This window comes from Carya illinoinensis, chromosome 3 (assembly GCF_018687715.1).
Source record: "Carya illinoinensis cultivar Pawnee chromosome 3, C.illinoinensisPawnee_v1, whole genome shotgun sequence".
Classification (NCBI taxonomy): domain Eukaryota; kingdom Viridiplantae; phylum Streptophyta; class Magnoliopsida; order Fagales; family Juglandaceae; genus Carya; species Carya illinoinensis.
In genome coordinates, this window is record NC_056754.1 from 51351388 (window position 1) to 51423109 (window position 71722).

At 35.3% G+C, this 71722-nt stretch overlaps 5 protein-coding genes across 11 annotated transcripts; 2 read left to right on the forward strand and 3 right to left on the reverse strand.

The window, feature by feature from the left end:
* Positions 1-834: 834 nt before the first annotated feature.
* Positions 835-6071, forward strand: LOC122305189 (calmodulin-binding receptor-like cytoplasmic kinase 3). Of its 2 annotated transcripts, none has more exons than XM_043117542.1 (8): positions 835-1069; positions 1302-2081; positions 2220-2453; positions 2742-3010; positions 3665-3830; positions 3916-4005; positions 4768-5066; positions 5631-6071. In XM_043117542.1, the coding sequence occupies exons 2-8, from the start codon at positions 1826-1828 to the stop codon at positions 5841-5843; spliced, it is 1527 nt and encodes a 508-aa protein (XP_042973476.1). In that variant the 5' UTR covers positions 835-1069; positions 1302-1825; the 3' UTR covers positions 5844-6071. The 2 variants fall into 2 exon arrangements, with proteins under 2 accessions (XP_042973476.1, XP_042973477.1); XM_043117543.1 differs by having other exon boundaries at positions 1329-2081.
* A 448-nt stretch (positions 6072-6519) lies between these two features.
* Positions 6520-11743, reverse strand: LOC122305188 (putative chloride channel-like protein CLC-g). The gene is made up of 7 exons (XM_043117541.1): positions 11409-11743; positions 11096-11296; positions 10732-10909; positions 9805-10067; positions 8855-9124; positions 7616-8747; positions 6520-6958 (listed from the first exon to the last, which is right to left on the reverse strand). Exons 1-7 carry the CDS (start codon positions 11564-11566, stop codon positions 6824-6826), a joined length of 2337 nt encoding a protein of 778 aa, XP_042973475.1. The 5' UTR covers positions 11567-11743; the 3' UTR covers positions 6520-6823.
* Positions 11744-31145: 19402 nt separating this feature from the next.
* On the forward strand, positions 31146-38724 carry LOC122305191 (synaptotagmin-5-like). 3 transcript variants are annotated; one of them, XR_006241049.1, is made up of 13 exons: positions 31146-31608; positions 31708-31758; positions 31848-31968; positions 32319-32443; positions 32712-32813; positions 33016-33090; positions 34241-34320; positions 34758-34908; positions 34986-35216; positions 36452-36748; positions 36946-37059; positions 38052-38168; positions 38330-38467. XR_006241049.1 is itself a non-coding variant. In XM_043117544.1 (12 exons), the coding sequence occupies exons 1-12, from the start codon at positions 31399-31401 to the stop codon at positions 38474-38476; spliced, it is 1704 nt and encodes a 567-aa protein (XP_042973478.1). In that variant the 5' UTR covers positions 31147-31398; the 3' UTR covers positions 38477-38724. The 3 variants fall into 3 exon arrangements, 2 of the variants coding, with proteins under 2 accessions (XP_042973478.1, XP_042973479.1); XM_043117544.1 differs by lacking the exon at positions 38052-38168 and having other exon boundaries at positions 31147-31608; positions 38330-38724; XM_043117545.1 differs by lacking the exon at positions 38052-38168 and having other exon boundaries at positions 31147-31608; positions 32322-32443; positions 38330-38724.
* A 209-nt stretch (positions 38725-38933) lies between these two features.
* On the reverse strand, positions 38934-47046 carry LOC122305192 (bifunctional purple acid phosphatase 26-like). 2 transcript variants are annotated; one of them, XM_043117546.1, is made up of 10 exons: positions 46889-47046; positions 45299-45525; positions 44888-45088; positions 44157-44268; positions 43459-43685; positions 42512-42650; positions 41348-41568; positions 40335-40456; positions 40006-40167; positions 38934-39268 (listed from the first exon to the last, which is right to left on the reverse strand). In XM_043117546.1, the coding sequence occupies exons 2-10, from the start codon at positions 45488-45490 to the stop codon at positions 39196-39198; spliced, it is 1449 nt and encodes a 482-aa protein (XP_042973480.1). In that variant the 5' UTR covers positions 45491-45525; positions 46889-47046; the 3' UTR covers positions 38934-39195. The 2 variants fall into 2 exon arrangements, with proteins under 2 accessions (XP_042973480.1, XP_042973482.1); XM_043117548.1 differs by lacking the exon at positions 46889-47046 and adding an exon at positions 46016-46860.
* A 7463-nt stretch (positions 47047-54509) lies between these two features.
* LOC122305194 (translocase of chloroplast 90, chloroplastic-like) lies at positions 54510-58878 on the reverse strand. 3 transcript variants are annotated; one of them, XM_043117549.1, is made up of 3 exons: positions 58549-58878; positions 58102-58270; positions 54510-57155 (listed from the first exon to the last, which is right to left on the reverse strand). In XM_043117549.1, the coding sequence occupies exons 2-3, from the start codon at positions 58135-58137 to the stop codon at positions 54963-54965; spliced, it is 2229 nt and encodes a 742-aa protein (XP_042973483.1). In that variant the 5' UTR covers positions 58138-58270; positions 58549-58878; the 3' UTR covers positions 54510-54962. The 3 variants fall into 3 exon arrangements, with proteins under 3 accessions (XP_042973483.1, XP_042973484.1, XP_042973485.1); XM_043117550.1 differs by having other exon boundaries at positions 58467-58878; XM_043117551.1 differs by having other exon boundaries at positions 54510-57125; positions 58102-58878.
* Between the last annotated feature and the right edge of the window lie 12844 nt (positions 58879-71722).

Below are 71722 nucleotides of genomic sequence, written 5' to 3' on the forward strand. Positions count from 1 at the left end.
TATTGAGTAATGCTATATACAGTCACTTTTACGTATTTCTTGCGCACTTCACTGATATGATTGACTGGATTAATTTTTTTTTAATACACAACCAATCATATCACTGGAGTGTACAAAAAAATCTATAAAAATAACTGCACATAAAATTTTTAAATTGAAAAATCTCCGATTCATTTCCACATCTTATCATCGAGCAACTTTAATATGTTTCCCACCATAACCCTTCACGGTCCTATGTATTTTCAACCGTCCACGCGGTTCATGTCATGACGGGGGCCATTAGATAGATCCAATGGTTGAAAATATGGAACTGCTAAGAGACAGCCCATATAAAAACGACCAAAAAATATCTATAATTCTCATGTTAATCTATCAGACCACCTTTCTCCACATCTCCCTCCATTATATTAATTATAAAATAATCAGCCAATCAATCAACTGAATTTTGAGACATCATGTCCTCTTTACTAGAATTTCTTATCTAGTCTTATTTACTAAACATATATTGAATTATTACTACACTCGATATGAAATTTAATAAAAAAATATAGAAAGTAAAAAGAATTATTTTACTGTATTTTATAGAATAGTCATGTTGCAATGATTTAAAATTCTAATATCACGTGATTTTAAGGGAGAATTTACGTATTGTTGATGTTGGGATTTATATTGTAATTTAGATTGCGGCAGCTATCTATAAATTATCATACGATACTTTACGAAAAGGTCACATGTAAATGACTGATGAAATGACTGAAATGCCCATACGCGGGTATCCAAATACTTTGGCAACGGTCAACTTTGTCTTCACAAAGCGGCTGTTTTGTGTATACATATATATTGTGCGATACAGATTGTAGACAGACGGTCATTGGTTAACATCAGTCTCCTGTTTGCTTGCTCGACTTATTAGGCCGGTCTGGTCTTGCTTACCATCTATGGATCTTCCCTTTTCATATTCGAGAACAATTCAAAACTAGTTTTTGTCCCAGCTTTCTTCATACCCTGCCGCCTCTCTTCGGGTTTGCCTCTCGTATCTTTTGATCTGTGGCTTCGTCTTTGCTTTGAGGTTAGCCATGGTTGTTTTAATCTTGTATATGCTGGATTCTTTCGCTTTAGATGTTTTTCTCAATATGGGTTTGTTTCATTTCTGCCTTTGGGGAATTGGGTCTCAAGCAATTCAATGCAATTGTGAGAATTTTAGCCCTTTCGCTTCTTGGGGTTTGGGTTTGTAACTGTTGTGCCAGGTTGGGATTGATTACTTTTTTTTTTTTTTTTTCCTTTTCAATTTGGTGAATTAGGTGATGAAAGATTTCTTTAATCCTCAGGAGACAGCAAAAACCTGAGCTTACATGTGTAGAGGACCTGGGAACGAATTGAACTTACATGTATAGTACGCACTTTTGAAGACTTGAAACTCGTTTGTATTTTCGTTTTGCATCGGAGTTTTAATTCATCCTATTGGAATTATATTGGATATTGAAGTCTCGCATTGGTTGGGTGCGATTGAACTTGCCTTGTTGAAGCTATTTAAAGTTATTGGTTGCTGTTTCGACTCCCTTAATTTCTCTCCTCGGTCAACTTGGTGAACTGAGTATCATGAAGATAGTCCAGCGATTTGAGCACTTGAACCCTTGAACTCAAAATATTATAGTGCAGGCGGCATTTCCACCTTTCTTCCTATCTGCTTTAAGTTCCGGGGCACAAGGGTTTCTATTTATGCATCTCCCTTTCAGTCCTTGATGCTGGTGACTAACAGAGAGAAGACAGATTTGATTATCATTTGTCTCTTGAACTTGGAGATTGAGTGCATTATTCGTTCATAATGGCTATAATTGTTTTAAGTCTGTTGTTATTGGTGCAATTGCCAAGAATATATGCCTCAGAATTTTTCCATTCAAAGGTCTGTGGCGCTGATCACATAGCCTATTCATATTCAAATGGTTGTGAACTGTTTTACATAAATGGGAACGCAGTTGACAAAGTTTTGTTCTGCGAGGCCCTCCAATCTTATCATGCAGATGGTTGCATATTTGATGGATACCTTGGAAGTAATCAATGTGAATCGGATCCTGCACTAGGTATATATCATATGATTTGTTGGTTTCTGGTTTAGAAATGTAATTTCATAATGTTTGGTAAAATCTTGCCATTATAAAGCATTTGCAGAATTTATAGCAAAAATTTTAGAACCTAAATCAAGTGTTTCGTTTTTGCAGCTGATTTGGTATTTAAGATCGGAAGAAAACTTTCACAAAAGGAGGTAAAGGAAGGACAGGGCAACCGCCACCAAAAAAATCGTCCCAATGGTCACAAACGACGGCTAACCCCAAGAATAGCTGGCATGGCAGGAACTGGAGTTGTGGTTCTGTGTTGTGTTTTCCTCTGTGCTTGCTTTCAAAGGAAAAAGAAAGCGACATCCCACACTGTTCTTGCTAAGGAGCCACATTCAAGTGAGTAGAATTGTTCATCACGAATCTTGTCATCTATGATAGTTAATAATTTCCTAGCCATGAATTGATATGGCTAACCTTCCTAGTTATCTTATATCTTTAATCTTTATCTTTAGAAGCAAGAGTCAATAAAAGGCTCTCAAGCTTGTACATTTAGACCATTTATAGTGTTCTGCAATTATGGTATTGTTCTCCACATTGTTCAAGCTTGGCTAGCTTGATCTGATGAAGTGTCCTTCCTTACTTTTTAAGGCTATAGTCAACTAATGAATATTTTTGTTCTTACAGTGGATTCAGTTTCTTCTTCTGATGCGATTTGTACTTCTGAAAAGATTCCAGCCAGTCCACGTCGAGGACCAGTATCACCTAGCCCTTCCAAATTCTCACTGTCACCAAAACTTACTAGACTTGGATCATTACATCTCACTTTGAGCCAGGCTACCAAAGCAACAGGCAATTTCTCACCCTCATTACAAATTGGTGAAGGAGGATTTGGAACTGTCTACAGAGCCCAGCTAGAAGACGGCCAGGTGGTTGCCATAAAGCGGGCAAAGAAGGTAGCATCGGTTCCATTAAATTATGTTGAATATACCACTTATTCAATCCATCTTTGGTAAATAAGAAACTTCGAAGTTTGATATTAATGGCAGAACTTACATTATGGGAAATCAAGAAGAAATTGTTTTGAACCTTTAAACTATTTAATGTGGTAGAGCATTCAGATCAAGAAAAGTACAACCACCTTTTGACTAGAGCTGCATAGCTGTCGCCAGCCTATGGAAGAACTTGATATCAGCATGAATTAAGAAATCAGATTTTACCTGCCCAGAAATAAAGGTTAAAATGAAGGAAACATCATGCAATGGGATATTCTTTGTGTTTAGCATCTCCTTTCAACTTGATTGATGAATGTCATTCAATCTTATTAAACTAAGTTGCAAGTTGTGACTTGGAAGCTAGTCAGTCTGGCTATGAGAGCCAGATGTTTGATTAGTTTTGCAATGGGTTCTTTTGAGTAGTTTTGCAAGGTCTTGTTTCGATGCTATAAAAAGTTTGTGTTGATATTTGCTCAGTGCCAATGTCACTTAAAGTTCATTCCGACTTTGCTTAAAGGGATTCCAATTATTAAGTCTCACGTCATCGGCTCCATCTAATTATTCAATTTATCATTCTGAAGGAGTTTCTTGTGTTTACATGAAATAATTGTGTAGGAACTCTTTGAGAGTCTGCGTACAGAATTCAGTAGTGAAGTTGACCTTCTGGCCAAAATTGATCACCGGAGTCTAGTCAAATTGCTAGGTTATATCGACAAAGGAAATGAACGCCTAATCATCACAGAGTATGTGCCAAACGGTACTCTAAGAGAACATTTGGATGGTAAGATTACTTTAATCATAAGATTGGCAAATATCTCAGTCCAAAACCCCATTGATGTCAACTGTCTTGCTGCTATCACTGGCAGGTCAGCGTGGAAAAATTCTGGATTTCAATCAGCGAATTGAAATTGCCATCGATGTTGCTCATGGCCTAACTTATCTCCATCAATATGCAGGTACCTAACATTCAGTTTAATTGATTTGTTTCTTGGATAATTGGAATTCTGTAAACTAATCCAAGTTGATCTATTCTTTGTTTTTTTTTTTTTTTTGGGGGGGGGGGGGGGGGGGGAGGAATGAAATTGGAATCTTCAACCTAGTGATTTTAGAATTTATACTGCATTCCCCATTTTCCTTACTGTTCCTTCATCTTCTCAACAAAGAAGTAGAATCTACCAGAATACTTTTGCTATAGAATACTAGACTTCACAATGTCCTAGTCTCAGTTTGGAGTGAAATATTATTTTTGTACATGATTATTCTCGTTATACATGGCTTTATATGTTACTCTTTTTTCTCTCTGTATTACTCCAACTGCATCATCAATAGGAGGGTTGTAGTGGTCTGTATCTATCACCCTGTACAGCTATTACACTGAGGAGCAATGATTTCCACAGTCAGTGGTTTCCATTCATCATGTAGACAACAAATGATGATAATAGTCTGTGGTTTCCATTCATCGTGCTTGGAAACATGAATGCTTGAAACCCCATGCTACTTGAGAGCCATGTTCCTCCGATCCTCTTCCAGACCTGCCTTTTGGGTGCATGCCTCATAATAGTCTGTCAAAAACATTTCTTATTCCAATGAGTCCATAATGTTCAGTCTGTGATTTAGACACCTTCATGTGTTCATGTGACATAGATATCCTATAGCCTATGTCATTTCTTTATTTATGTAATACTAATCGGCCAAATCTTTTGCTCATGTTGCTATAGAGAAGCAAATTATCCATCGGGATGTCAAATCGTCCAACATTCTTCTGACAGAGAGCATGAGGGCTAAAGTTGCTGATTTTGGATTTGCAAGGCTTGGTCCAGTGGAATCTGATCAAACACACATTTCTACTAAAGTGAAAGGGACAGTTGGCTACCTGGATCCTGAGTACATGAGGACCTATCAACTCACTACCAAGAGTGATGTTTACTCATTTGGGATTTTACTTATAGAGATTCTGACAGGTCACCGTCCTGTGGATATGAAGAAAACCCCTGAAGAGCGGGTGACACTTAGATGGGTAAGCATGTATTCTATTACATTCAGAGTTTTTTTTCCTGAAAAATAAATTATTTTGAGGTAGTTGTGGATACTTATCAAGTACTGTGGAACCTCATGTTACTCTCAGAACATGGGATAACAATTAATACATGTGAAACACTATGCCGATATGATGGAGTGTATCTTGTGGAAACACCAAAATTACATGACTTTGCCTCTATCAAATGATTTTTGGTGCAGGTGTAACCTGATCTGCAATCTGGAATTGATGAGGCCAAAGTCCTATCTCCTTGCCATATTTATTATTTTCAGCCTTCCACCCAACCTTACCCAGTTAAATCTAGTAATGTTGGCCGGACTGAGATTACCAAGACTTTAGGAAATGTAAATATTATATTTCCATTGGGAGGCTTGATTTGGTCCTACGATTAAGTTATTTCAGATGTTGGCTTGATTCTCTCATAACGCCAATGCAGGATACCGATGTCACTTTTATTGTTACTTTGTTGCTCAGTTATGCTTTCCACAAATATTAAAGTTACATTCAATTATTTAAGTTCTCAATGGATTTCATAATGTGCAGGCCTTTAACAAATACAATGAAGGAAGTGTGGTGGACTTGGTGGATCCTTTGATGGAGGAAGTTGTCGATTCAGAGGTACTTATGAAAATGTTTTCTTTGGCATTCCACTGTGCAGCACCGATTCGAGCTGATCGCCCAGACATGAAATCAGTGGGAGAACAGTTGTGGGCAATAAGGGCAGACTATCTTAAGAGTGCAAGGAGAGGGCAGTGACTGTAATTCGGGAGTTGTCATTTGTAAATCAATTGTGTTTTCTTCAGTGCTCACACGGCAAAGCAGATTTTTCCTTTGAACAAATCTTTCTTTTTTGTTCTTTGCTTTATTCTTAATTCTCGAACACGTGCGAAGATGTTTATTGTTTTTCAACTTCTCATCTCAAGGTAGTGCCTCATTATGACAAGCATTAAAAGGAAATGGGAGAGGCATTTGCTTTTTGAACTTTGCCATGCTGTCATGTAGAATCGAGAATGTATTAAGAGTTTTGCTTCCCTTGAACTTTGCTATGATGTCATATAAGAATCGAGAATGGTGTCATGGAGACACTTTCCATGGAAAAGCAGGCGGTGGAGAACGAGAATATGGGTTCGAGGGGAGCAAAATTCTATCCCTTAACCTCCTTTGTTTCTATGTTAGTCATGACAGCCTCGAAAGTTTAACTTGAATGATGAAAAGGGGCTAAGATATATTTATTAATGTGCCACCAGTAACCTTGGCCATCAAGAATCAATATTGAAAATAAAAAAATTTGCACTTTATTCTATAAACCTGGTTACCCTACATTTCACCTGCGTGCCAATATTCTCACTGCTGGGATCATTTTGCAATATTGCTGCATAACTCATCATCCGGAATCCGGATGATGCTCTATAGCCTCTAGAAGATAACAAAGTTCGAGAAATACTTCCCAAAAGTGGGCATTCATAATTTATTTTCCTGTAACATTGAGAATTATCACAACTAATGGTTCATGAAGCATACACTTCGTTCATTGCATCATCTAACGTATAAAATTTGATGACATAACAAAACATTATTTGTCCTCGTCTGCCCCTCTTCACCTCTAAATTTTATAAAGATTTTGTAAAAGAAGAAATCAAAGCTGGTCCTCTAATAATTCTGTAATCTGAGCAGCTCCAGTAAGACTATTTACAAACTTAATCTCATGGTTAAGCTTCAATGCTTGCTGAGGTGCTCTAAAATAATTTACTCAGAGCTGGGAACCGGAATCGTAATCTTTTCCAACGGCTCCTTACCAGCATAGGGTGCAAACTTAATATGTGCTCCGGCATGAAATCGTGCCTTGTCAATATGCCCACCACAGGGGATCTCTGCAATTGAGAAACAAGGCATTTAGATGCAGATAGTAAGTGAAATGCTACAGTGGAAATAATGATAATTAAGAAGTGTTTCCTCAGGGCCAAATAAGCAATAACAGCTCTAATGGTGTGGTAGCTACAATGCATCGTATCAGCCAAAACTGGCAGTAGCATTAAATTTAAATGGAAACTACTAGATGAATAATTTATTAGCACCAGAAATGAATGAAACTAGATGGATAAATAAGCTACCGTGAAAAGAGGAAAAAACTTAATTTTCTTGAAAAATATATGCCAAAGAAATATAACTCGACCAAGGAAGAGTAACATACATAATGAAAGGTATAAATCAGGAAGACAAACTCTTTGATTTTTAGGGTAAGAGACAACAATTGGCATATTATTCAAACATGGCATAGATTAAGTTGCATATGCTTAATGGAAAGATATCCATGCGTCAGGACTAAAACAAAAGGAAATAATGTAGCAGTACATGACCAAGGTCGAGTATGCAGAAAAGCATCAAACTTGTGCTAGAGCCCTATGTACGTGCATTGATTACACTATAACTTTGACCAGTATCAAAAACTTGTAACCTGTGTGTCTCAGACCACCTAATCACCCATGAAAGGTGTGAAATTGGGCAAACAATATAACACAATTACTTACGCTAGAGATCTTGGGAATCACCAGCAGGTGCCTTAAACCGACTTCTCGGAAAAGTAAGAGAGCCTTTGCTAGGGACATCGTCTCCACAACAGTATAAGGTGAAGCATTAGTAAAAGGATGTAAATCTATAAACATTTCCATCTCTTCCTCAGACAAATCTATATCTTCTATCTTTTCATCATTGCCTGAACTCCTCTTTGCAAAATCCCCTGCTGAAAACTGCTTAGAGGCGTTGAAGCCTCCTGTCAAGTCTGGGGTGGACAAGAAAGCTTTCTTCTTTAACAATGTAACAAGGTGAGCACGTAGGATTATACCAGACAAAACTGGACACTCAGAATGCGGAGGCTCATCAATTATAGGGAAGCCATTGTGCCTTGTAGTCCTAAGAACATGAACTATGTTACCAACCTTCTCGATTCCATGAAAGAGCTGAAGTGGGCCTGTGACCACGTCACCTACTGACAGCTGTCTCATATATGGCTCAGCATGAGTTTCAAGGTAAGGAAATCCCTTTGCTTTCATGATAAGGTCATAGATATTGCCATTGAAAGCATCGGCTACAGTCTTGGAGACAAGAAGTACCAGCATTATTAATGGCAGCAATAGCAGATTATTGGTCAATTCTAGGATAATTACACAGAGAGAAACTGTCATTCTCATAGACCCACCAAGAAGGGAGGCAGCACCCAGCACAGCATACAGTCCATGGTTAAGATTTGAGTGTGGGCCAACTAACATTCCAACAAAACGTCCATAGGATGCACCGGTAACAATAACAGGTACAAAGAGACCAGCAGGAGCAACCACCCCATAGCTAAAGATGCTTAAAAAAAAGCAAGTAAAAAAGAATATGAGAATTGAGGAGTGTTGGAACTCATTGTCGGTGCCTTTACTAAAAAGATTTCTAATAGCATCATCATTTGTGTTAAAAATGAGGCTGGCAAGATCGTTATAGTAACCAGGCGGGCATTGGAACTTCTTGTAGTTACCAGAGCGGCCTATTGTAGGGCAGGCCTCAGATGCATCAGCTGGACAAGGTCGGCAAGTTGCAAGCCATGGTAATCCAAACAGAAGACAAGATGTGAAAATGGAGATCGAGCAAGCAAGAAAAATTTTGTAACCAATGCTTTTTCTGAAAAAAGTCAAAAATATAAAAGTGATTTCAGATAATACGTTGCCACAACATTTTATAACACTAAAAATATTGTGCACATCACAAATCTGAAAAAAGGGGCTTACTCATTTATGAGACTGTAAATTCGGAGAACCTTCTCTAGAAGAAAATTATATAAACTTCCCAATATGCCCCCTATAACTCCAAGGGCAAGCACAGGAGGCACATCCTCAAGATGATATGAAACAGATTCTGAGTAGACATCAAACATTATCAGCCCCCCTGTACCAAAGAGCCCACATTTTCCACTTAAACAAAGATCAATGAAAGCACGGAGTACAAGTGCCACAACAGCTGTTGTGAAGAAAGATCTCCATAGAAGGGCACTTCTCCACCTGTAGAACAGAACTCGGTGCTTAGTATTTTATGGAATAAAGATGCTTTCATTTGGCATTTTCACCCTTTAACCTGCACCAACACATACAAGTTGAATAGCAAATAGACATTTTGGCATGATTTAGGACAAGATGATGAGACCATGACCAGTGCGTACGACAAAACAATTAGCGTACACACATCTATGCATGTATACCAAAAAAAGCAGACAGATACACACCAGAAGGGGCAACCAGCTTGCTACTAAAGCCTTTAGGAGGTCTTACTAGAGACCTTAGGGATCAAATACCAGCTTCGTCAAAATGGGAGAGGGCTAACTCTGTTGCTTTGTCCATGACACGAAAAACCATCACCTTGCCATATATAATGCAGGAAAAACTACAAAGTACGGAACAGGTAACAAGCTCTTCTTTTTAGTGTGTTAGACTAAAATAAAATAAGTGTACCTCCCCCAAAGGGAGTATTAGAGCATAAATATTTGACATTCATGTCTGAAATGTTCTGAAATGTTTGCACATATATAGGCTTCATTCCATCCATAAACAAAAAAGAAAATTTTACTATATAATTGTTAAATTCCAGGTTTTGCACCAGATCCGATCACCACATGAAAAATTGAGATACATTAAATTACTATGATGTACAGAACAAACAAGATCAGATAAATATGTTAAAATACCAAGATGCCATCTCTTCAAGAGCAAATAGCACACCACCAACAGGGGCACGGAAAGCGGCAGCAATTCCAGCTGCTGATCCACATGTAACAAGATCTCTTCGGTCTCGGTCATTCTTGAAAAAGCGTAACCATCCCCATGTTAAACCATATTTCTTTGACCCACCCTGACCTAGCAATGATGCGATACATGCACCAGTATGGACCATGGGCCCCGCCTTTCCCACAAGAAGAGATGATGATACAGCAGAAATGCTGCCGACTATCTGTTCATTGAGCAGGAAAAAAAAAATAATAATAAGACACCCTCACCATTCTCCAAAACAAGGACTAAATGGATTTCTGCAAGAAACATATTGAGCTTGCCAAATGTCTAAGATTTTTTAAACTCTCGAGCATTCAACTGCCTGATGGTTGGCAACATTTGAACTCAATGTCTGTAGAAGAATGCTATATTGGTAAAAATAGTAATTCCACAACTTCAACTGGAAGTAGGCAACTTGAGTTTCAAAGCTAATCAAAGTATCAAACAGCAGGCCCAACACTTAGGTTGTAGAGATGCACATACCGAATGCCTTCTTTAGGAAAGTTTAAAGGTTTAACTTACTAATATTTGAGGGTTTTCATCGCAGTCAACACCTCTTAACACAAGTAGCTGATTCAAGATTAGCATTGGAGAAATGCTTCTTATCTATTTAGTAGATTCGTATTAGAAAATGTCATATACTATAAATATCACGGAGTAGCTGATTCAAGAAAGTAGGCAAAAATTAAAATACCTAGACTTGTGTTTATCAGATAATATATAAATAAATAAATAAAACTAATTCAGCAACCCCACGCCTCCGGTCTCGTTGTAAAAGGAAAGGAAAGCAAGCCATAGAATCAAAATACTTGATAAAAATATCAGAAACATAAAATATTCCCTACCTTAACAACCAAAGTCCGTAACGTAAATATTCCAGGCGCATCCACGCCGTTCAGGTATGCTTTAACTTCCGGAATACCCGAACCGGAAGCCGCCGGCGCTATAAAAGCCGTAATTATAGACGCAAACAGAGTCAGAACGAAATTAGACATCGAAAATACAAGAAATGCCATTCCAAACCTGCCAAGACATTTCCCCCATCAATAGCTTCCCCAGAGCTCATCAAAACAAAACAAAACAAAAAGAGAGAGCAGAGTCCCATTTTTCAACAATCATTCTCTTTTATTTGTCTCGGGAAAATTTTAACAGTTTCCACCGAGCCAATCAGAACCAAAGTGCAAAATTTAGATGGAAATTAAATAACACCTGCGCTCCAACATCATGTTAGAAGTAACGACGAACTTCATGCCGGCGAGATTTTCGACGGCGAGGTTATTGCAAAAGCCGACGAGGCTGACAATCAAACCGATGAGGAAGCACAAGAGCCACTTCATAAACGTGTATTGGAATATCTGCAACTTTCCCCGGCTCCTCCAGTCCTGCTTGAACAGCTCATTCTCGAATATCCTGCAATTTTTCCATTTTTCAAATAAATAAAAAAAACATTTTATCAAGCAATCACGATTCGCCCATGTCGAAGAAGAAGAAGAAGAAGAAGAAGAAAGTGTTTGGAACATACTCGTAATCAAGGCTCTCGATGGGACAGACATTGACGCCGACGATGGCGACTTGGGAGGAGGAGTTGGGGACGGATCGTAGGCCGGAGAGCAAGGGGACGGTGACGGAGTCCTCTGGGTCGGCATTGGGATCGGCCGTGCTGATGATGAATCTTGACATGCTTCTTTAGAGTGATTCAGTTGAACACCATCTGGATTCTGCTCTGAACTCTGCACACAGAGTCGAGAGAGCGCGAGACAGAAAGAGAGGGTCAAAGCTGATTCTGAGTTTCAACCTCTCACGTTTTGAGACGGAGGTGGTTGTGTCCGTGACGAAGTGTGATTCTAGTTTTCTTTTCCTTTCTTTTTAATAAATAAAGTGGTAACGAGTGATGAGTGTTTGGTAATTTAGATAGTCGTCTATAATTCTGAATAATATTAATTTTTATTTTATTTTTTCAGTAAAAAAGATAAAGTGCGGGAACAGGATAATTATTTTAAGTCGATGCAGAGCCAATTTAATAAAGTATTTATGTGAAATTATTTAATTTTAAAAATAAATTTTAAATTTAATAAATCAAATTATAAATTATTTATGATATAAATATCTTTAAATAAAATTATTTTTCATCTATAATAAACTTAAAATTAATAAATACTGGCTTGACAAATTGTTAAGGTTCGAGATTTTGAATAGACAATGCTAGGGATCTTATTGGGGGATCCCGTTAACTTGTCCCGTTGAGCTTTTTTTTTTTTTAATTTTTTTTTTACACAAAGATTAAGAAAATTATATTTAATTATATTATAAATTTTATTATTTTTTTAAAATATTTAAAAGTGTTAAAAAAATTATATGAAAAAAATAAAAAATAAAAGCACTTTTTAAATATTTTTCTCAAATTATTTTTTTAATACTTTTAAATATTTTGAAAAAATAAATAAAATTTACAATATAATTAAACAACATTTTCTTAATTTTTTTGTAAAAAAGATTAAAAAAAAAAATGATGAGCATGACAAATGAACGGGATCTCCAAATGGGATCCCTATCATTTTTCATTTTAAATAGTCCAATAATAATTCCTGGAAATTATATTTTCAAAAATTATTAATAATTATAATATTACCGAAAGATAAAAACAAGAAGAACGAGAGACTCGGCACTGACTTTACGTGAAGCCGTGGGAACTGATCATTTTGACCAGGAAAATGTTTAGCCTCTTAATGTATTTATTTTTGTTTTTTTTTTTAATATTTAAAAAAATTACTACAACTGAATTTATGTATGTTTTTAATATTTAAAAAAAGAAAAACAAAAAAATTATTAGATAATTGTACAAATATCGTATATATATTTTTTAAAAGTAAAATTTATTATTAAAAAATTAATTTTTTATATATTTTTTACAATTTTCTATTTATTTTAAATAAATATAAAATATTTACATAATATAATTTTTTAAAAAATAAAATTTATTGGATAAGTTGAGGGTGCTGTCGTGCTGGACAGCAGTCATTGACAATGAATGTGCTGTGCTGTTACTTTTATTTTCGGTAGTTGAAGGAGTATATATATATATATATATATATATGTGGGTAATGATACAGTTTTTATCTTATTATTATTTATTTATTACTTTTTTTGTATTTAAAATTTTTATTTTTTTTTATTTTTTTAAGTATTTTTTAACATTTTTAATCATTAAAAAAATTAAAAAATATTCAACTTTACCAATAATCACTTTTTTAATTATGAAGTAAAAAAATTTAAAAAAAATAATAAAATAATAATAAAAAGATTATAGAAGAGTGATAAGACTATCATTATTCTATATATATATATATATATATATATATCCACAGCAGTCCTCGGGATTTCCTACTCTTTTTCTATTTTATATTAATTTTGCATTTGTATTTTTCTATTTTATTATATCCTAATTAATCCCAATTCACAAAACTAGTAATATCTTGATTTTTACCCAATTACCAAATACTCGTTCATTTTAAGCTGATTCATTAATTTGGCAGATTCATTTATGTCTGCTGCGATATATTGTAAATATATATATATATATATATATATTAAGAATGTTATCATTGCGAGATTAAAAATTTAATCAAATTAATATTTAATAATAATAAAATTTCAAATAATCAACTGTTGATTTAAAAATTTTAATTAATATTTCTATAATCAAAATAGTAATAAAAATCAAATATTAATTTTTTCAAACCACAAAATCTAAAATTTATGAAAAGAAAAAAAAAAAAAAAGAAAAGAATGGAAAGGAGAGTAGGGTAGGCAGAGTGGCAGACGCCCTGCCATCAATACTTTTATGTCGTGTTTATCCATTTCCTGAGGAAAAGAAAAAGAAAAAGAAAAATTTGCTATTATTTTGCAGCATATATAAAATAATAATAATAATAGAAAAGAAAAAAAAAAAACATCAGTTATGTTTTGTACGTAAATGTTTGTACTGAGACAAATGATAGGAGGAAACTTCCGATATGGGACTCTTTTTAGCGTAATCAAAAGGCTGGTAGGTGGCTTCCAGACCTTTCTCTCATTTATAGCCTAAGGAAGAGACAGCTCAATTAAGAACAGAATCAATTTTCGAAATTGTGAAACTTTACCACATTATTAACATTACTCCGTACTCATTCAGACCCGTTTATTTTTTTATTTTTTTAATGATCTAAGCTTTTAACCATTCTTGCTAATGAAGATAAAGTCGGGAAACTTGAAGAGAAATAGTCAAGGAAGCCATAATTTGGTTTTTCTTTTTGTTCCCACCGGATGTTTGAGAATAAGATCTCCACTAAATTAATTTTTTATAAGGAAACTTTAGACAGAATTTAAGGAAAAGTTTCCTTGATCTGAATTTGATGATTCCTGTGAGTCTTGCAATTCTTTCAATGTCGAGACCTTCTAGGACCTAGGTGAGATACATCGTAATGGCAAGAACAAATATCATTTTGGAAGTATCATGATGTTCTAAGTTTCTTAGAAAATGTGTGTACCGAATTTCTCGAAGTATATGTTTTGAATTGTGATAAGAAATACAACTTTTATAATAAAGCTTTACTATTAAAAATATGCTTCAAACCGATGTATGGTAATAATGATTAATGAACCTAAATTGTTTTTAAAGTTAGTTAGGATAGTTTTTAATACATATAGCGTTATTTGGATAATCTTTTGAAAAAAATATTTAGTTTATTTTTATTTTTTTAAGTGGACTTCAGTTTTCTTTATCTGTTTATGTATACCAAACATACTATTTTTTTTAAAGAAATTTGTAACCAGCAAAAGAACTTTTAAGCATTTAAATTCAAATCAAAGAAGGCAAAATCTTAGTTATTTCTTTCGATTTTAGTGTTGAGAAACTTGCCCCAAATTCAATATGCTAAATATATACAGTAAAAACTTAAAAGCATAAATATTTTGAAATTAAGGCTGATATGGTTGAATTCTTGACATTAATTTTGAAAAATAATGATTGAATTAGATTAAAAATTAGATAATTAAGTGTTAGGGCTTTTTCTCCCGAGCCCAGAGTCTTGAGTCCAATGTTGTAAGAGGCCCAAGCCTACCGGGCAATCCATCGACCCCGTTCCTAACTGATAGGAAAAGGCAATTACCACCTAAAAAGTGCGGAAAAATAATTTCGGTGCAAAAGATGAGAGAACATGACATATCAAAAAGAACTGAGTCCCAGATAATCTTAAGTAGAAAGGAGAGCACAAACCACGAGGAATTCTCGATCCTCTAGTAGAAGAAGAAGGAAGAATCATACGGTATGCATCATTTGGTAGGACAAGACAGAGGGTCACACCGCATTAAATACACATTTAAAGGGCCACATCACATTAAAGACACTCTCTCCAAGAGCCACATTGCATTAAAAGGGCCTACAGGAAGGACGTGTCCTCCCCTACCGCAAAGCATGGGTGTCTGACTCCATGAATTAAGTATAAAAACGACTCACAAATATCGAGATAAATGTTAGACTTTATGAATTCTCTTTACTCTATTATGCACTTCTCTAAGATGAAATTGACTTTAGTATAGAAGACTTCCCAACCAGCATCACGCCTACTACTTCACAATATTTTTTTTGTGCTCACAAGCTTGAGACCAAATATTCAAATAGCTGATAACCTAATTTAAAAGTGTACAAAACACGAAATTGCCATTAAGAGTTTAGATAATCTTAATCCGGCACGAAACACTTTCATTGGTAATGCCAAAACGACACAAACAACCAGCGTGGATACAAATGCTGTGAGCTTTTGGACAAAATTATCCTTCAAATCGATTAAATGAATGGAACCCATCCATCATATTCACAGAGGCTTGAACTTATGTACTGTCAACTAAAAATACACACAAGAATCAATACGAGAGCGCACTATCTCACCGAATAAAAGGCTTTTTTAAGTAAAATACACGTGGCCCAATCGTACTCCTATGTATCCAAATCACGTTGTTTTCTTAGAAACGACGAAAGAGATTTTTTCATAGTTTTTTTAGTATGTATTTAGATTATGAAAGAAATTATAAATTACGTTTCGTAAATGGTAATGCACAAAAGTTAATTTTATTTAAAATTAAATTTGGTCACAGACCCCTCGTGCTATACCCGACTTCAGATTATAAATTACCTGTTGTAAATTGTATTGAATAAAAACTAATTTTATTTAGATTAAAAAAGAGATGATATCGCATAATTTCGTCAATTTGATTTAAAGTTAATTTTACTACGACAATTTCTTAAGTTTGATAATAGTATAATTATGTGTCTTTTAGATAGTGAGTTAAGATGAAAATTAAATAAAATATTATTAGAATATTATTTTTAATATTATTATTATTTTAATATTTAAAAAAAATAAATTATTTATTATATTTTGTTTAAAAATTTAAAAAAATTGTAATAATAAAATAAGATGAAATAAAATATTCTTTGTATCTAAACAGAGCCTTAGAACTACGAAGTTTTTTTTTTTTAAATTTTCAATTATTAAGTACTGTTGAGTCTGGTCCACACCGCTCGAGCGGAGGCATTAGCCGCTGGAGCGAAATCAGACAAATTCGAACGCTCGATAGTGAGCTCAAGCGGATGCGGAAGGAAGTTTCGCTCGAGCGGAGGCATTGGCCGCTCGAGAGAAGTCAAGCAGAGTTGAACACTTGATGTCAGCTCGACAGTGAGCTTGAGCGGATGCGGGAAGGAAGTTCTCTTGACGTGCGCTCGACACGCCACTCAAGCGAACATGCATTTTAGGGTTTTTTCTGCCGTTTGACTATATATATGATTATTATATCATATGGCCGTACTGTAGAAATACTGTGGACGTACAGTGATTGATCCATCTGATGGCTGGAGATGAATTGAAGGCATCAGGGATCAAGAAGTTTGATGGCAAGGATTTTGGATACTGGAGGATGCAGATAGAGGATTACCTTTATGGGAAGAAACTTCATCTTCCACTATTAGGAAAGCAACCGGAAAAGATGAATGATGTCAATTGGAACCTGTTAGATCGACAGGTTCTGGGGGTTATTCGATTAACCCTGTCGAGATCCGTTGTACACAATGTCATCAAGGAGAAGACGACTGTGGATCTCATGGCGGCTTTGTCAAGTATGTATGAAAAGCCGTCAGCGAATAACAAGATACATTTGATAAAAAAGTTATTTAATTTGAAAATGGCAGATGGTACATCTGTTGCACAACATCTGAATGATTTTAATACTATCACAAATCAATTGTCGTCTGTTGAAATTGAATTTGATGATGAGATACGTGCACTGATCCTATTGGCTTCACTGCCAAATAGTTGGGAAGCCATGAGAATGGCTGTCAGTAATTCTGCTGGTAAATCTAAATTGAAATATGATGATATTCGTGATTTGATTTTGGCTGAGAATGTGCACAGGAAAGATTCATGCGAGATCTCGAGTTTGAGTTCAGTTCTAAATGTTGATTCTCGAGGGAGATCATAAGACAAAAATTCAAATAGAGGAATATCAAAATCAAAGTACAGGGGCAAGAGCAAGTCGATACCTGGTCAGTAGGCAACTTGCTGGAATTGTGGCAAAGCTGGCAACATAAAGAATAACTGTAAAAACCCTAAGAAGACCGAGAATGATAGTGCTAATGTGGTAATTGAAGAAGTACAAGATGCACTATTGCTTGTAGTTCACAGTCCAGTTAATGACTGGATACTGGATTCAGGAGCTTCCTTCCATACATCTTCCTACCGGGAGCTAATGCGGAACTATGTTGCAGGTAATTTTGGGAAGATGTATTTGGCTGATGGAGAGACTTTGAACGTAGTGAGGATGAGAGACATTGATATTCCACTCCCTGGCAAGAACAAATGGACCTTACAAAAGGTCAGACACATTCCTGAGTTAAAGAAAAATCTCATTTCTATTGGGCAGCTCGATGAGTGTGGTCATTCAGTGGTGTTCTCAGATAGCACCTGAAAGGTCACAAAAGGGGCATTGGTACTGGCTCGGGATAAGAAAACTGGAACACTATATATGATTACTGGTTTGATTGACACTATTGTTACTACCGTTACAGAGAGCACAACAGATTTGTGACATTACGGGCTTGGCTATATGAGTCAGAAGGGTATGAAAGAATTTCTGTCTAGAGGCAAGCTACCAGAACTGAAGTCAGTTGATTTCAGTATGTGTGAAAGTTGTGTTATAGGGAAACAAAAGAAGGTCAGCTTCTTGAAAAGTGGCATGACGCTTAAGATAGGAAGATTGGATCTTGTGCACACAAATGTGTGGGGTCCTTCCCCAATGGCATCTCTTGGAGATTCTTGCTACTATATCACGTTCATTGATGACCACAGTAGGAAGGTATGAGTTTATTTTTGAAGTATAAATCTGATGTATTTAATGTGTTCAAAATTTAGAAAGTCATGGTTGAAACAAAGATAGACTTGAAACTGAAATGTTTGAACTCTGACAATGGTGGTGAGTATGTCGATGGTGGGTTCAAGAAGTATTATGCAGCTCTAGGTATCAGAATGGAGAAGACCATTCCTGGGACACCACAGCAAAATGGAGTTGCTGAGCGTATGAACAAAACCATTAATAAGCGTGCTAGAAGCATGAGGTTGCACGCTGGACTACCACCCACTTTCTGGACAGACGTAGTCAGCACTGCCGTTTACTTGATAAACAAAGGGCCATCAGTTCCACTGGATTGTGGATTGCCTGAGGAGGTTTGGAGCAAGAAAGAGGTCAAATTTTCTCACCTTAAAACTTTTGGTTGTCTTTTTTATGTGCTTATTGATTCTGATGCTCATAGTAAACTTGAGATTAAGTCAAAGAAATATTATTTCATTGGATATGAAATGCTCAACAGATTCGAACGCTTGATGTTAGCTCGATAGTGAGCTTGAGCGGATGCGGAAGGAAGTTTCGCTCGAGCGGAGGCATTGGCCGCTCGAGCGAAATCAGGCAGAGTTGAACGCTCGATGTCAGCTAGACAGTGAGCTCGAGCGGATGCGGGAAGGAAGTTCGCTCGACGCGCGCTCGACACGCCGCTCGAGTGAACATGCATTTTAGGATTTTTTTCGCCGTTTGACTATATATATGATTATTATATCATATGGCCGTACTGTAGAAACACTGTAGACGTACAGTGATTGATCAATCATTATAGTGTGATATTCCTCAATAATAAATCATTCGTAGTTTCCGTCGACGTAGGTAATTTGCTGAACCATGTAAATTTTGTATTGTGTGTGATTATTTTCTCGTTCTATATTTTTTTTCAATTTATTGTCATCATTTTTCACAACATTCAATAACATTAAATAAAGCCAATATATTATCTATGGATAATCCAATTCACATGATGAAAGTCGATTAATAAAATATGTACTTAGAATATAAAGTGCATTTTATTTTATTTTCTTATAAATACTTTACACCCAACACAGCTTTGGTCACCTGAAAATAATAAAGTTTTTATTTATTTATTTTTAAATAAACATGCCCTTTTGGCTTTTTCTAGGCAATTCTAAGGGAAGCCTCCTTTTGTCCTTTGCACCTATAAAGTTAGCAAAAGGATTTTTTTTCTTGTGTCTTGATGTGCTCAAAATGCGTGCTCAATCATAATTTAATCCTCCATGTACTCTCTCCCCAATTTAATAACTGAAAAAAATAAAACAATTTCAATGAAAGACATATGGCTTAATTGTACAACAAAGAAAGGTATCAATTTCAAATCTTGGCACATTTTATGAGATTCTTCAGAGTTTAGAAAATTTTTAAAATAAACTTTTGGATTCATTCTAATTTTAAAAATAAAAAAGATAAATAATTGTGGTTATTAGCTTGTTTAGAATTTAGTTTTAAATATAAATTAATAATTAGGAAAAAATATATCACAAAAGAAGGAAAAAATAAAAAATAAAAAAAATGAGAAGGTTTACGTCCTTATATCAGAAGTGGCATTTAAAAGACAGTTTATGCAACTTTACTTGTCACATCACGTTGTGAAATTACCATACTGCACCATGCGCGCCCCAACCTACGGGGTTGACTGTTTGTTAGATGCTTGACAAAAATTTTATTTTAAAATTTCAATTTAGGATTTATTAGGTTTATTTGATCCCAATCTTTTTATTTGCTAAGAAGTTAGTTTAGAACATGTTAGGGATTGTAGCAGGAGTCTTAACAAGTGTTTAAATAATTTTATAATATTTTTAATAAAAAAATATATTGTTTACGTGTTACATATTAACGTACTTTTGATATCAAATAAGTTAAAAAGTATATTTAAGGAAAAATATTATTTTTATGTTTTTTCTCAAACGTATTTTTAGAAATAATGCAGAACGTAATTCAAATTTTAAAAAAATTATTAATAAACGGAAATATCTATATAATTTTAAGATAATTATAATTTTAAAATTTTTAAAAATATGAGTATAATCTCTAAAAATTTAAATAATCGTCACTTCTATTTCAGAAATCACTTTTTTTTAATTTGTTTCTAAACAAATATAACATGTTTGAAAGTACTAAACAGAAAATAACTTTTTAATAGTAAAACTTATTACTTATGTTATAAGTTACAAATTCTAAATTTATAAATTATATTTTTCAGCACAATCCCAAACATGCATATAGTTTGATGGTTTAATGATATATGATTCAATTTTTTAAAAGATAAATATGAATTTGAAATATCTCATCCTTTAAAAAAAAAAAAAAAAAAAAAAAAAAGAGACAGAAGTTGTTATCGAATCTCAATCAACTTTAGCACATAAGAGACAACCTCAATTCTAGCATCAAACAAGTTCGGATCATTTAAGAAGTTTCCCAACAATGTACACATTGCATGGGGGGAAGTCTCAACAGTTTTGGAATTACATATGGGCACGCAATTTCTGCTCTTGGAATCAGCCGAAAACGATGGTACTTTCATCAGTTTCATGTTTCTCTCTCTACTGTTAGTACAAATTTTTGGTTGCCACGTCACTCGACGTGGAAGGATGTAATACAAGAATGTTTATAGCATGGAAACTTATCCGAAAGAAAGTAGTATAGCATATCATATGGTCATCCTAATGCTCGAGTTAATTTTAAAAGAGGGAATATTATGTGGCCATCTCTCGTCCATGCACTTGTTCACAGAAAGCAACTCTCGCGTTTTCTAGACTTAGAATGAATTGATGGGATTTATATATTCTTATAATAATATGTATAAAAACTTTTTTATACACTCGATTAATAAAATTGATGGTATCAATTTTTTTAATATAAAATAATTATTTTAATTAAATACATCAATTAAATATATAAAAAATATACAAAAATGACTATATATAATAAAAAATTAAATTTTATTATAAAAATTCATTTTTTTTAATAAAAGGCTTATATAAGGTTTTTATATTTAAAGTTTATCCTAACATTGCTCATCTTCTTATACTAAACACTAGCACTAGCACCTCATTAGCCTACAACTTCAAATAACTACGATTAGGGATAGACAGTTTGATTTAAAGGCTTATTTGGACACAATGAAAATTCTCATATGTTTTAAAATTTTTCATAATTTTATTATTGATCATCACTCAAACATAAAATATTTTTTCATTTCAAGTATTTAGCTTTTGAATCTAATCATTATTCAAATACAAAAATCAATACAACTTTTACAAATTTTAAAACAAAAACTATATTGAAAAATTAAATCTTATTTCTCAAAATTTAATGAAACATATTTAGTTAAACCATTTTACTATTATTTACAAAATCTTGATATACTCCAAGTGTCTAAACATGTATTCCCGTTTAGATATAAGAAGTGTTTTATTTTATTTCATCAAATCTTATCTCATCATTATAATTTTTATAAATTTTCACATAAAATATAATAAACAATTCAAAATTTTTAAATTCTAAAATAATAATAATATTAAAATATAATATTTTAATAATATTTTATTTAATTTTCATTTCAACTCGTCTCCATCCATATAGCGTTTTGAAATTGAGAATATAAGGTCACTCAAAAGCGAAAGGTTGTAAAAGTCATTTTAGGTCGGTCAGAAGCTAATCCTAATAAATCATTAATGTTGAGTCTGTCCCCAACGGCCCAGCAAGCCAGTAATGTACAGTCTATTAAAACCCAAAACCGCAGCTTTAGACTTTGTTTCCAGGCCTCGTTATAGCTTTGCTTGGTACTCCAGGATTGGGGCCCAAGCCCCAAGGCCCTGGCTCTGCAACATTATACACTGTTCTCACTTCTCCCACCTTTTCGCTTCAAAGATTTCACTTTTTTTTAATAAAATACTAATCATTATTCGCAATTCAACTCTTTTGTTTTACAATATAATAATATATATATATATATATTTTTTCTAGTTAGAAGTATTATATTAATACCAAGCTAAACATAACTTAAAAATGACAAAATCGACGCACATCACATGTTAACATCAATCAAATCATTTTAAAGAGGTAGTTTATTGTGTTAGTTTTCCCTTGTTATTATGTTAATTTAATATTTAGATTGATTTTACTCATCATTATTTATTATTTTACTTACTCAATATTGAGACATCTCAGCGTACTGCACAAAGGAATACAGCAGCAGCAACCCACGACAACAACGCTCACTACTGGAGCAGTAGACAACGCAAACCATCATTTTGGAAGATTCTGTTGCAACGTAATAAAAGAATAGCTGTTCCTAAGCCCTACACCACATATTATATAATTTTTTATTTTTTTTTATTTTTCATTTTTTTTGTAAATTTTATTCTTCTTAAAATAATTAAATTCTTCTACTAATCATCTATATACTACACATTTGATAAGAGACAAAAATTAAAAAAATAATAAAAAAAGTAATATATAGTGTATGATACTTATGAATAAAATTTTTCATAAAAGAATATTGTAGCCACACGTAACCTTAAGATTGGCACACTTGTATTGTTTGTTAAAGAATACACACTATAAATAGAACATTGTGTAGACACAAAAATACAAGAAAGCATTAAAGGTTTTTTAGAGTATTTGGTGTTTGTGTTGTGAATGACATTCTATCAAATAGCTTGCATAATATTCATTTTTCTAAAAACTTAACATGGACTCGAGTCACCTCTTCTCCATGGCCACTTCAGAAAAAAAACTCCTTCTCCGCCAACCCCATCACCTTCCTTACTTCTGCTTCTCATTGTGTTACAGCCAAACTCACAAACACTAATTTCTTACTCTAGAAGGTCCAAATAGTGCCTTTCCTAAAAGGTCATCAACTTTTTCCCTATGTTGATGGTACACTTCCTCCTCCCATTGCCTTTATTGATGGTAACTCCAATCCAAAATATACTCGCTAGATCTTACAAGACCAGCTCATTATCTCTGCTCTCAACACTTTCATCTCTGATTCGATTCTTGCCTAAGTGCTAGATTGCCAGACCTCTCATGAAGTTTGGACAACCCTCGTAAATCTCTTTCAAGCCCAGTCATCTGCAAATGTGTTTCACACTCACTATCAACTTGCCAATCTCAAAAAAGGGTTTGAGTCTATTGTTGAATATTACAACAAAGCTAAATCCATTGCTTCTTCCCTTGGTGTTGCAGACCACACTCTTACTGATCAAGAATTCTCTGTATACCTTCTCTCTGGCCTTGGGACTGACTACGAGTCCCTTGTCACGTCCCTCACTACTCGCCTTGACCCTCTTTCTCCTCAACAACTCTACAGCTACCTTCTTAATTATGAGTTTCACCTTTCACACTAAACACAATCATTGCTCTTAGGCTCTTCTTCCTCGACAAACAACACCATTAAAACTCCATCGACACTAGGCTCCCTTGCACGTGGTCGTGGAAATTTTCCTAGTGGACATAGGGGACGTGGTCGCTCTTCCTCTGGCAATGGCCGTGGCTTTACCCCTACAAACTTTTTCCAGAACTGCAATGACCCTTGCCCTGTTTGCCAACTTTTCCAGAAACCAAGTCACACCGTTCTTATGTGTTATCATAGATTTGACCATTCCTTTCAATCCCGCTTCCCTCAATGCCCATCTCACCTATGTCTCCCCTCCACCTCAAAGTGTCAATAACTGGTTCCCCAATACAGCGGCAACCAATCACTTCACCCCTGACCTCTCTACTCTCAATCTTGATTCCGTGTCTTACCAAGGATCCAACCAAGTGAGCATCGGTGATAGGTTTTCTCTCCCCATTCAACACGTTGGCTCGGCCTAGATCCAGTCTCCCTACGGCAAATTTCTCTTGCACAATCTTCTACATGTTCCTTTAATTTCCAAAAATCTTTTTTTTGTTAGACAATTTTGTGTTGATAATAGAGTTTTCTTTGAATTTCATTCAAGTTTTTTTGTGTAAAGGATTTACGTACCAAGGTGGAGCTTCTTTGGGGTCCAGTTGAGAACGGGCTGTACGTGCTGCCTTCTCAAACTAGCTCTCCTTCTCGTCATCAACATCTTCCTCTCCACAAGCATACATCGGCACTCGCACCTCTACCGATCTCTGGCACCACCGGTTAGGGCACCCTTCTCCTCCCACCACACAGCTCACCCTTCAGAAATACCAGCTCCTCACCTCGTTCAATAGGCAGCAGTCTCTCATTCTGTTCAGCATGTTCCCAGGCCAAGGCCCATGCATAGTTGCATTCCCTTTCTCCCTCTCGGTCCAGTGGGCCTTTTCAACTTATCTTTCTTGATGTATGGGGCCCAACCCAAACTTTATCCACAAGTGGCTGTCGATATTTTCTTTCCATAATAGATGACTTCTCAAAGTACTTGTGGTATTTTCCTATAAATTTGAAATTTGATGTTTCATCCATTGTTATTGCCTTTATTCAATATACTTGTAACACTTTCTCTCAAAATGTGGTCTCCATAAAAACCGATGGCGGCGGAGAATTCCGCCCTCTTCGTCCAATTTTTCAATCACATGGCATTACACATTGTCTCACGTGCCCATATTCTCATCAACAAAATTGAACCATTTAACGTCATCACCGACAAATTGTTGAAATTGGCTTGTCATTACTTGCCCATCCTTTCAAACTGCCACCTACCTCATTAATCGCATGCCCACTCCCATTCTTCAAAATAAATCTCTATTTGAAGTTTTAATGGTCCATCCTCTATGTTTGGGTCTGCTTGTTGGCCTAATTTGAGGCCTTATAATCATCACAAAATATATCTACGGTCCCAATTGTGTGTCTTCATGGGCTATACCCAGATCACAAAGCCTATGAATGTCTTCATCTGCCATCAGGCCATCTATATCTTTCATGTGATGTAGTTTTTAATGAAACTACTTTTCCTTTTGAGCCCAAGCCCATAAGCGCACTCCCACGAGAATCTCTCACGCCAGCCTTACCCAATTCCTCAAACTTTCTCCATTTACACACGGTTCACCCCTTAGGCCCAACTTCTTCCTTTGATAGCCCAACAGCCTTTTCCCAGCCCACACCTCCTTCCCCAAATGACAATAACCCTAACTCTTCATCATCTTCTTAAGCCGATCCCACTCTTACAGCCACCTCTGCCTCTCCTTTGAGACACCTCTACCACTCCAACACATACGGTACCATCATCTTCCATACAATCTCTTCCATCTTCAAGCTCAAACTCTCCTTTGATCCCTAGTTGTCACCCCATGACCACACACAGTCAAACCCATACATTGTGTCCTCGAGTGCGCATGGAAGGCACCATCCTTGGCCCTCGAAACAGTCCTCACTCTTTCTCACCACCTCTAAACTCAATCAAGCTCAGTCCTCCTATTCGGTTCCAGAGGAGCCCATGTGCTTCACTAAAGCCAACAAATACCCAGAATGGCGTCTTGCCATGTCTAAGGAATTTCGAGCTCTGCTCCTCAATCAAACCTGGGATCTTGTCCCTTCCACCCCTGATCTTAACATTTTAGGTTCTAAGTGGGTTCTGAAAACTAAGAGGCATGTTGATGGAACCCTTGAACGCCGAAAGGCATGGCTTGTGGCCAAGGGCTTCCATTAGCAGCCTGGTTTGGATTTTCATGAAACCTATAGCCTTGTGGTCAAACTAGTTACTGTTAGACTCATTCTCTCCATTGCCATAACATCCAATTGGCCCCTTCACCAATTTGATGTGCAGAACATGTTCTTATATGGAGATCTCGAGGAAGTTGTGTTCATGCAACATCCACTGGGTTTTGCTCATCCAGAGTATCTAACGCACGCGTGTAAGCTCAAAAAATCTCTTTATGGATTGAAACAAGCCCCTAGGGCTTGGTTTGCAAAACTAATTGATAAATTGATATCCTTTGGTTTTGTTGCATCTCGATCCGACTCATCCTTGTTCATTCTTAATTCTTCCATCGATTGTATATATATTCTCATTTATGTTGATGACTTGATTGTTATTGGTTCGAATTCTAACCTTATCTCTGACTTTATTTCCTCATTGAGTCTATACTTTCCAATTAAGGATTTAGGCCTTCTACACTACTTTTTATGCATTGAGGTCACTGGGAACTCATCATGTCTTTTTCTTTATCAATCAAAATACATCAATGATTTTGTTGCCCAGATGACTAACACAAGAGAGAGGTGAATTGAGTTGTAATTTCATATTCAAATTTAAAAAGATTCACATGTCAAGGACAACATCATTCACTTTTTCAAAAAATTCAAATAAAAAGTTATTCTTTTTTAATTGTCAAAGACAACATCATTCATTTTTCAAAAATTTCAAACCTAATTTTTTACTTTTGGCATATGACAAAAGGAGCATACTTTATTTTTCAAATTTTTCAAACAAAATCATTTACCTTTTGCATAAGTAAAAAAAACATCAATCACTTTTGAAAATATTCAAATAAAACATGCACATATGAAATATGACAATCAATCATCTTTAATATTTTCAAAGTTCAACTCTTTAATCAAGGTATGCACATGTGAAAGATAAAAATCAATTATCTTTTAAAATTTTTAAATTTAATTTTCAAAATATTCATGCACATGTGGAAAATGTATTTTAATGCTTTATGATAAAATATTAATTTTGAGCCTTAATCCTAATTTCGAATTTTTAAAAGATTTACAACATTACTTTATGACTTTAATGTGAACTTATTCCCTTCTTGTTCATATTTGTTTTCTTGATGTGCTTGACTCCATTGTGTAGACAACTTGAACTTGAGACTCATTTATTCTTTAAATTCATTTGTTATCATCAAAATCTATGTGTAGATATATAATTACACAAAATTTGAAACCTTGGGTTCAACAGATTTGTTACATAGAACTCGGATGCATAACTCTAACCCTGTCACTAGTCTAATGTCATCTTCGACTAAAATGTCCTTACTTGAGGGGTGTATATTTGAGGATCCACAACTCTATCAAAGTGTGGTTGGCAGTCTCCACTACCTAGCCTTTACACACCCTGACATTTCCTTTGTTGTTAACCGTGTCTGCCAATACATGCACAATCCCAGAATCCCACACTGACAAGCAGTCAAACGAATTCTTCGTTACCTTCGCCATACTCCCTCTCTTGGCCTCTATTTTTTCCCTTCCTATTCCCTCAAAATTTCAGCATTTTCTGATGCAGATTGGGCTAGCTACCCTGATGATCGCAGATCCACATGAGGGTTTTGTATATACTTGGGCAATCACCTTGTGTCTTGGGGCTCCAAGAAACAAGCCACAGTTGCTCGGTCTTTAACTGAAACCGAGCACAAATCAGTTGCCAATATGGCATGTGAAATCCTGTGGTTACAATCATTAATCAAAGAACTTGGCATTTTTCTCACTCATCCTTCTGTTTTATAGTGTGATAACTTAGGTGCAACCTACTTATCTATAAATCATGTGCTCCATTGTCGAATAAAACATATTGAGCTTGACTACCACTTCATTCATGAGAGAGGAGTAGCTAAAACACTTCAAGTTTCATTCATCTCCAGCAAAGAACAGATTGCTGACATTTTCACCAAGCCGATGTCTTCTCCAAGATTCCTTCACATTCGATCAAGCCTCACTATGTCTATAGTGCCGCTTGCATCGCGGGAGGGTATTGAGACATCTCAGCATATTGCACAATGGAATATAGCAGTAGCAGCACCCACTACAATAGCACTCACTACTAGAGCAGCAGACAACACAAGCCATCATTCTGAAAAATTCTCTCATAACAGAATAAAAAAATATTGTAGTCACATGTCACCTTAAGATTGGCATAGAAAGGTTTTTGGGAGTATTTGGTGTTTGTGTTGTGAATGGCATTCTATCAAATAGCTTGCGTGATATTCCTTTCTCTAAAAACTTAACACTCAACCTCGTACAAAAATAATATAGAGATCTTGCATATTGAAAATTTGAAATTAAAAAAATATTATATTTGATTGGTGTTTAGATATTGAGATTATTTGGTGTTAAGATATAAAATAAATAATAAAATCTATATTTTCCCATCAGCTTAAACTTTTGGGATAAGTAGTAATTTTACATGGCATCAGTACAAAGGTCCTGAGTTCCAATCATAACTTTACACTCTGTCCTATTTAATTAAATATTTTACGTGTTGAGCCATCCATTGAGAAATAGTCTGGCCCACACGTAAGAATGACTGTTAAGATATAAAATAAATAATAAAATCTACTTATTTCTATCAGTTTAACGTTTTGAAACAGATAGTAATTTCACATCTAGAGACCATCTCGACATCTAAACAGAGCCTAATAAACATATAAATAGTGAAATGATTGTTAATTATTCATGTGTCAATTGGTGTGCATAGATGCCTTTATATGTAGTAATACTATTTTCCACATTTCATCACATTTTAAAGATAATAAATTTTCGCATCTCAAATTTTGGAAAACTATTTTAAAATTAAAATCTAAGGAGCTTTACATACTAAAAGTTTAAGATACTCTAAAAAGTTTATGATTCTTGTAACGATTCATTAAATAGGTTCTGTTCATAAAGTTGATGCAAAGAATGCATCTTTTGCAACATTAATATAACTAGAACTAAGTTGTAAAATAAAATAAAATTTGAACTATTTTTTGGGTTTGACAATTGACATATCAAGAATATAAAAATCTTTTAAATGAAATCTTTCAAAATGTGTTTCTTCCGTAGTTTCTCATATTCAAGCAGTTATTTAAAAGAAATCTTATCCATAAGAATTATATACATATATAGAGGATAAATGCTATTATGTTGTCTCGTATATATCACTCACTTTGTTCAACATAATCACTTTGGAGCGGTCGGTCTGTTATTCCCCATAAATAACCCCCAAATGAGATTTTGACACATCATTTATTTCACATTAAGTCAATAGACTACATCACACAAGATTATTTCATATGTAGGATACTAGACTTTGAGCCCTCACATATTTCTTAGTCCTCTTGTCTTCTTCTGCCATTGTCACCAAGCATCTCTGTCGTCGCCCCACCCATCTCTGTCACCGATCTCCCCCATCTCCGTCGATCATCTCCATCTCCATCACCTATCCAAAATCAACCCATAATCCATTCAAAATCACAGTGAAACCTATCTCTGCTTGTTGTTCCTCCCACTAATACAAAAATAAGCCCATATTATATACAACCTGAAACAAAGTAGCTCCTCATCTTTTACATGCTTGGTTCCACGTGGATGAATTTTCATCTCCCCACTCTCTTCGCCCCTCTCTCCGTCATCAACGCTCCGTCTCTTCATCATCACACAATGAAGGTGAATAATGAAATAGAGACTTACCACATGAGAAACAGAGGCCACTGAGGGAAGAAGTGCACTGTGTGGTTGACAGTGTTTTAAATTTCGTACTATACTGGCTGGTACGGTTGAAATATAACATATTGGAATCCTAAACGTTACAGAGAATAGATCTATTGCGTGCATGCGGTGAGGGCACATGGTAGGAAAGCTGAAGAGGCTATGTGCAAAGAGTAATTCTACTCATAAGCCGGTTTAGTCTCCAACACCACACATCAGCTGAGCTGTCAAACCCGGTCTCTTAAACACGGTCTAATCCCTCTCTGCTCTTCTCCCTCCCCCTTCCAAAACCGAACTGTCTTCATCCATTCGCACCCCTCAAGAAACTAGGTAAAAGACTGAAAAATTTTCCACGAAATCCCTCCCTCCATCCCTTTACCGATTGTGACAAACCTGTCAACACCCCTCAAGACATACTCCAAGTGATCTGAGAAACACTCCCACCCTAACCCATCCAAATCCCCCTCTCCCATTGATACCATACTTCGAGAAAAATCCTAACAAATCTGAGAATACCCACTCCATTTTCCCGTCAACACCATCCCCTTCTCCATAACCCATTGACTACATCGTAGCAATTTTTTTCCTGTTTGATCATTCTGATTTGATTCATTATGTAAAAACTAGGATGAAGAAATATATAAGAGGATTGCCTAAATTTACGTGTCATTTGATGCGATCTGGGCAAACAAACTCAAATGGATTGAAAATGATTGATTTCCCTGCATTGTTCAGTTGGGGTTGGTAAGAAAATGGTTGAGGGGCAAATCTGAGTAGAAGATTTGGGGGAGAAGGTGGAAAACGTGGGGAGTAGTATTATAAACGAATCGTTTTAAAAAAATAAAAATAAAAAAGCCAACTCAGCTGGTGTGTGGTGTTGAAAACTTAAAGCGGCCTATGAGTAGAATTATTCATGTGGAAATCACTTATTGAAAGTCTGCTTTTTGAACATCTACGGACGGACCGTTTTGAATATTAACTTTGTCCAATTTATGTGACATCGCCATGTGTTACCACGAATCATGACTCATTAAAATTATAAATAAAATATTATACATTATTTCAATTCTCATAATTTTCACATTATAAGATGATATGTTATTAGATGATTTGAAATTATTTATTATATTTCATTTAAAAATTTATTATCTAATACTATATTATGAGATAAAAAGAAATTAATTAGAGGATGATGAGAAAATAAATGATAAATAGAATTTTTTAATTATAAAAAAATGAAAAATACAAACGTATAAGGGAGACGAAATCTAGAATTCAATCTTTTTATTTTGAATATATATATATTAATAATTCGTGTTACATGGTAGCAAGACTATGAAGAGAGAGAGAGAGAGAGAGAGGTAGGTGTTGACAGTTGAGCTAAAAATCTACGTCCAATCCAAATGAGCCGACATGTGGAGATTTAAATGGTCAGAGGTCTGCCTCCAACGATCAAAATAAACAGTTTTTGTCGGTAAAGCTCTTTTTACGCATACTATGAGAGTTCCGACAGTCGAAAAGGACACTCGAAAAGCAGCGGCAGAAGGAAAAAAAGCGGGATCATTGGTCCGCCAAGATCTTTGATAACAATGATAATAAGTATGAAAATTGAACTCTAAATCTGGCACTGAATCTTCTCTATCCCTCACAAGTCTTTTGCTACTCTAATCTCCAACAAAAAGAGTGAAGAAGAAGAGCGAAAATGGGGTTCTTTGTGGGGCTGATACTTGGAATTGCCATGGGACTAGCGTTGATAGTCGGCTTCGCCCGGTGCGAGAACGTACGATCAAAGCGCCGATCTGCACTGGCCACCACCATTGCCGCTTTTGCGAGGATGACCGTCGAAGATTCCAGAAAGATCCTCACTCCAGATCAGTACCCTTCCTGGATCGTCTTCTCTCAGCGCCAGAAGTTGAGCTCTCACGCTCTCCATATTTTCTGAGTCTCTTACATAATCATCTAGAGACTGACATTTTTGTGGGTTTATTTTCTTTTTTATTTTGGGGTACAGTTGAATTGGCTTAATCTTCATCTCAAAAAGATCTGGCCTTATGTTAATGAGGTATTATTTGTATCTAGTTGAAAAGAGAAGATTAATACGAGTTTTGTGTTTAGAGTGATGGTGATTTAGGATGAACTTGGTGATTGTAGGCAGCGTCTGAGCTCATAAAGACTTCGGTTGAGCCGGTTCTGGAACAATATAGACCGATTATACTGTCCTCGCTCAAATTTTCCAAGTTCACTCTCGGTACTGTGGCACCACAATTTACAGGTTAATTACCTACATTCGCCGTACTAATATTTTTTCTTATTTATGCTTTTGAAGTGTTTGTATAATGCATACAGAATTCTGTTTCCGTTTGTAATTACTAGTCTGATCGCATTTGGTTAATGCAACAGAGCTTATTGCTAGAAACCTTATGATCCTTTCTTATTAACTTGCCATAAGAGGTATTCAATTATCCTTTTTAAGTACCGCTTTTGGTAAGTCAAGAAGAAAGAATCAGGATCTATTATATAGAAAAGAATTGTCTTTTGCTCTGTAGTACCACTATTTCTCTTCTTCCGCTTCAAACTTAAATATTTAGCTTGAGGTTCTTATGGATCAATTTTATTCTTTAGGAGTTTCTATTATTGAAAACGGAGATCAAGATGGTGTCACCATGGAGTTGGAGATGAACTGGGATGGGAACCCAAGTATAATACTGGATATTAAGACTAGACTTGGTTTAGGACTTCCGGTGCAGGTAAGGTTTTTCTAATTTTTGTATGGAAATTAATCTAGGATGGGATTTCTCAAAGGTAGAAATTAAGTACCAACTTTTTGGTTATGATATATTTTCTCACTATTTGAATGTGGTGAGGAAGTGAAAAATAATTGTAGCTCCATTTCATTGGAAACTTCATCTTCTCTGGGAAGCGTGACTTCCTCTGAAAACACTGACAGTTTATCTTCTTGAGCTTCCTCCCTGAATGCTTTGATTTTAATTTTGATGCTTTCTTTATTCTGTTTAGGTGAAGAATATCGGATTCACGGGGGTTTTCAGGTTGATTTTTAAGCCATTGGTTGAGGAGTTTCCGTGCTTTGGAGCTGTTTGTTGTTCTCTAAGAGAAAAGGTGCCACGTCTTTCTATAGCTATCCTATAAGATATTGGAAGTAGAAAGGAAATATACGCATAAATTATGCATACTGATGACCTTTTATCTTTTGGAGTTCTCTCTCTCTCTCTCTCTCTCTCTCTCACACACACACACACACACACACACACACACATTCACAATGCATATGGTTTTGTGAATATTTAAATTTTCCTTGCAGAAAAATTTGGATTTTACACTTAAAGTTGTTGGTGGTGATATATCAACGGTTCCTGGGCTCCAGGATTCAATAGAGGTTTGAGAAAATTCCATCACGTGTCACTATTGTTGCCATTTTACAGACTGTTTTTTATCATCAAGTGCTAATATCTTATCTGACTTCTATGAGTTTTTTGTTCCTGAATATGAAATTGTAAATAAAATACTAGAGCGAATGGAGAAAATTTTAATATGAGTTAATCTAGGCCTGTCATCTTTAAGTTTGACCAGTCCAGTCAGGCTCCAAAAGTTGTAACTTGTAAGCTTCCCCTCTCTCTCCTCCCTCACCAAAAAAATCTACTTGAAAACCTGGTACAGTTTGTCTTAAAATATCATGTGCATTGATATCATATGGAGGTTTCGGATGTTCTGATAACATCTGGTCCAGATGTGGATATTAGAGTTGTAGTTCAATATATCCTTCCAATTATTCATGCAAGAAATTAATTGTGGTTCACAACAATTATATAAAACATGTTTCATGCTCTATTTGACAGCTTGCACTTGAGCTTAGCCTGATTTGGAATTTATTAGGTCGGTCAAACAATAACAGAAATATTCCCAAGTCAGCTCCCATGATAGTGAATTTGGTGCATACTTAAGCAGATTATCAGCCAAAGTTCACAAGGATTTGAACTTGGGTAGCTTTGAAAGAAGAACCAATTTGCGAACTTAACTCCTCCAGTGAAACTAATTTGCGTTACTTGCATGTTTCATTGATTTTTGATTAGTGATGCACCAATCAATGAATAAGCTTATTTTTTGTTACAATGGATAGTCATTGTCAAAGAGTAACCTTCAGTTAGTGTCAAGGTTTTGAACTATAATTACGAGTTGTATTCAGTTTGCATACTGAACTAATTATTGTATGTTTATTTGAAATGCCGGAATTTACCAAGATTTGAACTTTTTTGCACCATGGGAGAAATTAATCGATAAATTTTGGTTTGGTAATTTGAGAGATAATTTGATAGTACATTGTGTTTGTTGAGGTACTTTAAGGATTTATGTGTACCGTGCTCTATGTCCAACTACAATTTCTGGTTTCCATGCCTCTTTTTGCCAAATAATAATGCCATGCATTGAATTTAGTCTTTCAACACTGAGTAGGTGTATCTTATGCATACATCGTTGGGATTTGCATTATAAAAAATCTGTGTAACGAAGAGGTATATATGCTTATACAGAGTACAATACGGGATGCTATAGAAGATACTCTTATGTGGCCTGCTAGAAAAGTTGTACCTATTTTGCCTGGGGATTACAGGTAGGCCTTCATATGGACAAGGATATGAGCTAACCTTTTGGAAATTGCGATTTTTCTTGTAGTTATCTGTGGTATCATTGTGCATGTCATTAACACAATGGATATGCATGCTGATGCCTCTAAATGGCTGGGGGTGGTCTTTGCTCATTGATGATCATTTTTATCGTTGATCAGCTGACTTGGCATGCGCCTGAGTGACCATATATCAAGGTGCTAAGAGGGAGAAAGGAAACGTGGTCTTTGCTCCTTGATTATTATCATTATCAACTAGCTGCCTTGTTATGCATGCATTAGGTGGCTAATGGAGAGAGAGAGAGAGAGAGAGAGAGAGAGAGAGAGAGAGAGAGAGAGAGAGAGAGAGAGAGAGATGTGGTGGTCGCTCATTGATTCATGTTGTGATTTTCTTCGATCTAACAGTTGGTGTTTTTGTTGTTTAGTGACCTGGAGTTGAATTCTGTTGGAATATTAGAGGTGAAGCTTGTGCAAGCAAAGGAGTTGACAAATAAAGATATCATTGGAAAGTCAGATCCCTATGCTGTATTATATGTACGACCATTACATGACAGAATGAAACGTAGCAAAATAGTTGTAAGTTACTTCTGCATTTTCCTTAATTTCTGTTTTCGTCCCTTGGGTTTGAAAGAGATCCTATATTTTTTATTCAGAATAATGATCTAAACCCAATCTGGAACGAGCACTATGAATTTATTGTTGAAGATGCATCCACTCAACATTTGGTGGTGAAAGTTTATGATGATGAGGGGGTTCAGACATCTGAGCTCATTGGGTGTGCTCAAATACAGCTAAGCGAACTTCAGCCCGGTAAAGTGAAGGATGTTTGGTTGAAACTTGTTAAAGATTTGGAGGTTCATAGAGATAATAAACACAGGGGGCAGGTGAGAACGCAAAATGCTTTGGATCATTAAACTTGTTGTTATTGACTGTGAGAGCTACCTTTCTTTTTCTGTTGGCAAATTTTTGTTTGACCAAACTTCGAGAATCGCAGCACCTCTCCCCTGCTGATGCTATGTTAACTAACCTCCGCAATGTTATATGCCTTTCTTCTTAAAAGAAAGGTACTTCCTGCATGCATCCTGTAAGTGCTTTCTGGGATGGATCTTAGGCTGACCAAATTGTCTTCTGGTCTAGCAATAAAATTCGTAACTCGTCAATGTTGGGAATAAAGCTGAAAGGAAATCTGCTTGGTTGCCTTGAGGGTGATAAATTCTAAATGATTTTGTTGGGTTTGGCACTGCTGCTCAAGGTGTTAATGTACTCTGTATGTTCTGAAGAGTAAAACGATTCGAATGATCATTCTATGATGAACCGTCTGTTTTGTGTTGTGTGCATTACATTTGGTAATACTGCTAGTGGAATCGGCTCCCCATCTGGAATTTCTGTGGTATCTCCAGTGAGATTTATAAGACTTCATATTGTCCTATATATGCTGAAATCTTCATGTTTTCTTTTCTTTCTAAACGGCCAACCTTCCCTACCCTCCCCTCCATCCACCACTTTTTATCTGGTAAAGCATAGTTCGGTGATGATAATTTGATGACTTTTTTACTATAGAGGCTTCAATGGTCTTGTGAATATTTTATTTTTAGGCTTAAGATGTAAGACTTATCAATTTTGGGTCACAAAAGAAGTATTTTTTCAAACTTAAATTTATATTTCACTTGAGCTATATCCTTTTGGAAATAATTGCAGTTTAGATAAAAAGAAGTCCATCATAGTTTTTTGTCTCAAGATGTTTTGTGTACACACACACACTCTCTTCTTTGTCCGAAAGAGAGGCCCTGCTTATAAATCATAGAAACTGACCTACATGACCCATATATCTGACTATTTTGTGGACAACTTGGGGTCCATCTTTGAGTCAGTTGAGCCATTATGTTGCAAGAGAACAATTAATTAAGGAGATACACAAGCTCATAAGTAGAAATAATTCCTTTGTTTTTATGATAGTTATGGGATCTTAATAGAACAGTTACTCTCCAACTAAATTTGCTATAGGATTTTATTTTTTGACTTTAGTTGTTGCATATTTGGTGTATTATTATTTAATTTTATTTTGGGATATGGATATCTGTGTTTATTTAAGTATGTTAAACTTTCTTTTGTGCTTTAGGTGCATTTGGAGCTTTTATACTGTCCTAATGGGACGGCGAGTATATTTACCAACCCTTTTGGATGTAATGTTTCGATGACCTCCTTGGAGAGGTTTCTTAAAACTGGGGTTAACGGAACAGAAGCCATTGAAAATGAGAAATCAGTCATACAGAAGAAAAACGAGGTTATCGTCAGAGGAGTTCTTTCTGTTACTGTGGTATCTGCTGATGACTTGCCAGCAGTGGATCTTATGGGGAAGGCCGATCCCTATGTTGTACTCATCTTGAAGAAATCAGAAACAAGAAATAAAACTCGGGTGATCTCTTCGTTGGCCATTTTTTCTTCCTTGATTTGTTGCCTTTTGTGTTTTTTCCTTGGGCTCTTGTTTGGTATCTTTTAGTGGAATCCTGGTCCCCTTGCATGTACCATACTGCTCTTGGATTCTTGTGGGCATAGTGCAGTTACCTCTAGTTATTTGGGCTGTAGATATACTTACAAGCCCTTGTTTCTCAGGTTGTGAATGAGAGCTTGAACCCGGTTTGGAATCAAACTTTTGACTTCGTTGTTGAGGATGGATTACATGATATGTTAATCCTTGAAGTCTGGGACCATGACACATTTGGAAAGGTATAATTATTCTATATATGGTTATTCTTATTGTTATTCTTCTTCTTGTTGCTGCTGTATATTTTTCCATCAAGATGTGCAAAATCCGTAGTTGTACCCGGTTGACTTCCTGTATCAGCAATGTGGCGTGTTAAACCTCGTTGGCTCTGGCATTTTTGTATGGGGTATGTGGACGGTGGAAATCCTAGCTAAACAGATGGGTGGTTGGATTTTGAATGAGCATCATTCCAATGTCAAAGTCCCATTGTGAAATATCTGGATGGAAACAACGAATCGAAGGGTCTCTGACTGGTTAATTATGGGATAGATACACTTTCCACACTAAAACTACTTCGGTTTTGCACTTTGCACCTCAAGCTACCGAAATTGTCACATTCACTCCCAAACTACCATTAATTTGAAATGTGGACACTCCGTTACGACATTCAGTACTGGGTCATACCACCTATTTTCCATCCATCTTAATAGGGATGAATGTATTATTTGTCAGTTTTTAGTGGTCAGAGGGTGCAGTGCATCAGTTGTGATAGGTTGGACTGCAGAGTGCAAATCCGTTATTAAATTGAGGTTTCAAAAATGTACTTTCCCCATTAGTTATTGGTTATTTAGGATCACATGAATCAATCTTTCTCAAAGGTGGGTGCATCTTAAATGGATCAGTGGACCCAGTTACACTGATTGATGAGTCTATGCCAATTAATGTAATTTATTGGTGCCCATCTGCCATATCATGAAGAAGGATCATTATACAACTTCCCAGATGGACCCATCTGTTTTAGTATCCTTGCACAAGAGAAAAAAAAGTTTGAATGCACGCACGTATTTGCCTGTTAATATAAGCTTGGAGTTGCTTGGTTTTATTTTTTATTTTTTTTATGGCGTGCAGCCTCACCAAGGTAGGGTTCTTCAACCCACTCTTGAGGAGGAAACCTGGATAACGACCTGAGCCATAGAACCATGTGTCAAGTAATTTAAGAAAATTTTTAGTGCAGAATTGAACTCAAGATCGATGTTGAAGTCCACAAGCTCGTCCCAAACCCGCCCCTTGACAACTGGGCCGCGTTCTGACCCTTTGAATAGTATTTCAAAGCTACTTGAACCTTACAGTGGTCATTTCATGTTATCACTTAGAGTGCTTTCAGCTTTTGAAGATGTGAAAAACAGAAATCAAGCATTTTTATGTTAAGATTGCTGCTTTCAACTTGCTTGTGGTGGCTATTTATCTCCAAATGTTTATATTATGTAATAACACCTATTTTTATATCATCAGGATTATATGGGGCGATGCATCTTGACACTAACTAGGGTTATATTGGAAGGGGAATACAGAGAGTGTTTCCAGCTAGACGAAGCAAAATCAGGAAAACTGAACTTGCATCTCAAGTGGATGCCACAGCCAGTTTACCGTGATTCTTAAGTGCTCCTGTTCTGCAGCTGATGTCGAGACATTTAATCAAAGAGGTTGTATCGCGTGCTAAATGTATTCAAAGCACATTGCTGACACTGATACGAATTAATAGATTCACAAACCTTGTATCAAGTATTTTTGAGTGCTATGTACATAATCTCATAACATACGGCTGAATGTAAATTGGTGAGATTTTGATATGGATCCAAATGGGCTAATCATTGCATAATATTGTTACATGCTGCCTTTTTGCATTCCATGTAGTGTTATGGTTTGCAAACTTCTGTTTGGCCGGCAACATGGTGCCATAGCTGTATATCCCAGGATCCAAGTCAACATGATTTTCCAGTTCATGGGACTCGACCATTTAGCTGGGATACTGTTTTGACCGGCTGGATGCATGGTTAGAGCCTTTGGCTATGTATGAACCATGCATTCTCATTTGAGCAGACTGTTGGACATTTAATTAACAGACCAAGTGCATCTTCCATAACAGTGAGAATTAGAAGTACAACAATAATTTGTTTTGATAAGCAAACGAGAATTTTATTAATGACAATAATCAAGATGTGCAATATTCCTTTTCGGTAAGGATGCAACCATCAGCAAAGGCAGGACAGAGTTCCTTTGTACAGAATACAAATAACAAACTTGGCCATCATATCTTTCTCTGTAACTCCATTCCTCTCTGAAATCATGTAATGCTACTACACTTAAAACTCCAATCACTAAGTGGCAACCTGGCCAACAACACTCCTTAGATAATGCTTCTTCAATTTTCTCCTTCTAAGATTGCTTGCCCTGCGTTACCAGAAATCAAACATGTCATAATGTTCTTATATCATAAAAGTAGATCACCATAAACATTGGCATCCCAAGAAAATTCAATTATCATTACTTTTTAAGTAACTGATTAATTGCTATCCAGGTCTCTATAATTTGAATTTAACAGTTGGCAAAAGTTGTAGCATGATATTGCAGGCTACTGATGCTGAGATCAATACAAGTGAATGACCCAAATACCCATTGCATATGTGCATGACTGCATGAGTGCATAGCTATGCTATTAATGCTCTTACCTTGACTATTTTTGTAAATGGCATGTAATTATTTACCATTGTTTATATGTCCTAATGGCCAATGACTCTAGTTATACCAATTGACATTTTCTTTTATAGTTCGGCTTGCACTTTTTTCTGTCACAACATGTGAGGCAGAAAAAGAAAGTTTGATTTCTGTCTTTTGTGTCTAACCATTTGAAGAGAATGCAATGACACCTGAACTATCTGACATTTGTGGTTCAACAGTATTAGGAAGCTGGCATAGTGGCATGTCATACTACATTTTTTACATTAAACCAAAGTGTGTGAACTCAATGTGCATATAGCTAATGCTCTTATATAACTGATGGTTTTCAACAAGGTATCTGAAATTGGTTGTACGTAAAGTCATTGGTTCAAGTCTTGTTGATACCATTCTGTTAATTAGGACTGATGGTTTTCACGAGTTAATAATAAAAGTAAGGAATGGTTACACACCAGAACTGATTGTGTAGTATGAACGAGTCAGTTGCCACTTTTTTGCCATCATCATTTCGATTCCAATGGTAGACTGCATGTGTCCTATTTTTAATCTCCAGCATAGAGTGTCCATAACTGGCTTCTCGGAATGCAGAATAATCTGGTTGTGGATCTCTAAACCTGCAGCACCAACTAACAGTTGTTAGCCATAAATGCACTTGCAGGAAAATAAGTATGATTTCTGCTAGTGATTACAGGGGGGACTCACTATTTCTTATGATTCATCATTTTCAGTATGAAAACTACTGAGGACAATGAATTTTACTCGATCATGCAGGCCAACTCACCTTTCAGCAAGACCTTCCTGATTTCCTCCATCTCCAACTGTTATGTAAACAGGTGCGGATTTGTCTGGTACAGGGTAGCGGTCCCCACTTGTTATGTTGTAGTTTATATTTGAAATTCGATACTGAAAACGCAAAATAAATATTCTTAAATGTTGGCATTGCTATGTTGCTTCAGCACCCATCTTGCTAGTAGATCAGCATAAAGTATGTTCTCCCATCGTGACAAACTAGATTTGAAAACCAAAGGTTTAATTTACGAAAATTGGGAATCTATAAAGATTTCTGCAAATGAGTTAAGAACAAGGACCAATTTGTATTTAACAAAAATGAAAAACAATTATTTCTTTTTTCATGGGTTATATAGAGAAGTTTTCCATTACTTGTTGATCCATGTCTTGAATTATCACGAAAAAATACATACATTGATATACATAAAAATAAATCAGAATTAGAATATGAAAGCTGGGAAGAGTGTTGAGTTAGTTCAATAAACTATATTCACAAATCATATACTTTCAACTTTAGATGTTAAAACGAAGTGTTTACGGTTCAAAATTTATTTTATCTGCATCATAAATATTCTTAAATTTTATAATTTTTAAGCAGAAATTAAGATTGACTACTGCATATCTATGTCCACAAGATTTTTCATATGCATTGAAAAATATAACATGAGATTTTGGGCCATGCATAATGATCCAAATCAAAACTTCTGCTCAAAGTATAAAGGCTTAAAAATTTGTAAGTGAAGACATTGTGGTTGTACACGTAATTAAATCTTCTTACTAACAATCTTAGTTGTTTAAAACTTCATATTAACAGTCCTCGTACACATAATTAAATCCTCGTACTAACAATCTTAGTTGTTTAAAACTTCAGTATCATGGACTCAATGAATCCAGATAAATGATATGCATGAACAGATATGGACAGTCCCCAAAAAACCATGTCAATCTGAACAAAAATAACCCGCATGCAAAACAACATGAATTTATAGAGGTAAAAAACCATACAGATCTTTCATAAGCATGGACATGGCCGGCAAAGACTACATCAACTTTGTAATGGATGAACCAACTCTCAAATGCAGCTCGCATACTTTCCCCTTCCATGAAGTGAGCTTCATTGCTATTGTAGATTGGCACATGCATAAGAACAATGAGCCAAGGAGTCTTCTCCCTGTCAACCCTTGTTAACTCTTCTTTAAGCCACATCCATTGAGGGGTGTACTTAACTGTCAGAATCAACCAGAAATTCTTATGTTGATGATTCTCCATCCATGTTATTCGTTACTTATACTATACGTTTATGTGTTATATATTAAATGATATACCTAGATATAAACTATATATGCTTAATATCCATTATTTGTCATGTTTAAAAATTGTACTTAACTTGTAACGTACCCATAATAACATAGGATAAACTACAATATTATTATGGTATATATTTTGCTGAGTAATCAAATATTTATGAATAAACATGAGACCGAAACTCTGATTGTGTTATATTATTATAACTAGTAATATTAGAGTATTGTTGATAATATGATACTCATAATGTAATAGTACTGTACTACACTACATGAAAATTTTAAACGGCCACAGCTATACTTACTTATATATATAGTTTTATATAGTTACTATAGGTATAACGTATACATGTTATCATTATACTTTCATATAACTTAAGTATAAATAACTATAAACTTGAACTAAAAATTTTTTAGTGGTTAAAGTTTATAGTATGATTTGTATTTATTTATAATAATTAATGAAACCTGATTTTTTGTAGCTGGAACTTAGTTAATATAAGACGAGCTGAGTTTGAACAAAGGTTCTAGAGCTCGAGCTACCATTGAGAAATGCTACACATCATCCCACACCACACACTTTATATATTAAAATATTATTTTTTATTTTATTTTATTCTTATTAAACTAATTAAATTATTCTATTTATCATCCACACACTATATATTTATTATAGAAAAAATGAAAAAAAAATTAAAATAAGTGTGGTGTGTGAAGTGTGAGGATGACAAGAAGATTTTTCCATAAAAAAAATGGAATTCTCGCATGATGCTATCAATAAACTAGCAAATATTTCCTCCATTGTCTATCAAAAGAAAATTATTAATTTATGAAACCAATAATAGACAGGGAAATGAAAAGTTACCAAATGATGAATAGCTGGATAGCACGATTATATGAGCAGATGCACGCCGGATGGAGTACCAAAGAGGACTGCTGCTTTTGGAGGCCAAATAAGGTGTATTGTATCGATGGAGGTAGGATTTGAAAGGAATAACTTCCCCCTACGCATATATATATTAACAGAGTCTCAAAAGTTATACAAGAAGTTTTATAGGTTGTAATTCTAAGAATATGAAGATTTTTTAAACCAATGGACTGTATAACCCATTTTGTTAGTAGAAAGAAAATGTATTTATGTATCTCATAGTGAAGTCCTCACAACGATCCTACCAAGAAAAAGAGACAAAAATAAAATTTCAAAGCTATTTCAAAGCCATACAAATGATGTGAAATGGCAGTGACCTGACCTGCCATGAACAAAGGTCTGATCACGTCAAACTGTCTCGTTAAGGGAGAGAAAGTTCCATTTTATTCAAAGAACATTGGCTACAAGGGCCCATAAATTCATACTCACTCCTGCACCTCTTATAAGTGGTCAAAGGAAATACAATTTTCTAGGGCTGGTGATTGACAAAAAAGCATTCGTGCAGGTAGTAACATTGCATTGGGTTGGCACCCTTCTGCCTCGCAATTTGCAGTTGGTTGACTATTAGGTAACCCTTTTTCCATGAGTCAGAAAAGAAAAGTTGTTCAAAAAGAAACATTAAGGAATATAATAAAATCTCGATCCATATTGCAGAAGCAAAGAGTGGGAGAAACATAGATTTCCTTCAGACTGTTCTAAGATTTTGGAATGAGAAAATGGGGCACTATAGCAACAGTGCAACACAGTTTTTAATGGACCAGAGGGTATTCACTATCTCCCTGTGTAGAGAATTTTATGTGATTGGTTAAAAAAAACATAATCTAAATAAACCGGGATAATAAGTTACTCAAACAATTTGATAAAAGTATCTGTTTAACCCTTACCATATAAGGCATGTACTCTATTTCATGATTTCCAGCAGCCCAAATCCATGGCTGATATGCTGCACTTCGTTCAACGAATTGACCCCATGTATCCCACCGTAAACCAACATCAGTGTACTGATATCTATCAGCATAAGAAAGATCTCCAACAAATAAGACAGTTTGTCCTGGACTCTGCATGTAATGCTCAAGAGTAGAAAGAGAGTTGTATGTCTGGCCCAAATCTCCTGCAACGCAAATTAAGGCTCCGTTCGGATTCAAAATTGACCTCAACTCATCTCATCTCATCTAATTATTACAACTTTTTTAAATTTTCATACAAAATATAATAAACAAGTCAACTTTTTCAAATCCCAAAACAATAATAATATTAAAAAATAATATTCTAACAATATTTTATTCAATTTTCAACTTCATCTCAACTCATCTCATCTCAATTCATTATCCAAACCTCACCTAAGGGTTCTTTGATAAATTGTAGAATTTGGGGACGTTGAAAAGATGCGTCAAGAACCCTTATAACTGAACAAAAGAGAGTTTCTGGAAGCTAGAGGTGACCAATTGAGGAAAATTTGTGTAAAAAAATCATATTAGATGGTTGTTCATGAGCCATATAGACCAAGAAATGTATATAATGAAGGAATGCCATGAAGCCAACATTCTACCAGAAGTCCCTGCATAGAAAGAAAACAACTCACCGATGATCCCAAAATGGTAAGTAGCATCTGGATCAATCTTTGGAGGTGTTTGAAACCAAAATTCTCGAGAAGAATCACCACTCCCTAACTTGTAATAGTACTTGGTGTCATACTGAAAACAAGAAACCATTAAACTAAAAAAGGAAACAAATTACAGGACAAGAGGCAAGAAAATTCTAAATATGCTACTAGAAAGTGGACAATCGGTGGCTTATATCAATTGGGAATACCCAGCACAGTGTACTCCATTCATCACAAACCAATGCTCAGTCCCTTCTTAGGCATTGTTAGATTATAACCTAAAAAGTTTATCCATTCCAATTAGCTTACATTATGAGATAAGTTGTGACTTAAAATGGTATCAGGACAGAAGTCTTAAGTGCAAACATGATTACACACTTCACCCCCCTATCAATTAAATATTCTACATGTTGGACTTACTTATTAAAGAGGACTCTAATCCACACGTGAGAGGGAGTGTTGAATAAGACAAAGTGCTGATTAAGTAGTTAAGATAAAAGGGCCCTGAAGAGATTACAATTTTGGTCACTATACATAAGAAGCCTGGTATATTGTATAAGACAGATACCTTGGTGTATATGTGATCAAACAATAGAGTCAGCTGTTTAGTACTTATTTACTTTGGACTTCAAGCAATTATTGTATTTTATCCAAGAGAAAGATCACACCTATGTTGATAAAAACATTTTACACAATGAATGAGTATTTACCTTCAGGCCATCGATGAGACAGTGATGGATGTAGCCCGACTTATACTTGTAAAAGGTATAGTTTGTCATTGAACCTTCTGCAGTAAGGTCATATCTATCCTTTGATGTACCATATTGTACTTTACTCGGCCCTGGTTCATCATCTGTCACCCATGAGATGATTACAGCCTTTCCATCGTAGTCGCCTTGGGTAATATGCACCTAAAATAGAATACAATATGTAGATAAGGACATAATGTTTAATTAATTACAACAGAAGGCAAAAGGGAAAGATATGTATTATGTAATTGTTGGAACAAAAGGGAACACAAGATAATCATAGTAATGAAATGCATGATGCCCATTTCCACCTTTATCTGTCTTGATATTCCAGAGTTTTCCACTGGAAATATCAGAAGTATGAATTCTTACTTGGTGTGGAACATTATGACCCTTTGGAACTGCAAACACTTCATTATCAAGAGGGATGTCTGTAGACGGCCACTCAGAGCGAATGAAATTACTAGTTATCCCCGCATTGCCAGTATTCACACAACTCAAAAGGACAAAGGAAGTGAAAGCAAGTTGAAGCAACAAGGACTGCATCCTAGCAACCTCCAGCATGATTTTTGATCAACCACCGACAAAAGTATTATCAGCTGCATCAAAGAAATTGTCAAGTTTATCTATTTTAAGCATGGGTAAACCACAAATAAATGAATACCATTTTATCCTATTTAAAACATACGTTTCCATTCAGACTACAAATGCCTCACAATAAAAAAGAAAAACAAAGTAGACCAAAACCAATACTATTTTGAAGTGGTAAAGGGAAACAAGCAAAGATTTTTTTAATAAAAAATTTTGATGCCCATTTAAACATCAATCTGATATGGAAGATATTCCTCTTGAGATAAAACTTCCACCAAGCTTAGATCCTCCAGCCCCCAGGGGAAAAACGAAAAAAAAAAAGCAAAAATCTCTTCTATTTGGTTAAAAAGAGATTATTTCAAAACAATTATTATCATCCCCATTCATTTTTCATCAGGAAGCGCGTCATATAAGAAGAAAAAAGGTATAAACCTTTCTACATTCAGCCTTCAAGTACAATCCATAATTAACTTCAAAGGAGACAGTTAGAACATTTACAGAAGGGTATCTTAGCAAGCAACTTTGGATTATTAGTTTATGCAACTCTCATAAAGACTCGAACTTCCCCCTTCTGTTGCTTCAAACCAAACTTCCTACCACAATTTCACCTCTCATGAGCCAGCTTCTTTTTATACAAAAACGCCTAAATCCGTTTCCACCTGACTAACTCTCAGCAATCTTGTTACTCGCCGGTTCTTTCCTCTCGGCTTTCATCCTCCACAACTGCTTCAATTTCTGGGCGTTTGTGCATTTAGCCAAGTTGAGACAATAATTCTGACACCTATCACATCGGGGGAGTTTTCACATTTCTTGAGAGTTCCACTTCTACCCTGACTGGTTTCTGCCACCAATATCCAGGAAGACTTCACTTCAACACGAATTAGCACAAACCCTCTCAAAGCTCAGCCCCAAAATTCCATGGTCCAATCAGAAAGATACCGCATAAGCATGACCACCAACCACAAATTCATAAAAAAGAAAAGACTCAGATCTATAGTCAACAGCCAGGAGTATTTCGAATAAAATAAAATGCTAAAGACCCATTTCTTTATTTTAGGAGGGTAAGTAAAACATTCATATTCTATCAAGGACAACTCTCATTCTTCAAAATCAAACGCCACGTAGAATGATCAACCATTAAGGATTTGAGAATTTCATAATACATTAAACCGAAAGCATCGGGTTTGAATTCATTGCTACACCAATAAAAGCAGTCTAGTTAATGCACAACATAGCTAAATGAAAACCAACAATGGGAAGTATTCGAGAAACCGATAGCAAAAGAAGTAGAAAACAACAGAATTAGAAATATGATATCAATGGAGCAGAAATTCTCAAGACTCCACAGAGAGAGAGAGAGAGAGAGAGAACCTTAAAGAATTTGCAGTGTTGGTTAGGGTACCAGGACGCCGGTTATCGAGATTAATAATCCATGATGGAGATGGGAGGGGGAGAGAGGCGCCGTTAGATACGTAGCTAGAAAGGAACTGTTTTTTGTCGCGTGGCTCATAGATGGGATAAACACGAGGGGATATTCTTCTGGTTGGGCTTTTCACGTACGTGGTGGCATCCCATTTGCGATTCACTTTGAAGGGACCCACTGAGTCCTGGATCTATGTCAGATGTTCAGACATAATTATCACGTGTCCAATTGGATGGGCTAACCTTGTTGCTATTGTTATCTTCAGCTCAGAGGATGCAAATGGCTCTTCAGTCGAGCATGGCTGGCCCAATCCTATCGATTCTTACCCAAACCTTCCATTCAATTTCAGTCCATGTTTTGCATTGAAAACCGTGCCATTCGTGCACAAATCTACCGTTCGAGATTACATAAAAAAAAAATATATATATATATATATATAATATCTTAAATGGATAAATTCTATATAAATTCTTATAAAAAAGTGAATTCTATTTAAAAAAAATATAAAAAAAATATTTTTATCAGTAAGACCTATTTTCTTACCAAAAATATATATAAAATTTGTCTATTTAAAATTTGTACATAAAATTACTAAAAAAAATATTGATACTTTAACTCATTTTATAAATATAATAGACCCCACACTAAAGAGTGTTATATACCAAGACTGTAAATAAGCACAAATGTTTTATAATTTTATACAATTCTTTAATTAAATGTTATTTTTTAAAGTTTATTTGGGTTTTTATTTAGCTTTGATGGGTTTGAATAAAAACATAACATATAGTTATTGAAGAGTTGTGTAAAAACTATAAAATAGTTATATTTGTGTCATTTCTCAAAGTTCTTTTTTATTTGATTATTATTATTATTATTTCATTTTCTATATATATTATGAAAAATTCTTCTTATTTTTATTTTTATTTTTTCTATAATAAATATGTAGTGTGGGGATGATAAATAAAATAATTCAATTAGTTTAATAAGAATAAAATGAAATTAAAAAAATAATAATATTTTAATATATAAAATGTATGGTGTGGATTGATGTGTAGTATTTCTCATATATTATATCCTGACGTGGAAGAGAATATTGAACCCTAGGTCAAGATATCTGTCGCTCTCATTGAAAGAAAATAAGTACCATAGGCTAAAAATTAGCTCATATATATTATAATGTTATCTCACTCTTAATTTAGCATGCGAATACCACTTTATTAATCAATTTTTGAGTTATGATTTTTTTTTACGGTGCTCATAAACAGTAATTTAAGATATATAAACAGATTTAATGATTGATGAACAATATCATATTAACACAATGTTATATAAATAAAATGAGATGTTACTTAACTCAAAGGATAACCCTTATCATAGAATTATTCTATTATTAAGATATTGTGTAGAGCACACCGGCCATCAACATCATTTAAATGGTAAAATTTAATTTATAAGATTATATTACGTAAAATATGTGTGATATAGATGTCTTAAGATAGCAATACCTCTTGTCATAATGTTGGAACTTATTCTTGTATATGACACTGTTATAAGGACTTTTATAGACTATCTATGAGTAAACTAGATACATTTACAGGAGTATTACTCACGTACATTGGATTAAGGCATGTGTGGAGGAACCAAGGGGTACTAGGAGGCCGAGGAAGATGAAAATATAGATTTGAAGCTCTCTGGCGCCCAGCTTCTAACACGCACCCCACCACAAAACTCCCAAGGAGACGATCTATCAGATGGGGGAAGAAGTTCGCCAAAATGGACGGCGCATGAGCCACAAGTGCGTGTTGAATTCTGCGCGTGAAGCCCGCGCGCCTCTATCCAAGGAGTGTTTTTGCTACCACGTGTGGTGGTCATGCATTTGACTCTTTCAAATCTACTAGGCATTTTTCCGAGCTCCATTTTTGTGCTTTTTGTGTGTTTTTCATTTATTTTTAGTTATGTTTAGGTTTTGTTAAGAAAAAAAATCAAAATAAAAAAATAGAAAATATTATCTCTAGGACCAGGGGTATGTAGAGTTTGGTGCTCCACTCCAGGGGAGGGGGAGCTTTGTGTGCTTTCTTAGACATATTAGACACTAAGTTAAGACTGAGATCTATCTCTCAAACGATTAGTCTAAAGAGATTTGGACAAAACCCTACCATCCACAGAGAAATTTGTGGATTGGGAAGTTAGAAAAGTAAGAATTTGGCTTGTAATTTTTAGGTCAGAAGTTGTAATTGTCCGTTGTATGAATGAAGTAGAACAATGTTTTACTCTAAAAAAATGTACATTGGATTCATGTGACAACACTCACCTGAATAGTAATAGTAACAAGTGTGAATCGAGAATAAGAATGAGTGTAATCGGTCCAGTTCAATCTGATTTTTGATAAATTTTAGAAAGGAATGGATATACCAGGTTTGAAAATTTAATAGCTATATGGATTGATTCATTACCAAAATCGAAACTTTCAATTTTTTCAATTTACCATTTACATGTGTGGTACTACATTAATTTAGAATAATAATTTTGTCAACATTAAACTTAATTGTTAAGAATTAGTATTTATTATTAATAATTTCTAATTCATTACTCACTAGTGTCTAATTATATTGGTATGGTATAATTAGTATTTAACTAATTAGTGAGATTAATAGACTTGAATAATAAAATTAAAATAGTATAATTAGTGTCTAGCTTATATCAAATGTTATATTATAAGATTATAGACTTGAATAATAAGATTAAAATTTTACATTATATTAATTAACAATTTAACATATAATATATATAATATAATATTAAAATTAAAGGTTATACATTATTCATCAAAGGTTTTTTCTTGGATGAAAATTACACGTGCATAAGTGTTGTACCCCATACATAGGTTGCAGAAAGGTCTGTTACAACATTAGTAGAACACATGCATGCGTTGTGATGTGGAGCTGAGTTTCAATTTAGTGGCATAGAAACTATTGACCAGTGCTTGTAATGGTGCTATTCGCACCTCCCAACTGGCCCCTGGCCTAGCCCATTGCCTCGGCCTCCGTGGGCAGGTGCCTCCGTCTTGATGCAATCTACCCACAGCCTGTCATGCAGCAAAGAGAGAGACTTGGAGTTGGGGGTGACGACGAGAGATTGGCGACAGGGGTGAAACAAAGAGAGTAAAAAGAGATAGAGAAAGGAGAAGTGTTGTGCAGGGTGGGAGGGGGGAGTGCTGAAAACATAACCTAAGACAAAATGATGTCATTTTAAAATTACAATAATATTATTTTTAAAATAATATTTTTTTTACTCTTATTTATCAATAAAACTACATACACAATCAACTATATAGGACTGTAAATAAAATTTCTGAAAAAAAAAAAATCCAAACGAAGTTGTTCTATTAAAAACAAATGTCTCCTTAATATATATTAGGTCAGACGGACAGGTGAAAACTCCAGAGGACCCAAGTCCAGCTCGTTCCCTATCTTCCGGCCCGTCTTGAAAGCAGACATCTGACCACCGTGTGGCCTATCCTGGGGATAGACAGGTTGGCATGGCGGGCCGGATGTGGAGCCCACCCCATCCCTAGGTGCTTGGGTGTACGTACGCGTGTCGCTGCATTATCTTTAAATTAAATTAAATGGAAAAGTCGACATAATATTCCATTGGAGGGATTCTTTGACTCTCAATCATGCAGTTTGCTAATTTTCATTGGTAATTCGCTTGTCGACTTTTTTTTTTATGGTGAAGACTGGCGACATTATTTTTGGCTGATGCTGTTGTAATTATAAATTTATAAGTTGATCATTTTCAAATCCTTATAATTTCTAAGGTGTAAATTACGTAAACTCCAAAAAATAGGGAAGTAAATTATTATTATTACATCACATTTATATTAAATAAAATAGATATTTCTTTAAATAAAATTAAAAAAAAAAAATAATAAAGGTCCATCGTGATGCATGGCCATGATGGCTTTTATAAAAAACCATGGCCATAACTCTCATGACCACCATTTTTTTTTTTTTTTTATATACTCGTTTTAATGAGAATAATTATTGTAACGTAACATTTGCTGAACATGCGTAATGTGAACTCCAGATCATCAATATCACGAGACCAGACGCCAGACGGCCAATGACTACATGTACTGGAGCTCTGCATGCATGCCCGACACCTCACTTAAGTAGCAAGCTCTCAATATCATCTTGAAGACACTTCATGAATAAATACAACACCAACCCAAAATCCATGTGCTTCCAGTACTTCTGCTTTTCCTATCATCACTCTCTATTTTTCAGGTTAATTTTTGTCTGCTAGTTCAAAAGAATCGTGCTACATCCACTTTCAAAATATGAATAGTGCACTATTTTGCTCCCCTGGCGTTTCTTCTTCCTTTCACCGATCATTTTCGAGCTCAAACAACTAATTAATTAATACAAGAATGTCATTTCATCACATTTATTTAAGATAATTTTTAGTCAACATTTTAGATTTTACGAACTATCATTTATTTAAGGGTTTAAGCTCGGTTTGGATTGAAAATGGCTAAATCTATCTTATTTTATCTCATTTTATTATTATAATTTTTATAAACTTTCGCATAAAATATAATAAATAATTTAATTTTTTAAATCTTAAAACAATAATAATATTAAAAAATAATATTCTAACAATATTTTATTCAACTTTCAACTTCATTTCAACTCTTTTCATCTCAATTCACTATTCAAGACTAACTTTAAAACAGACTAATCGATTATTTAGGACTAATTTGGTTGTTAGACTACATTGAAATCAACTTAGTTCAGTTTAATTTTAAACTGAGTTTAGCATCTAAACATACAACTCATAAATTACTAAACTCATCTCTAGGGATGTAAGCTGGTCGGTCTGGACCAAAAATATCAATTAGGCCAAATCATTCAATCCGGATCGAACTAGACCAAACTTTAGACCAATCAGTATCGATCCAATAAATTGTAGACCGAGACAGATTTATAGACTCCGAGACCGGACCGAACTCTTATATATATTTTAAAAATATTTTTAATAATTTAATATATTATTTTTATATAATAATCATATAAGTTAATGATATAATTTTTATTTAAATTATTATCATTGACTATATAAAATATTTTTTAATGAGTTAGTTACATAATTTACATTAAAAATTTATTTAATTTTAATTTAGTAATGTAAATATATTTTTTATTAATTTATTTGAGAAAGAAAAGAAGAAAAAAAATTGTGCCGGACCGAACAGACCGATGTACACTCTTACTCATTTTAATTTAAAATTTCTTTCACACGTGGGATTCATAATTTTTTTTAATTTTTAATAAATAATACTAAACTCATATTAAATAAATAACTTAATATTTACACGGAGACTTTTAAGGTCTTTTAAATCCGGATCACTAATCGATCCGTGAATAATTCATGCTCACTAACGAAATGGCAAACACCAAACTGGTGAATCATCTATTAAACTCTGATAAAATACACCTTTTTTGAGGAAAAAAGAAAAAGAAAAAGAAAACAATATCCATCTTAGAAAATTCTAGTATGTGCTGGGTTTAGCTGATTAGACAAGACAAAACAAACGAAGAAAGTTGAGAGTAGGTGTCTCCCTTTCAAGTGTGGTTGGAATGGCATTAGAAACTACGACTGGTCATTGAGTTCATTTCCGACCAAAACTCTCTTTAGAAAAAAAAAAAAAAGAAAAACAAAACCCAAACGCAGCAGACTACGCGCTCTTTCTCAGGAGTTCTACTCGGCCATGGAAGAGCCAACGTCGAAGGACGATAGCCCCCGAGTCCTCAAGGTCCTCGAAGCTCTGAAACAAGCATCGCACCAGTTACAATCCCACCCGAGTCCGAACTCGGAGGAGCTCAACTCTTCCTCTGCCATTAAAGCTCTGCTGGAGCTCGAGACCGAGTCCGACGCGATCCTCTCCAAGGACCCAAATCTATCCTCCCTCTCCCAACACCTCTCCGAACTCAAAGCCCTCATCGAGAACCTCCAGAAATCCCGCGGCCATCACGGCCTCAAATCGTTCCTGGCTCGCCGGGCCTCCACCCACTCCATCTCCCGTGTCGCCGGGTCCATCGAGTCCGAAATCCAAGCCTGGATCGACCGCGAGAGTATCGACACCCTGACCCGCGTCCTGCGCGAGCAGCATTTTGACAACGAGGACGAGCTGATCAAGCTCCTGAGTCAGTTCGAGGACCGTATCTCCCAAGGTTTCAACCGCGAGTTGCAGGATCTTGTCCTCAAATCCAAGTTGTTCTTGTTGCTCGAATCGAATCTGTGCAACCCCAATTGTTCAAAGCGGATACGCGAGAGTTGCGGTTTTGCTATTGGGGCATTGATCAGGTTCAACAAGGACGTGTTCGTGGGCCAAGTACTTATGGGCCCGACAATTGGCTCCCTTGTAACAATGGCTTCCTCGGCATCGATCAGAGTTCTATGTTCCTTGATAAGGTCTATAAAGTCTCCGCTCGTGGACGAGATTGAGTCCAGCGGGGAAATACCCAAAATCATAAGCTTCTTGAGTCATCAAGACCTGGAAATTCAGGTCTTGGGGATGGACTGCGTGCTTGAGATTGGGTATTTCGGGAGGAAAGAAGCCATTGAAGCAATGCTTAGAGAGGGATTGATAAAAAGGCTCGTGGAGCTGCAGAGATCAGAAATGGGTGGGGATTTGATAGACATGGGAAGGTATGGTAGTGGTGATGGGAAAGAGAATGAAGGGGTTGGGGCTGGTGGGCTGGAGGGGGGGAACAGGGAGAGTAGGGAGAAGAGGTTCTTGGAGAGCCACCCATTTGCCAGCTGTGTGGCAAGATTTGCAGTGCAGTTGGAGGTCGGGGAGGGGCTGAGGCAGAGGGAGAGGAGGGCTTTCAAGCAGGAGATATTGGTCAGAGTGAGGGAGGCTTGCGTCTCTGATGCTGAAGCTGCCACCATCGTTGCAGAGGTTTTGTGGGGGTCTTCACCTTGATTGTCATCGTATAGGAAGATTTGGACGGGAATACTGGGATTCATCCTGCATCTTATGATCTCAACTTGCCTCTAAACTAGTGTTGCACTTTGGAGTGGATTATTTATAAATTCTTCAAAACGAGCTGCATCAATTGGTGTGATTGAAGATAACAAAATTTAAGATGAAGAGAATTATCCGGATAGTGGTTATCTGAAGATGAAGAGGATTACCCAGATAGTGGGGGGTACATGGCTAGGCAGACTGGAAAGAATTTAATTTGTTTTTGGTAATTACTAGTTGATTTTGATTTTGATTTGGTTGTAGTTCAGTTCTGTATCTATTTTGTTGGTGTAAAGAAAAAGTTGATCGAGCTTAATTTAGTCGATTTATTTCTGGTTCATAAATGGAAAGGAAGCCTTCGTAAAGATACCTACATCAGTGATTGCAAAGATAGAGATGGCTTGCTACCCAGTAACTTATAAGGAGACTTGGATTATCTGAAACCCATTTCAATGAACCAAGGAAAATGGATCAGATCAAACAATGTTTGCATTCCAAGCCTATGCTTAACGTCATAATCAGAGAAGACACCCAAGAAATTGTCTAATAATTGGCCAATTAACAAAACATAAGGGAGCTAAAACAGAATCCAAAAATCTTCAATGATTTGTAAAGAATTATTCATTGGCACCTCCTATGTGGACTACTACTACAATTCACCGGAAACAAGAAAAATAAAAACTGATTCTCTATGCTTTTCTGTACAGTCATCACCTCAATTTAGTTTAATGCAAACCTCTGTAGCCAAAGCTGTCAGCTTGAATGGATACTCGCAGTGACATGAACTTCAGATCCTTGTCTAATGGCTGAGATAGGGATGACTTGCCATCCTTCCAAAGTGGACGTCTTAAACAACAAAAATATAGCGAATGATCTATTTGAAAACTCAAATTTTTGTCTCGTCATCCTTATTTGTAAAAGGTCCATATCTCAGTTGATGTGGATTGCTTTCCCACTACAGAATCCTCTGGACCAAAAATATCCAGCACAATTTATCCCCCCTCCAATGCTTCCATGCTACTTTCATTTGCCATTCTCCGTACCATAGCCCTGAACATTGTGAGAGCCGCAACCAAAGCAATCATCAAATGACCAGAGCTACTTGTTTTTATGCAAACCTGTCCCATTTTGCGACTATTTAGATCGGCGTTAAATGAAACTCTCAAGCTTCTACTCAGCTGGAATTCAGACTGTAAACCTGCACCCAAAACCATTTCCTTGTTGAAGGAGAGGATTGTCACCGTCAGACTGACATTATCATTTCTTGCTGGGTATACACTCCCTCTTAAAGTAGCTTCAAAACTCCCACCATGAGCCACTTGTGCAGGACTCCACATTCGCCCAGCATTAACCACAAACTTCAATCTCTTCCCAATTGCAATGGTATCTTCAATCTTGGCACCAACACAATACTTCTTTCCAAAAGTCGTAAAAGAAAGTCCACAGTCAGCAGCGTTATGCTTTAGGGTCCTCAGCTTTGTGTTGCTATGAACTGTATAGATCATATCCCTACCAGAAGATTGAACATCAAGACCAACACAATAAGTTGGCCCTCTGGGATCTGTGAAAGCAGCAGCAGACTCCATCTGGATACTGAAATCCTGCTTGTCCTTACTCACCTGCCCTGTGACCGAGGCAAGGACATTCCTGTTTATTTCCACAGCTGTTTCAAGGTTTATTCCGTCAAAGCCGACATCATGATCCATTCCTTTTGGGTCAAGAACAGGTCTTACAAGCCACTGGTCACATGTGACAACACAACGGTACCTATGCACAGGACAATTGGAGTCGAAACTTGGGGGTACTGCCATATCTGGTAACATAATTGTCTCTGGAGGCACCTGCTGGCCATCATTATTATTGTCATTCACCAAATTTTCCTCCTTGGAAAGCCTATTCTCCATCCGCTTCTTGAACTCTTCCTTCAGCTGTTTCTTCAGATAAAGAAGTTCCCGGTAATCCAGCTCATCAAGATAGTCTTTTCTCTGTGAGTTTGTCAATCTCTCAAACTGAGATTTTGTCAGGATTCGGATTGGAGGTAATTGATCATACTCATCTTCTTCCTCTGTGTTTAAAAATAAACTCTCACTGGTCTCATCATCCATTCCATTTGAACTTGATATAGAGCGACGTCGCAGAAGAGATGAGAGCAGATGGGGTAGAGAAGGCAGGCGCATAGTAGGTACTGGTCCCAGTTCAATGCTGTCTTGAAAATTCAATAGTTTGTTGATATCACTCAGAACTTTAGTACAAATGCATAATAACAAGCACTGAGATTTCCACACCTGCCCATTTGGAAGTACTTTTTCCCCTGCTACATCTTTCTTACATTGGGGATGGTTCTCAACCAAAAGTACAGGGTTTTCAAGTCTTGAGTCGGAAGCAGCCTGGTGTATATGGTGCTGCACCAAATCTGTACATTGGGTCACATAGGACTCATAGCTGACAGGGTAACCATTAGGTCCTTCAGGAAGAGCTGAAGAAGAGTGGGTCATTACAAGGATAGTGTTGAACCAAATTGCAGTACCAAAAACTTCAGTTATAAGCTTCAAAAGAGGAAAATTGCTATAGCTCATATGGATGACATCAAGGCGTTCAAAGTACAAAACAATATCCGGGGGAGATTTTTTAATAAATCTTTTCACAGATAGCAGAATCTTCTTATTTCTTCTCACATTACTGGAAGAGTAAGGTAAGAGGCCAGGGGTATCAATTACAGTAATTTTAATCCCATTAACCGTTCCCGCAACCTCTTGGATACGATCAGTGGCTGGTTGAAATGCATCAGTCAAGGTTTTCACTTGATCAAATATAGAATTTATGGTAGCACTTTTGCCAACCCCTGTTTTCCCTAGTACAAGTATTCTAAATGAGAAGTCCAATTCAGGTAGGCCAGCTGCCTCCTGTTCTGCAGCTACTGTTTTGGCTCTATTGCTTACAAGGTTAACTCTTTTCAAGTCCAATTCCTTTTCTCGTATTAAGGTTGCTAGGTTTATTCGGTATAAAACCTTTGCAACCAGAAGATTGTCCTGTGACTGCCCAAGCCGTTGGAGAAGGCGGAAGAGCTTAATGTGGAGATCCTCAATCTTCGCGAATTGATCCATATCTCTCTTATCAGATCTATGAAGGGAACCATAGGAATCTTCAACAGAAACCTGCCGCAGCGAAGGATTATGCTGATTATCCTGATTATTATCGGAAATTTGTGATGCATCGAATGTCAGTTTTACAGAAAATTCTACTTGACCTAATTCAGATAAACAATCTGCTAGGCCTCAATGGGACACCGTTTATAGGACATAAGTATTTCAGTGTATAGTGATCCCAGTCATAAATGCTGACAGGTCCAGATAATAGTTCAAAGGGGCAAACCAAACAAAATGGCCAAAGATGCTTAGCTCGCTGCTAGTCAAAGGAATTTTTTATTTTTGTTGAAAAAATTGCAGCTGCATTATTAGGAAATTTTCATTTCTCATCACAGCACTACAGCTTTCCCATGAGAATGTTTCAAAGAACCAAAAGCTAAGACTCCCATCATGTTCAAAAGTCCCTTATAGAAAAGTAAAATTTTATTCTCAAGCCAGTGTGTAAAGCACACCTAGTAAAGTGCTTACATGACATAATTTGATTTTAAAGATAAATTTTAACATTTGAATCTTACAAATCAAATCTTACCATTTAAGTGATGAGAATTTTTCACACTAGTTTGAGAATAGAATAACTCTATAGAAAATAGTGTCAAAAAACTTTACAACCTTCACTCCCCCTTATATAGAGTCCAAGTCCGCTCAATGAAATACTGAAAAAAATGAATCTTTACACCCATTTTCCAAGAAGATAGAGAGGTATGGAACGGTCCCCTCAGCTCATTGACAGTGAAGTGTATGTATATTTATGTTTAGATTAGGTAGATATAAACAGCATGACAAAGTTTTAACAAAAGAATTGGTCTTTTTCCTTCTATTCTCCCCCCAATAAGTACCTATAAAAATAAAAATTTAACCTATTTTTACCTATGAAAAAGAAGTAGAGTGGCAAACATAATCGTTTGAGTATTTATCTACAGGAACTCTGAACTTAAAAAAATCAATGCTTGAACATGCGAAAAAAGGGATAGAGACGAGGTAGTACCTTGTTCATCAAATTCTTCATCCAGAAGTTCCTCATAAAAAAACTGTCACTGCCTGACAATGGTCTAGATGAGACCAATGACTTGGAAACCAATTGAGGAAAAAACCCAATCCCTAATGCTCTTCATCCTTCCAGCAAAGATTCACATATAGCTATCTAATCTGAATCGCTGTTAACATGGTACAAAAACAAGATAGAAGTTTTTAAGCACTTACCAAGAATGTCAATGAATTAAATGGTCTACATTTCATGAAAGATCAATTATAATTCATAAATAATCTAAAGGTGTGGTTAACTATATGACTCCTATGTATGGTGCTAAGATCAAGTGCAAATTTGATACTATGAAAACCATTTGTACATACATTAGCATAAGCCGATTAAAGACGGATGCATAAAGAAGATAAGCAGTCCATCCCATTTAACGAATTAAAGCGCAAAATTCACCAGCATCAGCTTCAGCGACCGAAAATGGAATTCTGAAACAGTATGGCGATCGAATATGGAGGCGGAGCCAATCAATCAAAGCCCGACGAAAAATGAATTAAATAAAAACAAATGTGACGGCTCTAAAACCCTAATGGAAGGACAAGACTTCGGGATCCAAATTCAACTTCGAATCACGACAAAAACGGAAAATGTTTATTAAAAAAAAAAAAAAGAAAGAAAGAAAAAGGAACTGGATGCTGGATCCAAATTCACGTTGGCGGAAGAAGAACCAAAGGCGATAAGAAATACAGACAGAAAAGCTTGCATCTGTGGCTTCTATTGCGCTAGCGGGCCGGCCATCTCTTAGTTGTGTGGGGGTGGGGGGAGCAGTGGTTCGTTGTATGCCACGTGTGTAATTCCGACCCGACCGATCTACCAAAGACCTTCCCAAAAGCGAAACGGTACTAAGAACAATAATTAATATGTACATGATTTTTAAGATTTAGATGAGGTTCATGATCAAGAGAAAGAAAATATAAAAAATTAAATACTAAATATTAAATATTAATATGGGATACACGAAGGAGATAATAACTTTGTTAATGATCATATATAAATTATTATATATATGATTATTAGATATAAGAAGGGTTAGTAAAATGTGTTTGTTGAGTAATTAAGTTGAAGAAAAAAATTAGTTGGAAATCAATAATTTAAGTATTAAATTAAATTATTAATATACATATAGTTAGTGTAATTGAAAATATGAAAAAAAATTAAAAAAATTATTATTAAAAAATAATATTATATTATCATTTTGATGAATTTAATGGTTAATCCAATGTGAAATTATAGATAGGAAAATTTTAAATTTATGAAAAATTTGTACTTTTTATCAAATTTTAAAGATGGCTTTAATGAAGCCAATGTGAATGCTCTAATTAGGAGCAGAGGACTTTGTTTCCGACACAAAAGACCCAACTATCTTCAATTCATTTTATTTCTAAAAATTATATATGCAGTCACTTTTATATATTTTTATATACTCTATTAATTAGGAATAACAAAATTCTGTTTCCTAGTTTGGATACAAAAGCCACAACTAATCTCAACTCATTTTATTTACAAAAATTCTATATTCAATTACTTTTGCGTACTCTTTCATTTAATGTTATAACTTTTCCAAATTACCACATAAAATATAATAAATAATTTAAAATAATAATAATATGAAAAATAGTATTTTAATAATATTTTATTCAACTTTTATCTTAACTTACTATCTAAACCTCTATTTTAATTAAGAGTCATCATCTTCTTGTTAGAGTGTGAATCAAGCAAGAAAAGGCAATGCCCATTCTCTAACCGTTCCCACAGATTGAGACGGAGTCTCGAGTCTTTTTGACATATGATAATAAGATGGCATGAGAATTTTATAAATAATAATAAAATAATTTATAAATAGTAATTAAATATAGGGGTGAGCACCGAATTAGTCGGAGTTGGACCTTGACTTGTTGGAATAGAGTCGGATTTGAGCTTTAGCTTTGAACTTTTTTTTAGTTTCATATTTAGCCCATTTTTTAAAAAAAAAAAATTATGGACTTTCAAATTTCAATTTTTCAAAAAAATAAAAATTAAAACCAAACCATTCACTGCTAATTTACATTTATGCTAATATTTAACTTATTTTTATACTACACTTATACTATAGTGTGTAATTGCATGTTATCATAGTATAACATTACATATTATTTTTAGTGTCTAATTATATATTATTATACTATAGTATTATATGCTATTATATTATAAACTTATTTATAATTTATTTCTACACTAGACTTATTTCTAGCGTTTAATTATATGTTATTATACTTTAATAAATTAGTATTATGTGTTATTAACTTATTATACTATACTTCTTAGTTATTGGCGTCTAATTTATTTCTATACATGACTTATACTATAGTGTCTAATTACATGTTATTATACATTAGTATTATATATTATTATACTAATGTCTAACCTTTTTATTTTCTCAGCATACTAATGTCTAACTTAATTATCTACTAGACTTTATAGTGTCTAATTACATATTATTATACTTTAGTAAATTAGTATATTTGTTATTAACTTATTATACTAAATTTATTTAAATAGTAGTATCTAACTTGTTATTATACTTGATTATGTATGGTAGTAATACTATGATATTAACATATACTAAACTATCATTAGTCTATTTATATTATATTACAACTAAATTATTTTATAATAATTAACCCATACTAGTATATTACTGAATTTAATTATATAAGTTATAGTTATATAACTATATAACTATACTAACATATATGATAAATATATAGATAAACACATATTTTTATAACATATGTATACTATTGGAGTAGGATTCAGAGTTGGAGCTGGAGGACAAAGTCAAACTCAGAGTCAGAGTCGGAGCATAAAGTTGGATTAAATCGGAGTTGGAGTCAGTCCAGTGACACCTCTGACAGAAAAATTAAAAAAAAAATCTGATTTCGACTCATTTTTTCAGAGAGAAGTCGAATTTGAATTTGGAGTCAAAGTTTCAGCTTTTTTTTTCTCTACCCTAGTCAAATGGTTTGAGTTAAGATGTTTTATTGGATTTTAGAAAATGAAAAAGAAAAAATTGAATGAAAATATTATAAAGTTAAAATAAGTTTGAATATAGTTTTTTTAAATTTATTTTTCTTTTAAAATTTTAAAAAAATAGTATTGTTTGTGTGTTTTATTTGAAAGTTTGAAAAATTTATAATGATTAAATTAAAAAATTAAAAATTAAAAAATATTTTACGTTTGAATAATATTTTATTAGAAGTTTTGAAATGAGAAATCATCCCGTCTAACTTTCCAAACAATCCCTTAAACTTCATATGCTTGAGCTCTATTTCTGACTAATAGCATTAGCATTGATTTAATCAATCTCATCTCCAAAATTTAGTTAAAAGTATATGTTTCCATAAATCTAAAATCATTCAAGTCATTACTCCACATTGGATTAGTCAAAATTATAATATAATATCATTTTTTTAATTTTTTTTTCATATTTTATTACTACACTAACCATGTGTTGATTAATAATTTAATTTTTACTTCAACTATTATTTCTCAAATATTATTTTTCCTCAACTTATTTCCCAACTATTATTTTCTCTCAACCTAAATTATTGGAATAAAATATTCTTTTGGCTATGAAGCGTATTACTTCAAAGATGGAGATGAGTTTACATATATCATAGCTCAAATGTCTAGCTAGCAAGTTGTGACTACTCCAATGCAACAAATTGAAGAGATAAAAAGTCATAAATTTAGATGCATTGGCATTTAATGCTCTAAGAAAGTGATCCCACATGGGAAATTCTTCAAACATCGTTAACGATTGTGAAAAATTGAGAAAATTTACTAACGAGAAAGGATGTGTAATACAACAATTATATATGGATGGTTGTGTCAGAGGAACACTTTCTTGAATAACCGAATCATGTATTGTATTGAGGGAGCAGCCCTTTATATAGACATTTATAGGAATATTTCTATTACAAGATAACCAATAGAAAAATGACAAGTAAAATGAATACAATTATGGCATATTCTAAAAATCATGTGTAGTAATATTATCTAGACTAATACATCCCCTCGAGTCCAATGGGGTTTCAACAACAGTAATACTCGTTCTAACTTAGAGAAAATATCAAAGACTAATGGCTTGGTTAACGTATCGGCTAGTTGATCTTTGGAACTGCAGAAGGAAATTGTTAAAGTCTTGGCAGCAACTCTATTACGAATGAAGTGATAATCAATGTCCGTATACTTTGTCTTGGAGTGATAGACAGGATTAGAAGATAAATATGTCACCCTGATGTTATCACACCACAATGTTGGAGATTTTGGAAGAAACAATCATAGCTCCCGAATCATTTTTTGCAACCAGATTAATTTAGCAGCAGTTGAGGCAAGAGCTTTATGTTTTGCTTCTGTACTTGATCGTGCAACCGTCTTTTGTTCATTCAAACTCCAAGAAATAAGTTGATTGCCCAAGTATACATAAAAACCAGATGTGGATCTTTTGTCATCTGCTACTCCTTCCTAGTCCGAGTCTGAATATGCATGAAGATTGAAGGATGAAGAGGATTTGAACATAAAGTTGTAATGTATTGTGGCCTTAAGATACCTAAGTATCCTTTTAACAACAAATCAATGGGATTGCTTTGGAGAATGCATAAATTGGCATACTTTGTTCATTGAGAAGAATATATTAGGTCTAGTAAAACTCAAATATTGTAATGCACAAACCACACTTCTAAACAAAGTGTTGTCATCAAAGGATGGGGTATCAAACTGTGAAAGTTTGATAGAGGCAGCCATGGGAGAAGTGACAGGCTTAGCATGAAGCATGTTAGTTCTTGCAAGTAAATCTTTAATGTACTTGCATTGGGACATAAACATAGCAGAGCTAGAGTAGTCAATTTCAAGACCCAGAAAATATGAAAGTCGACCAAGATCTTTGATCGGAAATGCAAGGCTTAGGTCATGCATAAAATTGTCTATAGCACTTGACTTGGATGATGTGAGAACAATATCATCAACATATATCAACAAAAACATATGTAAATCACCATGATTCAATATGAACAGAGATGGATCAGATTGAGAGGCAGAAAAACCATAACCAAGTAACCATGAGCTTAATTTTACAAACCAAGCCCTTGGAGCCTGCTTCAGTCCGTAAATAGCCTTGTGAAGTTTACACACATGATTTGGAAATTTTTTGTCAATAAAGCCCTGAGGTTGTTGCATGTAAATAGTATCAGATAATGACCCATGTAAAAAGGCATTTTGTATATCCATTTGGCGCAGAGGCCTTCCATAAGTAACAACAATGAAATTATCAAGCATATTGTAGTCGATTTGACTATTAAGCTAAAAGTGTCATGGTAATCATGGCCAAGTTGTTGGTGGTAGCCTTTGGGTACCAACCTGGCCTTTCTACGCTCAAAAGTGCCATCAGAATTGAACTTAGTTCTAAAAACTCAATGACAACCAAGAATATTGTAAGAGGGATGAGAGGGTACCAAGGTCCATGTTTTGTTGTGAAGAAGGGCAGTGTGCTCTTGAGTCATCGTATCACGACACTCCAAAAATTTGGATGCAACTGAGAAGCTTGAAGGGTCATTTGGAACCTTAGCCGTGGAGATGAAATAGTGCCGTCGTGGATAAGGGATCATGCCGAATGACAGGAGATCGAGGAGGTCGAAGAAGAGAAGAACTAGTGGAAGAAGGAAGAGGAGATGGGGATTTGGGATTAGGGTCAACATTTGAAAGAGATGAGACGGCAGGATTTTGGGAGTTTTCTGGAGGATTAGGGTTAGAGGATATGTCTAAAAGGTTTGAAGTAGATGACAATTCGGGGGGATTTGAATTAAATGGTAATGGACTTAAGTGTGGGCCAGAAGGGATGGAGTTTAAGCGTGGGCCAGGGCCTGGACTAAGAATTGAATGTGGAAAGAGTGGAAGTTGGGCTGTAGGGGATGGTTAGGCTGTAGACGGAGTGGGCTTCGAAAAGGGGAACTCATTCTCATGAAATATAACATCCCTTGAGACGTATAATCTGTTGGTCTTGAGGTGAAGACATTTATAACCCTTGTGAATTGGATTATATCCCAAGAATAAACATGGGGTGGACTAGAATAAAAGTTTATTTTTGTTATAAGGCCGAAGATTAGGAAAACATTTACACCCAAACACTTTTAAGAAATTGTAGTCTGGGTCATGAGGAAAAACAAGTGAGTGAGGAGATTTATTTTTGAGTATTTTAGTAGGTAGTAAGTTAATGAGATAGACAGATGTTTCAAAAGCATCAGCCTAGTAGGATTGTGGAAGGGATGCATGGGCTAATAAGACAAGCCCAATTTTAATAATATGTCAATGCTTGCGTTCAACGACACCATTTTATTGATATGTATGAGGACATGAAAATCTATAAGTAATGCCAAGTTTTTGACAGATTTGGATTAAAGGTTTGAATTCTCCCCAACCTTCTGTGTGAAGTGTTATTAGTTTGACATTAAAGAGGCGCTCAACATGGGATAAAAAAATATGGAAAACTTAATGAACATTAGATTTTACTTTAGGGGGATTAAACCAAGTATAGTGAGTGTAGTGATCTACAAATGAAATATAATATTGGAAACTAAGTTTGGAATGAATTGGAGCTGGGCCCCAAAGATCTGCTGTGACGCTCCCAAATTCCGTTTGGGATCGGACGGACATTTGAAGCGTCGAGACATGCAACACAAGGTTACCTGCCCCCGTTCATGACATATAAGATGCAATGTTCCTAACATGCATCTAACATTATGCAATATTCGCAGCGGATAATTTTTTTCTTTAGCAATACTATGCACCAAATTGAAAATATCTCAAATGCTTAAAACATACTTCATACATAAAGACCCATTGAACAACTAAGATCACAACACTAGTCCAAAATGGTTATGATCCAAAAAGTACTAGAGATGCAACTCCATCGTATAAGTAGTAATTTACGTTAACTACTATATTAACATTGACGTCGCACCGTCGCTTAGTCAACTGTGTCTAGTTGATCAGCTCATGATTCTCCTTCAGGTCCTGTAACAAGATCTACCATTCGGGGGGAATGGTAGTTGGGACTACCAAAGTGAGATTTGATTACAAATCTCAGTAAGTTAACAAAAAACTTTCACACAAGCTAATGATGCATGGATGACAGTAAAAGCATAAATGCATAATCAAATTCATAAGTAATTAAAGCATAACTTGGCATACAACATAGCATAATTGACATAACTTAAATTGAAACATGAACTGAACTTGACTTGACATGAACTTGATCTGAAACTTGACTTAGCATGAACTTGCTCTGAAACTTGAATTAACATAAACATGATATGAAACTTAACTTATCACGAACTTGTTCTGAAACTTGACTTAACATGAACGTGATATGAAACTTGACTTATCATGAACTTGTTCTAAAACTTGACTTAACATGAAAAATACACACTCCACATTTGTTGTGGCCCCATGCATTTTACGTGCAAATACATATTCCACAGTTGTTGTGGCCCCATGTATTCTACACAAACTTGACTTAACATGAAAAATACATACTCTACAGTTGTTGTGGCCCCATGTATTTTACGTGTAAATACATACTCCACAGTTGCTGTGGCCCCATGTATTCTACACATTATAATGCAATTAAATATATACTCCACAGTTGTTGTGACCCCATGTATTCTACGTGTAAATACATAGTCCACAGTTGTTGTGGCCCTATGTATTCTATACAAACTTGACTTAACATGAAAAATACATACTCCATAGTTGTTGTGGCCCTATGTATTCTACGTGTAAATACATACTTCACAGTTGTTGTGGCTTTATGTATTCTACACATCACAATGCAGTTAAATACATATTCCACAGTTGTTGTGACCCATGTATTCTATGTGTAAATACCTACTCCACAGTTGTTGTGACCCCATATATTCTACACGTCACAATTACTGTGTCTCACGTAGTGTATGCGTCATAATTGATGTGGCCCCATACTTCTTGTGCCACAGATGTTGTGGACCCTACGAAACTGAATGTACTCAAGATGAAACGTGACTGAAATACGAAAGGACTGAAACCCTGACGTAACATAACATGACTTGAACATAACTTGAAATACATGACCAACTTGAGATAGAAATATTTCATAACATGGCATAACATATAATAGACAACATATTTAACATGACATACTTGCAACAGTGAATATTACATGACTTGACATACATGTAATAGATGGCATACTTAGCATGACGTACTTGTAAGGTACAGTAATACATGACAGAATATATTATGTAACAGATAAAAATTGATGACAGGATAAATTTTGTATAATAGACAATTACGTGATAACTTGGCATGACATGAAATATATGATAACACACATACATACACTGTAATTCCTTTACTTAGCACACATACACAGTAGACTGCTAGTAAGTTAAAAGCTAACTTACTTCGATCTCCGCGTTTCTTATAAAACCTCAAGCGCGATCACGAGGAACTGTAATTAGTGATTATAAAAGTTAGCACTAAATCACTAATAACTTGAAATATGGAAAATACTAACTTAAAGAGTAAAATTTCCATTTTACTCTCTACATGTAGGAAAATGACTGTTTTATCCATAACTTAAGAATTTTGCATACTAACTCTAAAAGTCACCAAAATTTACATGCCTTATGTAAATTTTATCCTCAACTCAAATATCAATTTAGAAAAATTTAAAAATAATCACAACTATTAAAACTCCATAGGGCCAAAATTCTCATATACTATTTCCATTGATTTTTGTTTCTAACTTGTTTTGATTAACCTTTTGATCTATGACTTATAAAGATGTGATCTTCAAACCAAGCCATCACATGGTTTAAAAAGATATCCTAAAACATATATAAGCTTCTAATTCAAGATCACATGGTTAAAAATTAACCAAAACATAAATTTAGCCAAGAACATCCACACTTTGGCTTATTTGAATATCTCTTTGCATACAATTTCATATCTTTGAAAATAACATCAAATATCTTCAAAATAATGATATAACATGTATATAAGATGCTTAGGATCCTCCAATAAAATTATCAAAGTTATTGGAATAGGTTTAGACCACCAAAGAGTTAAACTTTCTCAAAACAGAAACTGTTTTTCCTCTTCCAGTTTCTAAGTTTCTAAATCTAAGAAAATCTTTCATCAAAATCTTTAATCATGTAAAAATCCTCAACCAATAATCATATACACATGTTAACAATACTCCATAAAAATTTCGGACCAATATCTATCCATTAGTTTGGTCAAAAATCCAAACTATAACATATTCTCCAGTTTATCTCCCAGAATGACCTTTCTATAGTTTACATAATATTTGACTGACCAAATGATCTTCAAATGGGACAAATAAGATATCCACGTAAACTAGAATAAAAAATAAACAACTTATATGAAGGAGATTTTATGATAAAATACTTACAAAAACTGCGAAATGGGTATGCAAAAGAACTCCTAAAAGCTGTCCGAGAGAGAGTGTTTAGTATTCTTTTAATGGAAAGTGTAAATGAGATAATTTCGTGGGGGGGTGGCTGGAGATACTTATAGAAGAGATATAGAAGAGGATGAGGCTGGAGTGAGAGTTGAGTGTAGGTTTCTCCTACTCAAAAATATCTATAAAAATCAGCTCAAGATATTTCTATCCAAAAAATCAGCTTAAGATATTTTTATCTAATAATATTTATAAAAATCCGCTCAAGATATTTTTACCCAATAATATCAACGAAATTAGCTTAAAATATTTTTATCCAATAATATTCACAAAATTAGTTTAAGATATTTTTATCCAATAATATCTACAGTTTTGAACAGACGTTTCACCCGAAATTATGAAAAAGTGTTATTGCGCCATAAGACCTTAAATAACCCTCCGAGTCTAATGGCACAAACCATAATACATTTTAACACTTCTAACTATCTCCAATAATCAAAACACACTTCTGATACCATAGTAAATAATAACAATAACTATGTAGTTAGACAAAAACCTATAGGATTAATGGATTCGTGAAAACTTATGGCGTTTTCACAAGGTTCCTAAAACTAATAGAAATTTCATAATTGAATTTCTAGCGGGTTGTTACATCTGCACTGACTAATTGTAAGGGCCTTGTGTAGACAGCATTGTTGCCCAGATGACTAACACAAGAGGGGAGTGAATTGGATTGTATTTAAAAATTAAAAATTATAAATCAAATACACAATATAAAATATAAACAAAATATGAAATAACAATAAATATAAAGAGTAAAGGTAAAAGAGAAGCAAACTCACTAGGTTAATGAGATTCGACCCTACTGCCTACGTCCTCGCCTTAACCTACCCATTGAGGATCCCCAAATTCACTATTCAACATCTTTCAGGTGGAGATAGAAACCTATTACATATTTGAATAACACCGCAAACTATATCTCTCTCAAAATGAACGAGGGTTAATGCTCAATGCTTAAAGATAAAAAAATGAAATTTTTGAATGAATATTGTATGCTCTTGGTGTTGTAAATGTAAAACTCTTAAATGATCTATTTAGAAGCATATGAGACTTCATATTTAAATTTAAAAAGATTCACATGTCAAAGACAATATCATTCACTTTTTCAAAAAAGTCAAATAAAGTTTTTTCTTTTTCATTTGTAAAAAACAACACCATTCACTTTTCAAAAATTTCAAACCTAATCTTTTTACTTTTCAATATTTTCAAACAAAATCATTTAGCTTCTGCATAAGTGAAAAAGAGCATTAATCACTTTTGAAAATATTCAAATAAAGTATACACATGTGAAAAATGACAATCAATTATTTTTAATATTTTCAAAATTTAAACTTTTAATTATGTCATGCACATGTGAAAGATGACAATCAATCATTTTTTAAAATTTTCAAAATATTCATACACATGTGAAAAATGTATTTTAATTTTTTATGATAAAATATTAATTTTGAGCATTAATCCTAATTTCAAATTTTTAAGAGATTTATAACATTACTCTATGAGTTTTAATGTGAACTTGTTCTCTTCTTACTTATGCTTGGTTCTTTGATGTGCTTGACTTCATTGTGTAGACAATTTGAGTTTGAGACTCCTTTATTCTTTAAATTCATTTGTTATCATGAAAATGAATGTGTAGATGTGACGCCCCCAAATCCCCACGCCCGAACACGGAGAAATCGAGACGTCCGGATGGTGACAACCCGGGTCACCATCCTATCGACGGGTGCCGAGTGTGTGCAAAGGCAACAAATGTGCACGAAAGAACACGCAGCGGATAACGAAAGTCATAACTAAGTACCAGAATTTTTCTTAACGTAATACAAGCTGTTTAAAATGTACATAGATAAAATATTACACAACACAAATACAGTTTTAAAACCATAAAGAAAAGCATAACATCAGCAACCCGGCGGAGCCGCATCCTCGGGCTCAGCCTCCTCCTCCTCATCCTCATCTCCTGCACCAAAAGCTACGGAACCAAAATGGTACCGCAGGTAAGTAAAACCCAAACACTACCAGATAAAAAAACACATAAAACTCAAACAAGATGCATGAAACATGCCCAATGCACAAAGCCCATAAAACACCCGTTTTCCACACACGCCAAAAACCCATTTGGCCTCTCAAACCATTATCCAATTTTAACCGCGTGCACCATGACCTCCCCTAGGGGTCATCCGCACACCCTGGCTCCAGTGCCACACCGCAGAGTACCACCACGCATGTGACACCTAACGAGCAATGCCCAGTTCCGTGCCCCGCACGTTTGTAGCCAAGCATCCTCTAGCCCTCACCAGCAAAGGGCCACGGAGTCGGTGCGTAGGGCGATGCCCGGTTCCGCGCCCGGCGCGTTCGTAGCCAAGCAACCCCTAGCCCCTGCTCCCGTCGTCTAGCGACAACTCAGGGGACATCACTCAGTTTATTCCTCTCCCGAGTGACCAGAGGAGCTCCACCGAGATAATAACCCATCCCGGCTTGGGCTCGTGATACACACGCACCCGTAAAACCACTCACGCCAATACACAGGCTTTTCACACAAATCCACAAACACACGTGCATGCACCATGTAATGCCATAACAACGCATAATAAAATAATCCGACAATCATAAATCAAATAAACAGGCAACTCCGTCCTCCATCCATCCGACCCCCGAAACTCCTCGGACTCAGTCCGGAATCAACAACCAACAACAATAAATAATTGAATGAGCAATATATATTAAAATCTGAAAATAGGGTTTGGAAAATACTTACAGCGCTATATGGCAATTTTAGAAAACAAGCGGCGTTGCAAACGGCGGAAAAACAGCAACGTCACAGTGAAAATTCACTGTGGCCGTGGGTTTGAAAAACCCACTTTTGAACGGGGACAAACTAGGACACGAGATTGATAGGGTATGGTCTAGGGATGGTTGTGAAGCTATTGGAAGTGATGAACGGCCGTGGGTGGCGGCGGAATCGCCGGAAAATGGCCAAAAAACCCAAATCGGAAACTAAGCTCGTAGGAGCTGTTCCAGTGGTCGTTGGAGGCTGGAAATGGGTGGGTTAGGACGGCAAGGAGTCGGTGATGAAGTGGTGAAGAAGTGGTGGCCGGAGGTGGAGCGACGGCGGCGGATCGGAGCAAAATCCGTGCGCCCTTCTTGGAGCTTTTCCGGCCAAACGGCCGGCCGGTTGGGGGTGGGCTTTGGAGGGGTGGTGCGCCGGAGGGAGGGGAAGAGAATGGGACTGGTGGGGGGCCGAACGGTGGCCGGACGGTGGCGGTCAGGGCTGTTGAAGGGACGTCCGGCGTGAGGGAGAGGGAAGAGAGAGAGAGCTCGGGGGGGGGTTCGGACGCGGGGGAGAGGAAAGAAAAAAGAAAAAGAAGAAAAAAGAAAAAGAAGAAAAAAAGAAAAAGAAAGGAAAAAAAAAAAGAAAAGAAGGGAAAAAGAAAAAGGAAAAAGAGAAAAAGGGAAAGATGCAAAAAGAGAAATGAGGTCCAATCCTCACTCCGGAAAACAAAACAAACAGCCGAAAAGGGATTAAAAACCACAAAACATCTAAAAGAAATAAAACACAACCTCAAATAAATTAAAAACTAATTTTAAAACGCAAATAAATTAAAATAAATAACTGATATATTAATTAAAATAAAAACAACCATTTAAGCGAAAATACACTTAAAAGCGGGTCATCATAGTAGATATATAATTACATGAATCTTAAAACCTTGGGTTTAACAATCTCCCTATTTTTTATGATGACAAATACTTGGTAAAATCTGAAACCTGTATTAATACTTAAGCTCCATCTGAGAATGTGCGTTAGTTTTTCAAGCAAAAGTATAAATATATTTTCAGGCAAATATAACAATTTTAGCAATTCAAACAATATTAATGTTTTAGTCTAAAACTTCTCTCCCTTTTGGCATCATTAAAAAAGATCTGCAACAAATAAATGAACTGAAGAAAACGGTATGTTAGTAGAAACTGTAGATAGTTGAAAAATTGGAGCCGCTCGTGACCCGACAAGTG

Coding starts and splice junctions, on each gene's coding strand:
- LOC122305189 (XM_043117542.1), top strand. CDS start 1,826: ATGGCTATAATTGTTTTAAGTCTGTTGTTATTGGTGCAATTGCCAAGA. Junction 2,082..2,219: donor TGAATCGGATCCTGCACTAG/GTATATATCATA, acceptor TCGTTTTTGCAG/CTGATTTGGTATTTAAGATC. Junction 5,067..5,630: donor AGCGGGTGACACTTAGATGG/GTAAGCATGTAT, acceptor CATAATGTGCAG/GCCTTTAACAAATACAATGA.
- LOC122305188 (XM_043117541.1), bottom strand. CDS start 11,566: ATGTCAAGATTCATCATCAGCACGGCCGATCCCAATGCCGACCCAGAG. Junction 10,068..10,731: donor TACGGACTTTGGTTGTTAAG/GTAGGGAATATT, acceptor CTCAATGAACAG/ATAGTCGGCAGCATTTCTGC. Junction 9,125..9,804: donor CTTGAAGAGATGGCATCTTG/GTATTTTAACAT, acceptor TCTGTTCTACAG/GTGGAGAAGTGCCCTTCTAT.
- LOC122305191 (XM_043117544.1), top strand. CDS start 31,399: ATGGGGTTCTTTGTGGGGCTGATACTTGGAATTGCCATGGGACTAGCG. Junction 31,759..31,847: donor TCTGGCCTTATGTTAATGAG/GTATTATTTGTA, acceptor TGGTGATTGTAG/GCAGCGTCTGAGCTCATAAA. Junction 31,969..32,318: donor TGTGGCACCACAATTTACAG/GTTAATTACCTA, acceptor TTTATTCTTTAG/GAGTTTCTATTATTGAAAAC.
- LOC122305192 (XM_043117546.1), bottom strand. CDS start 45,490: ATGCTGGAGGTTGCTAGGATGCAGTCCTTGTTGCTTCAACTTGCTTTC. Junction 45,089..45,298: donor GTCATAATGTTCCACACCAA/GTAAGAATTCAT, acceptor ATTCTATTTTAG/GTGCATATTACCCAAGGCGA. Junction 42,651..43,458: donor TAGAGTACATGCCTTATATG/GTAAGGGTTAAA, acceptor ATATATGCGTAG/GGGGAAGTTATTCCTTTCAA.
- LOC122305194 (XM_043117549.1), bottom strand. CDS start 58,137: ATGAGGAACTTCTGGATGAAGAATTTGATGAACAAG. Junction 57,156..58,101: donor TGAAGAATTTGATGAACAAG/GTACTACCTCGT, acceptor GATAATAATCAG/GATAATCAGCATAATCCTTC.